The sequence below is a fragment of the Maniola hyperantus genome, chromosome 2, assembly GCF_902806685.2.
Source record: "Maniola hyperantus chromosome 2, iAphHyp1.2, whole genome shotgun sequence".
Taxonomy (NCBI): Eukaryota; Metazoa; Arthropoda; class Insecta; order Lepidoptera; family Nymphalidae; genus Maniola; species Maniola hyperantus.
Genome location: NC_048537.1, coordinates 15831263 through 15903351, shown reverse-complemented (window position 1 = coordinate 15903351; position 72089 = coordinate 15831263). Strand labels below are relative to the sequence as shown.

At 38.2% G+C, this 72089-nt stretch overlaps 4 protein-coding genes, 1 long non-coding RNA gene and 1 other non-coding gene across 7 annotated transcripts in view; 3 read left to right on the top strand and 3 right to left on the bottom strand.

Moving 5' to 3' along the window:
* Positions 1-7900, bottom strand: part of LOC138404293 (uncharacterized) — a 137048-nt gene extending 129148 nt beyond the window's left edge. Inside the window, exon 1 of the long non-coding RNA XR_011238300.1 lies at positions 7674-7900. This is a non-coding gene — a long non-coding RNA (uncharacterized lncRNA). The remainder of the gene's footprint in view (positions 1-7673) is intronic.
* Positions 7901-8263: 363 nt separating this feature from the next.
* Positions 8264-14872, bottom strand: LOC117990974 (epidermal retinol dehydrogenase 2-like). The gene is made up of 6 exons (XM_034978484.2): positions 14682-14872; positions 14380-14436; positions 13408-13608; positions 11460-11789; positions 10216-10460; positions 8264-9173 (listed from the first exon to the last, which is right to left on the bottom strand). Exons 2-6 carry the CDS (start codon positions 14380-14382, stop codon positions 8981-8983), a joined length of 972 nt encoding a protein of 323 aa, XP_034834375.1. The 5' UTR covers positions 14383-14436; positions 14682-14872; the 3' UTR covers positions 8264-8980.
* Positions 14873-22041: 7169 nt separating this feature from the next.
* LOC117990991 (BLOC-1-related complex subunit 8 homolog) lies at positions 22042-25578 on the top strand. Of its 2 annotated transcripts, XM_069507820.1 has the most exons (4): positions 22042-22323; positions 22824-23001; positions 23282-23569; positions 23851-25575. In XM_069507820.1, exons 1-3 carry the CDS (start codon positions 22272-22274, stop codon positions 23565-23567), a joined length of 516 nt encoding a protein of 171 aa, XP_069363921.1. In that variant the 5' UTR covers positions 22042-22271; the 3' UTR covers positions 23568-23569; positions 23851-25575. The 2 variants fall into 2 exon arrangements, with proteins under 2 accessions (XP_069363921.1, XP_034834395.1); XM_034978504.2 differs by having other exon boundaries at positions 23282-25578.
* Positions 25212-64787, bottom strand: LOC117990430 (ATP-binding cassette sub-family A member 17-like). The gene is made up of 31 exons (XM_069507903.1): positions 64701-64787; positions 63683-63853; positions 61474-61629; positions 60449-60665; positions 59530-59709; positions 58945-59117; positions 58196-58306; positions 57447-57570; positions 52859-53019; positions 52122-52295; positions 51579-51644; positions 51064-51199; positions 50400-50658; positions 49751-49833; positions 48677-48792; positions 47769-47873; positions 47467-47552; positions 46508-46583; positions 46082-46186; positions 45131-45283; positions 44249-44362; positions 33609-33762; positions 33255-33377; positions 31887-32081; positions 30444-30719; positions 29658-29828; positions 28979-29049; positions 28546-28693; positions 28034-28244; positions 26901-27102; positions 25212-25958 (listed from the first exon to the last, which is right to left on the bottom strand). The coding sequence occupies exons 1-31, from the start codon at positions 64767-64769 to the stop codon at positions 25626-25628; spliced, it is 4719 nt and encodes a 1572-aa protein (XP_069364004.1). The 5' UTR covers positions 64770-64787; the 3' UTR covers positions 25212-25625.
* Positions 62903-62975, top strand: TRNAF-GAA (transfer RNA phenylalanine (anticodon GAA)). Its single transcript has one exon. It is a non-coding gene; the product is annotated as a tRNA-Phe (tRNA).
* Positions 64788-67486: 2699 nt separating the features above from the next.
* LOC138404279 (uncharacterized) lies at positions 67487-68965 on the top strand. The gene is made up of 2 exons (XM_069507844.1): positions 67487-67594; positions 68553-68965. The coding sequence occupies exons 1-2, from the start codon at positions 67499-67501 to the stop codon at positions 68877-68879; spliced, it is 423 nt and encodes a 140-aa protein (XP_069363945.1). The 5' UTR covers positions 67487-67498; the 3' UTR covers positions 68880-68965.
* Positions 68966-72089: the final 3124 nt, after the last annotated feature.

Below are 72089 nucleotides of genomic sequence, written 5' to 3'. Positions count from 1 at the left end.
GTGCGAGATCGCCGTTCTAGCACCTTAAGACCCCAACGTCTATCAGGTTTTGGATCTATGTGCCATGCCAATATAGATTACCACTTCAGCTTCGCAGCCCGCTGGGCTATGTCGGTTGCTCTGGTTCTCCTACGGATCTCTTCATTTCTGATTTGATCACGTTGATACCAAGCATAGCTCTCTCCATCGCCCGCTGAGTGACTCTGAGCTTTCTAATTTGTGTTCTTACAAATCCATTAATTGCATCTGCGAGGAAATTCTTTTTGAACTTCGGAACATTCCTGTATCACTGTTTTTCTCGAGGCTTTCGTCTATCAATGGCTCCAATAAAAGTTTCATCAAAACAAAACTCGTCCATGAATAACAGTGATAATAACGCCCCGTGAATTTTAAACATTGTTCCCGGGACAGGAAAGACGACGTCTTAGGGGTGAATCATATTATTCGGTGTAACTTTTACAGCGGGTTTATTTAGACGTTATTTATCGTCCCACTCCGCAGCCACCTGGCACCCATATTTCTTGCCGATTACTTTGAGCCTCATTCGTTCTGCTAAGAAAGCCTACGAATAACGATATAAATTTAAATAATGACCATTATAATACGCTTAAAAGGCTTACCGCAATTACAGTTTAGATCTACGACTACTTTTTGCAGCTATGGCTGCTTTTTTGCAGTTATGGCTGCTTTTTTACGGCTACTTTATGGCTTGTGAAATGCAGCATTTTTTCAAAGGTCTATAAGAATCTTTACAAGACCCTGTAGTGACTTAAATTACGTTCACATGCCATAACCAGGCGCCATATAAAGCCAGAGGTTTCTTAATGCCTTGGGATGAGAATACTGCTCTTTGTCATTTTGGCGCAGTCGGTAGGATAGGTATTTTACAAATCCTCGACACTGTTTTAACTGGAGTTATTAACAATTTGTGACGTTTTAAATGTAAAAAGATGGCTAAAAAGAAACTTAGCTTAATGTTAAGCAAACATAGGCGCAGACACTTCTTGTAACTATATAATTATCTAAATATATATAAATGAAAAAGGTGACTGGCTGATCTATCAGCGCACAGCTCAAACTACTCAACGGATCGGGCTGAAATTAGGCATACAGGTAGCTATTATGACTTAGACATCCGCTAAGCAAGGAATTATGAAAATTCAACGCCTAAGAAGGTAAAATAGGGGTGTGAAATTGTGTAGTCCACGCGGACGAATTCGCGGGCTTAAGCTAATCTAAATAAATAAAAGGAAAAGGTGACTGACTGACTGATCTATCAACGCCCAGCACAAACTAATGGACGGATCGGGCTGAAATTAGGCATGCAGATAGCTATTATGACGTAGACATCCGCTAAGAAAGGATTTTGAAAATTCAACCCCTAAGGGGGTGAAATAGGGGTTTAAAATTTTTGTAGTCCACTCGGACAAAGTTGCGAGCATAAGCTAGTTAATAATAAATTGTGGCAATCGCAACGTAAAAGGAGAACATAGAGGTATGGAACTCCGCTACGTGATGATGAGAACATTTTAGTTAATAATAATTTGTGGCAATCACAACGTAAAAGAGAACATAGAGGTATGTAGCTCCGCTACGTGATGAGAACATTTGATGTGTCGAACAAGTATAGTCTAGCATAAAATCGAAATATAAAGCATCTTCCATTGGGAGAGAGCGTTCTGGGTTGATAATTTATGCGAACAGTTTCGTTTAGCAGCCATTGTCCGGAAAACATAAAAGCTTTTACGCCACCCCAGCGCGCCCTCAACGCAGACGCGCGGCATTTTTCTGTCGCATTTCAAATGCTATTAACCGAATTTTTCGCTCCAGCACTGGCCCATTAAAAAAATATTATTGCAGAGATAAAAAACCGGTCAAAGTGCAAGTCGGACTCGCACACGAAGGGTTCCGAACCGTCGTACAAGATATTTTAACACTAATGTTCAACACTGCAAGTTAATGACGGACAGCGTCATCTATGTGTGATTTAGTAAACTAACTATGTTCGTGGATACATTTTAGTATTGTTTGTTGATGTAACCATAAATTAACGGTTTTCGGTTTTTTCCCTTTAGTTGTGCTATAAAACCTACCTACCTGCCCTTCATGATTCTAGGTCAACGGGAAGTACCCTATAGGTTTTTCTTGACACTACAGACGACTGACAGTCAACGAAGTAATCCTATAAGGGTACCTTTTTTTCTTTTGAAGTACGGAACCCTAAAAAGTGTTTGTAAAGAGGCAATAAACCCTCAATGGAGCTTCCAGACGACCATCCGAATTGTGTACGCCTATTACAAGTTTACACATTTTGAAAACTTTTGTTTGCAAGTTTCGTTATTATAACATCAGAAGTACAAGTGAAAGTTTCATTTTATGTTGTGAAATACCCACGCCTGTCTGAAAACCCCCTCCCTCTGGGAAATATGATCTGAAATCTGAATCTGAGCTGAAAAATTAGGTAATTAAAAAAACTAAAAACCAAACTGCTAATAAATAGTAACTGGTAGCTGAAAGGTAAATATTATAAAATGTATGGCAGGCGGGGGCAAGTCCTAAGTAAGTCCTAAGTAGGTGGTGCACTAAGTAAAGCCCCCACCTACCATATATGACTGACTGATCTATCAACGCATAGCTCAAACTACTGGACGGATTGGGCTGAAATTTGGCATGTAAATAGCGGTTATGACGTAGGCATTCGCTAAGTATTTTTGAAAATTCAACCCCTAAGAGGGTGAAATAGAGGTTTGAAATTTGTGTACTCACGACCATATTTATCCTCATATAAATTTAGTTTTAGTCCTCTCCTATAAAAATTTAGTATTTGGACATGGCTTTCAGTTTTAGTTCGCAAGATCCTTAACATTTAATGTCTTTGGCTTCAGCCACATTCGGGTACAAAAACCACCTTTCCCACCAAAGCTAGTTTTCTAATATATGTGTATGTTTATGGCCTTATCAATTTCTATTTTATAGAATGCAAAGCTTGTTTTTTGCCGTGTCCTACCCACCAGCCCGCTTTAACTCAGTAAATACTGAATGATAGCTACCTCAGAATGGCTCTTCCAACATCAATGATAGCCACCGAGCTCATTTGACATTTATTTTCAATCCATGGATCCAACTTGTATAGGAATAAATAAAAATATACTATACTCCGCGACAGGTCGAGGGAATCGGGGAGGGAACGCCCCGCACACACGCACACCCCCCGCGCTAACCTAGTGCGGGCGAGCGCGGGTGACGTGCGGTTGTGCGGGGCGTCCCCCAGCCTCATACCCCAATTGTCATCTCGACCTGTCGCGGACTGTAGGTTTACCGTTTTTATTGGCACGCGAGGCGGTTTTACTTAGCACGTGTTGAGCCTCGATTAATCTTCCAGATGTTTCACAAAACAATTTGTTACTGACAGAGGAGCTCGCCGCGGCAAAATAAATTGAATGCCGAAGATTAGGGAGTCAACGGACAATACTCTCTCAATGTCGAATAATAAACACGCGAATAGGTATAATAAAATATACTAATTTACTAATATTATAAACGCAAAAGTGTGTCTGTCTGTCTGTCTGCTAGATTTTCACGGCTCAACAGTTAAACCGATCTTGACAGGTACAGAGTTAGCTTACAGTACGCGGCCAAAAGTGATGAACATCGATCTTTAGAAGGAGATTTACACCGACAAAGCGTCATATGGGTATGAGTGACAGAGACAACGCTCTACAAAGATGAAATGTCATTCTAAAGGCCGATGTTCATCACTTTCGGCCGTGTACTGTACATCCCAGGGAAAGACATAGGCTACCTTATATTCCGAAAAATCAAAGAGTTCCCACGGGATTTAAAAAAACCTAAATCCACGCGGAGAAAGTCGCGGGCATCAGCTAGTTTATAATAATTGGTAGCAATACATTTTTGCACAGGAGTTTTAGTTACATTTTTTCAATTGTCCCAAGTTTCATCCAAGAATAAAAGCTGCGGCGCATGTAAATGTAATCGCATGCAGCAGACAGACATAAATAAGTGCAAAATTTACAAGTAAGTCCTTCTCCATTAATTCTTGTTGGATTCTTCGTCGCAAAGCGTACTCGAAAGTTCCTTTTAAATACAAATATCTTACCTCTTCTCTTGAGGTAGTTTAATATGTCATTAGCATCCGTAAGTCCGTAAAAAAAAGCTGTGATAGCCTAGTGGTTAGGACGTCCTCCTTCTAATCACGCACGCATCTCTCTCTCTCTCTTCTCTCTTTTCGGAGCTATGTGCGTTTTAATTAATTAAATATCACTTGCTTTAACGGTGAAGGAAAACATCGTGAGGAAACCTGCATGCCTGAGAGTTCACAATAATGTTCTCAAAGGTGTGTGACCCGCTTATGGCCAGCGTGGTAGACTATGGCCAAAACCCTTCTCACTCTGAGAGGAGACCCGTGCTCTGTAGTGAGCCGGCGATGGGTTTATCATAATGATGATCCGTAAGTAGCTCGATCGCTACCCATCATTTTACGCATCTTTTCGCATATTGAGGCTCTAAACTAATTAAAGACCTAGGCTACATTTTACCCTGGTAATCAAAGAAGCCTCAAGGGATTTTAGAAAACCTAAATTCACGCTACGAAGTTATTCTAAGTATATTCTTGCCAGATACTCTTGGCTTCCACTAGAACCCATCGTGGCACCTGTGGGATAGGTGCCTACAGTCTCCCTAATGTAATCAAAAGAAGCATAAATCTTCGGTCCCCGATTTCTAACGTCACCCGGACGTGGACGCCACGGCCTCAGGGGCGTACGGACTAACCAGTAGTCCAACAACTCCACCTATCCCAACGTCATCTTAAGCCGTGGGCGTGGTCCGAGCCTCACAGGAGGCACCCATAAAGGAGGACGTGCCCCCGACCTCTCAAATTATTTCTTCGAGTCCGAGGGCTCACCCCCCGACGGAGCTTCGCGCTCGCCACCCTCCCCGGTGACGCTGTAGCGCAGTAGGGCCTACGCAGCATAGTCAACCCGAAACAACACAAAAAGCATATCAGTACCCTTATTATAAAATGCGAAAGTGTGTTTGTTTGTTGGTTTATTGGTTTGTCCTTCAATCACGTCGCAACGGAGCAACGGATTGAGGTGATTTTTGCATGGGTATAGTTTGAGACCTGGAGAGTGACATAGGCTACTTTTTATCCCGGAAAATTAAAGAGTTCCCACGGGATTTTTAAAAACCTAATTCCATGCGGACGAAGTCGCGGGCATCACTTAGTCTTTAATTCTTTTGGAAGCAAATTTATTTGAAAACTCAATTAAAAAGACATTAACTCTGATATTTGAATGGTGCTTTTTGGGTCTTTAATCTATTAAATTCATCATGAAAATACAAACGCGATTGTATACAATTTCTTCGATAGAAAAAATCCGAAAACAGTTTCAAATATTCGCAATTCATTTCAGATAATCTGTTTGATTTTATCTTCTAATTCTAAAGATATTGAAATCGAAAAACTCGTAAAACGCTATTAAGAGGGAGATTATAAATACGACGATTATCACGGCCGTCGAACATCTAAATGGAGCGAGACCAATAATTAATCTATGATCTAAATATATATAAAAGGAAAAGTGACTGACTGACATCTATCAACGCACAGCTCAAACTACTGGACGGATCGGGCTGAAAGGCATGCAGATAGCTATTATGACGTAGACATCCGCTAAGAAAGGATTTCTGAAAATTCAACCACTAAGGGGGGTAAAATAGGGGTTTGAAATTTGTGTAGTCCACACGAATTCGCAGGCATAAGCTAGTTTCCTACAAAATTACTTAACAATAAATTATGGAGCCCTAATGCTCTCTGTCATTAGGATGCAATTAATCAACAGGCAAAAAATGAGAGATCAATAAAAACGTTTTCTATAGGCGATTAATACCCATGATTCATGTCTATTCAATATACCTACTTGCATAGATTAATTATATTTTACAAGCTTGTGCCCGCGACTTCGTCAGCGTGGACAACACCAATTTCAAACCTCTTTTTTAACCCCTTAGAGGTTGAATTTTCAAAAATCCTTTCTTAGCGGATGTCTACGCCATAAAAGCTATATATACAGTCGTATTTTTTTGACAATTTGCATGATAAATCAAAAACTATTATGCATAAAAATAAATAAAAATCTGTTTTAGAATGTACAAGTAAAGCCCTGTCATATGATACCCCACTTGGTATAGTAATCTTACTTTGAAACTTGAAAATAGCAATATTTGTTTATGAACACATTTTAATTTTTTTTCTTGTGATGTAACCACAAATTCACGATTTTTAGATTTTTCCCCTTATGTCTGCTATAAGACCCACCTACCTGCCAAATTTCATGATTCTAGGTCAATGGGAACTGGGAAGGACCCTATAGGTTTTTGACAAACAGACAGACTGACAGACACACAGACAGACACACAAAGTGATCCTACAAGGGTTCCGTTTTTCCTTTTGAGGTACCCCGGAACCCTAAAAATAGGAATATTAGGGTGTGTTTCCAGTGAAGCATAGTAAAGTAAAGCAGAGAGCAGAGATTTGCGTTTTCAACCAATCGGGGCAGAGATATGATAATAAAATGAGATAAAATCATCTAAGAATGATCTGATTAGTCAATTGCACAGGTCTTCACTCAGCTCTGTTTCAGTGGAAATGCACCCTTAGAATAGATGAATTCCTTTCCTTTGCTCTCCAGTCCAACATTTAAAAAGTGGTAACCAATAGACAGATTTTACCACTGCTCAATAATGCTGGATAGGCAACATTAGCCTAGGTTGGGAACTGAACGGGTCGCTCAGCCTGCAAGGCTTACTCCGCATGCAAGTTATACTTTAGCCATAGAAAAAATACAGCGTAAATTTGCTCACAATTTATACAAAAAATTAACGGATATTACATACCTGTATCCGTCCTTATTTGTATCGGGTATGGTAGGGTTACAAACTTTACAGGAGAACCAAAGCTATTCTGGTACACTAAGGCTTCTGGAGTTAGATATGGGCTGACTGTAGGACTTCAGCTAGGAGAAGAATTTTTTATACACTTCTCTCATCAAGTGTGGAAACCAGCTGTCGTAGAAAATTATAAGTAGCTCAGACAAAAGTAGGCTAACTTAAGAAAAATATCTCCTATTCCTCGCTGTTACAGTTATTTTTTTAAGTTAAGTAAGTTAAAAGCTTATGTAGCTTTTAGACATATTTAAACGTTGGTAATATCAGAATATTTCTGGCGATCGATGTTTTGCAAGGCTTTTTACCTAGATACGATTTTTTTTTGATTCATTGGACTTTCTGAAATAAACCGCAGTAACTTTTTGTAATTTATTAAAAACACTAACACAACTAAGCCCAAACGATATCAATCATCAGAAATAAGCGAGAAATTATTATTTTTGCTACAAACGAGTACCTATTAGAAAACTTACAAGACGACTAAAAACATATTTTTTCTTATTTTATTTTTTTATAAAACGCTGACCTATTTCTGAGTTTTTCAAGAGTCATTACTGTTTGAAAGAATTCTTTATGTAAGTAAATACGACTCTCCGTGCAAAGGTAAATCCATAAAATGAATAATTTAAGTAATTAAATAGTTATTTTGTAATATCGATCGACTTTTGTGTCAGTCTGCGCTAGGATATATAACTAGAACTCACTTTGGAAACCGCCGCTGGTGTAGTTTCTTCTGTAAACGTTTATGCACTTAATTTAATGAATTCTCAATAATATAATAAAGCACTTGCACTTTAGTATGTTCTAAATTTAAAAGTTCTTGTTTTCGTCGAACACAAAATAGAAATATTCGCGAACAAAAAAACAGCTACAATCGCGCCACCAGTTGTTAAAATATGGAAATAAGTTTGACATTTAACCGTTTTTTATTAATCGCTTCCCTGTTCTGGATTCTAGTGTTTTTGTATCTTTTGCACTAAATCAAATTAACAATTAGTTTATACTCTATGGTTCTTTGACACACCAAAGTTGCCATAATTAGCCACTTTACCCTAAAAAGGGCTACTTTTCACTTCTAATAATAAAAGATGACTAACGTAACTTTGTCGCGGAGTTAGATGGCACAGAGAGAAACTATCCATCAGATGCCTACTATTGGTTCATGATCATCCCATCGCCGCCGCGCCGGCTCACTAGAGTACGGACCTCATCCAGATTGAAAAGTGAGAAGGGTTGCAACTGAACTATCAGTTTGTTCGTCAACTGTAGTACATCGTCAAAATAAAAAACCACAGAAAATATTATATTTCTTTATTTTAAATATATTATAAAAAATTAAACTCTTTCTTTGGCACTTCTTAACCTACCAAATCCGTGGACAGTAAAATACTATTGACTAAACATCTGTAAACTAATTTCAGTTAGGTCTAAAATCTAAATGTATTATAGTCCCTTTCATAATACTTCCTGCAGGAAAGGGAAGCACAAGATTTAAATCTGATAATTTAGTTTAGAGATTGTGTTTATCAGATTTAGCCACTATGTTCACTTTGCTTTAGTGATTACTGAATACATAGATTAATTACTACTATGATAAATCTATGACCGAATATGCTCTACATGCGTATTGCGTATGTTATATTATTTTGTATTTTGTGTGTTTAGGCATCTTTCTTAAATATCTAACAGCACTTACCTATAAAATATACTTACTTATAACTTATATTTATCTAAATGAGCAGCAAAAGTTGATTTGTACTTATAACCTTACTACGTATTTAAATTATAGTACCTACCTATGTTTGTACTTCGAAGACATAGTACGAAGTATATCTAATACTTTAATAGTTTTCGAGAACCCTTGAGGTGTACCCCAATTCGTTTTCCACGTCCAGCTCTCTCTATATTGTTCTCAACCTGATTTTTTGATTTTTATGCACATGGAAAGTTAGGCGAAAAAATCTTAATAATATACAAAATTTCGTGGACTGTGATAAACCTTGATTAAAGTTCAAGCGAAATCTACGCCCGTGTCTAATAAGTCCCGCACTAACACTGTGGCTTTCCTTGGCAAAATCCGCAACAGGTGTCCGAGGAATAGTAAATGTTTGGGAACTGATGCCTCTGGGTAGTTGCGGAGGACACTTTCTAGGATGGAGTTTGCGGCTTTCGCTGGTGTTATTGTTCCGAAGTAGCTTGGTATTCTGAAAAAAAAGTTATTAACCATTGAGTCATCGTCATGATCAACCCATCGCCAGCTCACTACTGAGCACGGGTCTCCTCTCAGAGAGAAGGGTTTTGGCCATAGTTTAGCACGCTGGCCATGTGCGGATGGGTAGACTTCACATACCTTTGAGAACATTATGGAGAACTCTCAGGCATGCAGGTTTCCTCACGATGTTTTCCTTATATTTTAATGATTATAATATTATCTAATCTTTTGCAGTCCTTGATAATAAATAGAGGTCAGATTGCAAATAACGCTTATCCATACTAATATTATAAATGCGAAAGTGTGTGTCTGTCTGTCTGCTAGCTTTTCACGGCTCAACAGTTTAACTGATTTCGATTTAATTTGATACTGAATTAGGTTACATCCTGGGGACGGTCATAGGCTAATTTTTAGCCCTGTAGATGTAGATTGTCCTTGTAGATTTAGGTATTTGAAAATTCTGTGGGAACTCTGATTTTCCATGGTAAAAAGTGACCTATGTCGCTCTCCAGGTGCAAAAAATCACATTGACCTGTTGCGTCCTGATTGAAGGACAAACCAACAAACTAACACCCTTTGATATTTTATTGGGTAGTGATAAAGTATACCTACTTACTTCATCCTCAGATCCGAACTGTCTTCAATGATGAACGGATAGATATGAGTCAACGTGACATGAACCCCATTAATCTTGTTGATCCTCAGATCTTCCATCAGTGACTCGGCCAGGCCTTGCACGGCGAACTGGGCCACACTCAGAGCCGCACAAACCAACAAACTAACACCCTTTGATATTTTATTGATTAGTGATAAAAGTATACTTACTTCATCCTCAGATCCGAACTGTCTTCAACTATGAATGGATAGATATGAGTCAACGTGACATGAACCCCATTAATCTTGTTGATCCTCAGATCTTCCATCAGTGACTCGGCCAGGCCTTGCACAGCGAACTGAGCCACACTCAGAGCCGCACAAACCAACAAACTAACACCCTTTGATATTTTATTGATTAGTGATAAAAGTATACTTACTTCATCCTCAGATCCGAACTGTCTTCAACTATGAATGGATAGATATGAGTCAACGTGACATGAACCCCATTAATCTTGTTGATCCTCAGATCTTCCATCAGTGACTCGGCCAGGCCTTGCACGGCGAACTGGGCCACACTCAGAGGCATCTGGTGCTTGATGTGACTGAGACCAGCTACTGAGGTCAGAGCTACTATGTGCCCGTGATTCCTTGCTTTCATTTCTGGCATGAAGTTATCTATTATCTGTAACACAATATTACCTCATTTAGGTTTTTAACCTCAGAACAAGGACTATTAGAAGTAGCCCTATTGTGACACTTACTGTTAGAGCGAGATAGCTAAATGCAGTTAAGCTCTTATTAGAACGTGACAAAATGATTATGTTTTGTCCTTATCACCGTGGCCACTTTTTTTGTTTGCCAAAATGTATTTGTACGTGAGATTTTGGCAAACAACGTGAAATGAGGTTATGTTGACTCAAGTATTGTAAATAAATAATTGATTCGTTTTGTTGTTTTTTGTTTTTGAAGTTATTGTGCAATAGTGGGTTGCAGTATACTAGGCTACAATTAGCCGAAGCGAACGTAAAATAGACGGAATAACATTTCACAAGTAAGTACCTCTGCTTGAGCGAAAGGGACTGAGGGGGCCACGCTAGTTGCATATCTGGAAATATCTGTTTTTAACAATTCCGTGGGAACTGTTTGATTTTCTGAAAATTCATCTATGTCATTCTCTAGGTTTATTGTAACCATGCAAAAAACTGGCCAAGTGCGAGTCAGGCTCGCGTACCGAGGGTTCCGAACTACGGTCGTATTTTTTCGACATTTTGCACGATAATTCAAAAACTATGATGCATAAAAATAAATAAAAAACTGTTCTGTAAAGCCCTTTCATATGATACCCTACTTGATATAGTTATCTTACTTCTTAGTTCATGACCACAATTTAATTTTTTTTGTGTGATGAAACCCTAATTTGACGGTTTCCGGTGACGGTTTAGATTTTTCCCCTTACTTCATGATTCTAAGTCAACAGGAATAATAGAATAGAATAAAATATATTTATATTCAAGTAAACTTTTACAAGTGCTTTTGAATTGTCAGATGTCGTCACTGGTTCGGAAAGCCGTTCCTACCGACTAGGTTGTAAGTACCTTGTAGGTTTCTTAACAGACCAACAGTCAGACGGACAGATGGACAGACAGCCAGACTTTTTACTCAAATTTACAGATTTACTCACCCAAAAGTAAGAAGTCAAAGTTAGATCCAAAGTATCATGAATATCTTGAGGTGGCTGAGTTATCAAAGACCTTGGGCTTGGAATACCGCAGCAATAGAAAACCATACTGACGAATCCGACTTCATTCCTTATCTGTTCTGCTAAGTTAACGACATTTTCCTTCTTCGTGATGTCACAGGTATAGCTTAGGGCAGTGCCGCCTTTCCGTTTAATGTAAGAGACTGTTTTGTTGTTATTGCACTCGTTGTGATCTACACAGACTACTCGGGCACCGAGGTATGCCAATTGGATTGCTATTTCACGACCGACGCCTCTGCCTGACCCTACAATCTGAAACATTAAAATTTTTACTAAGAAAAATATTCTATGGCTTTAACTGCATGATCTGCATTTGAACTAAGCACTAACGTAACTCAATAATCATCATCATCATCATCATTATCAACTGCCCACTACTGAGCCTCAATAGCTCAACGGTTAAGGAGCGGACTGAATTCCGAAAGGTCGCCGGTTCAAACGCCACCCGTTGCACAATTGTCGTACCCCTCTTAGCACAAGCTTTTCGCTTAATTGGAGGGGAAAGGGGAATATGAGTCATAATTAACCAGGCTAATATTCTTTTAAAAAAAACCACAGAACTGTCAGACATGCAGATTTAATAATGTTTTAAGACTCTCTTTCCATTTAAGCAAGCGATATTTAATTTAACTATGTACCTATTATTATAATATTAAGACTTTGGACTTCCTATGAACAACAAAACAAGAAATAATCTTTTTAACTTTGTTTAAAGCCAAAGGTCATTTAACTATTTTAGAACGGACATACCTACTGATAAACATTGATAATAATAGTTAAAACCAACTGTAAAGTATTGTACTATGTTGCGCTGGCCCATAGAGCAGAAACAAAGAGGAGTTGGCCTAAGCAACTGTGCACTGTGATTTTCAACTAGGTCCTGACGTCATCACTGTGGGCGGGGCCTTAGTTAGTATGCTGTCTGCGTTCGTCAGGTTCACATATATTGAGACTCGTATTATCGGTGTGTTTTCGCGTTTTTAAGAACAAAAGGATGAAGTGTTGTGTTTTATCGTGTCAAAGTTATTCAGACAGACGTTCTGATGCTATGAATGGTATCACATTTCATTTGTAAGTAATTTTATACGTAATTATTAAAATAGTTCTAGATTATTGACATCTAGTGTGAGATAGCTGAACTATGTAGTGACATCAATATATCGATGTTAGGTCGCTAAGCGAGTAGTTTTGCTACTAACCCGCAGATGGAAAATTGAGAAGTGGGCGGCGTTCCACAACCCCTCACCCCGCAAAATGTCACTCGATATTTCATAGGGAAATCTTAATACAACATCTCCTCTTTGTTTCTGCTCTATGCGCTGGCCTAAATGAAGCTTTACTGAATATCTGTGTTATAGTGAAACCTTACATGCTGTATGTTCATAATTATATCAGCTGATGCCCGCAACTTCGTCCGCATGGAATTAGGTTTTTAAAAATCCAGTGGGAACTCTGTTATTCCGGGACAAAAAGTAGCCTATGTCACTCTCCCAGGTCTTTATCTATACCCATGCAAAAAATCACGTCAATCAATTCAATTGAAGGACAAACCAACAAACAAACACATTTTCGCATTTATAATACGGGTACTGATTCAGTTAACCATTAATTTGCATAGATAACTAGATGATGCCCGCGACTTAGGTTTTTAAAAATCTCATGGGAACTCTTTGATTTTCCGGGATAAAAAGTAGCGTATGTCCTTCCTCGGGATTGAAACAAAGATAGATAGCTTCTTTGTTCGAAATTTCATCAAAATCGGTTGAACAGATGGGCCTTGAAGGGCTAGCAGACAGACAGATAGACAGACAGACGACAGACACACTTTCGCAATTATAATATTAGTATAGATTAATTAATAAACACTTACCAGGGCTGTCTCGTTCTCTACAGATTTAAATGGTGGCGGTCTGAATACTTCATAAACTGCTTGTATTACTGCATAAATGGCATTAAGGACAACCCATATTAAATCCACCATCAAAACACATAGTGAATAACTTCTTAAGAGCATTTTGAATGGAAAGATAGGGTTTAACACATTGCTCAGTATACTGCTTATGTAGGAGGCCTGAAAAAATACAAAATTATCGTTTAGAAACTTGTTATAGGTAATACATGAAATAAATCCTCCTCAACACAACCTTTAACCTGACAATCCTTAATCTGAGTATTGTTTAGCGTTGAGTTTAAGTAAGTATTTTAGTTAGAATATAAGTTTATGTTAGAATATCATTTAATATGTAGATACTAATTATTTTTAAGGAGCGCCAGCTCGCCAACAAACTGGCCCACCAGTTTGGGGAGAGAAAAACAATGCATTAATTGGTGTACGCTTGTTAAAAATAAATAAATAAAAAAAAGTAAAAGGTGACGTTCATAAACTTTTTGAGACTATATTTTATATGCTCCTGAAAAAGTATAATTATACAATCGAAGATTATGTAAATGATAAAAGAGTGTAAATTTGACCTACAGCTCGCTGCAGCAATGTGTGGGACTGCAATTATTTTTATACATGGCATAATATTATTATATCAAATCTTTGAAAAGAGCAACCGCCAAGTTTCTTGCTGGTTCTTCTCAGTAGGAAAGGTATTCCTATTTAAAGGAAATACAAACAGCAATCCAACCCAAAGTGATAGGGTTGGGTAGGGATAGGTACTGCTAACAGCACCACACTTCCTATTCAATTAGCAAAAGCAGTGAGATCTGATTACTTTATTTATTAAAAAAATTAAAGTAATAAGTATATGTATCAAATCCTGGATGGATCCATGCATCACAAAATATTCAGGTAGCGAAATCCTTACACAGGTAGGTAGGTATTTAAAAAACTTACCATAGCAAAATCACCATGAAAAATGCACAATTGGAACTTGTGTTAATCTTAATTGATCTAAAAATAAAATAATTACTTAACTAAATCAAAGAAATAAATAATACTTTTATGATCTCCAAGTTTCAAATTTAATCTGGTAAGTAAACTAAATAAAAAAGCGCAATGGCGCAAATAGAGGTTAAACGCAAGCGGATATGAATTTAAATTCAAGTGCATTATGATAAGCTGATAATAACTAAATATGTAATATCAATTTTAATCAGGCTAGTAAGATAAATTAAATCAAAGTCAAATAATATTACCTCGTGTCTGCCTGTGTGTGACCTGTTTATAAGATAGATATTATTATATAGTCAGGACTGAGGACTGCCAGGTCCAGCCAGGAGCAGTTTTAATAATTTTGCGATTTTTTAAATAAATTATTTTAAATAAAAAATTAGATGTTTACACTACACAAACAGAAAAACTTTTGGAAGCACAGAATACATTTATTTGGAAGTATCTCTAGTATATAGAAGATAATCTATGGAAGTATCCACACAGTACTTTTTTTTTTTAATTTATTTTACGGCCCTGGATCCACACATTACATTATGAAGTATCCAAAGAGTACGTAACCACAGAAAGAACGTACATAGCAGAAGTTATAGAGTTCTGTGGTACGTAGTGATTACATAGTCTTTGAGGCCTTAAAAGACTGACATCCAGGGCAGTAAAATAAATTAATAAATATGTACTGTACTCTTTGCACGAGTATTTGTGTGTCGGAGCTGTATACTATCTCTATGGAGCTAAATAATTGTCAAAAAAAATCAATTTGCAATTCAAAAACAATTCCTATTTCTTAAGGTTCGTACGCACCTGAGCGGCGCGGCGCGGCGCTTCAGTCCGACTGCAGAACGCTTCACCTCAGGCCGCTCGACGGTGCCTACCGCACTACAACTTCAGTACGCGGCAGCTCGCGTCACTTGCGCGTCACTTTTACACCCGTTCGCGTACGAGCAACAACGTCGCAAGATGAGCGACAGTGAAGAGGATTTGATTATTATTTCTTTGTTGTGCAGAAGAAGAACGAATTATCGAAGAGAAAAAACCGGCCAAGTGCGAGTCAGGCTCGCGCAATGAGGGTTCCGTACTACAGTCGTATGATTTCGATAATTCAAAAACTATGATGCATAAAAATAAATAAAAATCTGTTTTAGAATGTACAGGTGAAGACCTTTCATATGATACCCCACTTGGTATAGTCACTCACTTCGAAAGTTGAAATACTAATTATTAGTTCATGACCACAATTTAATTTTTTTTGTGTGATCTAACCCTAAATTCACGGTTTTCAGATTTTTCCCCAAATGTCAGCTATAAGATCTACCTACCTGCCAAATTTCATGATTCTAGGTCAACGGGAAGTACCCTGTAGGTTTCTTGACAGACAGACGGACAGACAGACAGACAGACAGACAGACAGACAGACAGACAGACAGACAGACAGACAGACAGACAGACAGACAGACAGACAGACAGACAGACAGACAGACAGACAGACAGACAGACAGACAGACAGACAGACAGACAGACAGACAGACAGACAGACAGACAGACAGACAGACAGACAGACAGACAGACAGACAGACAGACAGACAGACAGACAGACACAGACAGACAGACAGACAGACAGACAGACAGACAGACAGACAGACAGACAGACAGACAGACAGACAGACAGACAGACAGACAGACAGACAGACAGACAGACAGACAGACAGACAGACAGACAGACAGACAGACAGACAGACAGACAGACAGACAGACAGACAGACAGACAGACAGACAGACAGACAGACAGACAGACAGACAGACAGACAGACAGACAGACAGACAGACAGACAGACAGACAGACAGACAGACAGACAGACAGACAGACAGACAGACAGACAGACAGACAGACAGACAGACAGACAGACAGACAGACAGACAGACAGACAGACAGACAGACAGACAGACAGACAGACAGACAGACAGACAGACAGACAGACAGACAGACAGACAGACAGACAGACAGACAGACAGACAGACAGACAGACAGACAGACAGACAGACAGACAGACAGACAGACAGACAGACAGACAGACAGACAGACAGACAGACAGACAGACAACAAAGTGATCCTATAAGAGTTCCGTTTTTCCTTTTGAGGTACGGAACCCTAAAAAAGAAGAAGAAATGGATTGCTGACATACCAAAGTCACGCTATCAAGAAGGATATCACATTTCACATTTACTTCAGAATGTCGAAGACAAAATTCTTTATGCTATTGCCTAATAGTTTTTGTGGAAATTACATTAGAAACAATAGGTATACCACACAGGTCGGTAATATAATCCTACAAGAAACCTATGTCCAGCAGTGGACATATCTATCGGTTGATGATGATGATGATGATGATAGTTTTTATGGAAATTATAAAAAAATATTTATGCATATCCATACTTATATTATTATCAACGCAAAAGTGTATTTGTCTGTCTATCTACTAGCTTTTGACGGCTCAACAGCTTAACCGAATTTGATGAAATTTGGTACAAAGTTGAATTACATCCCGGGGAAGGACAGGCTACTTTTTATCCTGGAAATGAAATGAAATGAAATGAAATGAAATGAAATGAAATGAAATGAAATGAAATGAAATGAAATGAAATGAAATCATTTAATTTTGCTAAATGTGAGTAGTAAATGATCGTACATATATAGATGGTCCTTTCACATTTTGCCATTTATGTATGGCGTGCAAAATATGTGGTACTTACAATAAATATAGATTTAAGAAAATAACAAATAGAAATGACCACGACAGTAAAATTTTAAAAACTTATAGTTACATTATCAAAACGTCATAATTCAAAGTAATAGTAATTTATGTCAAATCCCACAGTTATCCAAAAAATCCTTAACACTATAGAAACATTGGTTAATTAAATAGTCAAACAATTTTTTCTTAAATTTAGATATTGGTAGACTTTTAATGTTGTCAGATAGTTTATTATACAAAGTGACAGCCATACAATAAGAATTGCGGGAACATATCTCTAGTCTTCGCCATGGTATTTTTAATTTAAGTTTATGTCGGCGGCGTCCGTTATCAGGCTTCATATCAAATAAATGCACATGTTTCTTTACAAATAGACATGTTTCAAATATATATAAACATGGCAAGGGTAATATCTTTTTTTTTTTAAACAAAGGCTGACACGGAGCTATTATATCCGCGCCACACAATGATCTGATGCATTTTTTTTGTACTCTGAAAGCATTTACGATATCGACAGAGTTACCCCATAGTATTAGTCCATATCGCAGTATAGAAGCAACATAACCATGATAAGCAGTTGTAGCTGCTTCTTCAGAGACTGTATTTCGGAGTCGATATAATGCATATACAAACCTATTAAGTTTTTTACAAATTATTTGTATTTGTTCCTTCCAATTACAATATTTATCAATTGTAACCCCCAAAAAAGTTGCCGACGGCACCACTTTTATTTTTTCATTATTATAATTAATGTTAAGGTTAAGGGATGAGCAGTTATAGGTCTGAAATTCAATTATTTTGGTTTTTTTTAAGTTAACGCAAAGGTTATTTAGATCGAGCCAATGAATAATCTTATTTAGTGCAACATTGATGTCTTGTTCAAGTTCATCTTTTAACTTACTTTCAATTATTAATGTAATGTCATCAGCAAAGAGAATTGTGTCATTTTCAACCGTGTCTGGCAAGTCATTTATATAGAGCAAAAACAGCAGAGGCCCCTGGAGGGAAAATGAAAGAATTTCCACAGGATTGTTAAAGGCCCATTTATATGAAGTTTGGACCAGAGGTAGCTTGCATTCCGGGAATTGACAGAGGTAGGCAACTTTTTATCCCGGAAAATCAAAGAGTTCACACGGGATTAAAAATCTAAAAAAAAATGCAACTAGATGATGCCTGCGACTTCGTCCGCGTGGATTTAGATTTTTCTATAGGTGAGCACATTTCCGGGAATCACCTACTAGTACCTATATACCTGAGATAGATTATACCCTGTAGGATAAAAGTAGCCTATGTGTACCTACACATAGGCTAGTTTTATCCCGAAAATCAAAAAGTTTCCACGGGATTTTTAAAAAACCTACATCTACGCGAACGAAGTTGCGGGCATCAGCTAGTCCCTTAGGTTCTGTGGAAATTACATTAGAAAAAGCATTTTCGCAAAATGTCTTTGTTTTATGTGCAATAGAATATATAAAATAGGCAGGTAAACACAGGTACATATTATATCTAAATACCTATATAAAAGAAAAAGGTGACTGACTGACTGATCTATCAACGCACAGCTCAAACTACTTGACGGATCGGGCTGAAATTTGGCATGCTGGCTAGCTAACTAGCTAATATGACGTAGACATCCGCTAAAAAGGGATTTATGAAAATTCAACCCCTAAGGGGGTAAAATAGGGGTTCGAGATTTGTGTAGTCCACGCGGACGACGTCGCGGGCATAAGCTAGTATAATATAAACACAAGTACAACAATAGGTAGGCATATTTCCGAAACTATTAATTCTACCTAGATGAAGTAGGTAGGTATAATATTATGTACATAATATATTATAGTTATTTAATCAGGATTATTTTTACCATTGATGTTTTCTCATAACGCTCGGAGAGACATTTATACATTTAGACACTGGGAAGGGGGGAAGCCGACATCCTAGGGGTTGGGACCTTTGAGGATATACTTCTAAGAGCATGAGGAACACGTCATGTGTCAAAAATTAAACCTACGTTATTTATTTTGAGGTCTATCTTGCCGATTCTTGCCTGTACTTTAAATACCTAACAAGATGCGCGTGTATCTTATTCGAGCGACGTACGCATACTGAAGCGCCGCGCCGCGCCGCTGGGTATGTCGCACTAGCGTCACTGCACTGCGCGTCGCTTCGGTGCGCTTCAAAATATTCTCTCCAGCCGTGCCGCGCGGCAACGCGCGGTGAAGCGCCGCGCCGCGCCGCTCTAGTGCGATATGCGCCATACAAAATGATAGAAATGATATTTTGAAGCTCTGTGCCGCGACGTGAAGCTCACTGAAGCGCCGCGCCGCGCCGCTCAGGTGCGTACGAACCTTTAAGGTTCGTACGCACCTGAGCGGCGCGGCGCGGCGCTTCAGTGAGCTTCACGTCGCGGCACAGAGCTTCAAAATATCATTTCTATCATTTTGTATGGCGCATATCGCACTAGAGCGGCGCGGCGCGGCGCTTCACCGCGCGTTGCCGCGCGGCACGGCTGGAGAGAATATTTTGAAGCGCACCGAAGCGACGCGCAGTGCAGTGACGCTAGTGCGACATACCCAGCGGCGCGGCGCGGCGCTTCAGTATGCGTACGTCGCTCGAATAAGATACACGCGCATCTTGTTAGGTATTTAAAGTACAGGCAAGAATCGGCAAGATAGACCTCAAAATAAATAACGTAGGTTTAATTTTTGACACATGACGTGTTCCTCATGCTCTTAGAAGTATATCCTCAAAGGTCCCAACCCCTAGGATGTCGGCTTCCCCCCTTCCCAGTGTCTAAATGTATAAATGTCTCTCCGAGCGTTATGAGAAAACATCAATGGTAAAAATAATCCTGATTAAATAACTATAATATATTATGTACATATTATACCTACCTACTTCATCTAGGTAGAATTAATAGTTTCGGAAATATGCCTACCTATTGTTGTACTTGTATTTATATTATACTAGCTTATGCCCGCGACGTCGTCCGCGTGGACTACACAAATCTCGAACCCCTATTTTACCCCCTTAGGGGTTGAATTTTCATAAATCCCTTTTTAGCGGATGTCTACGTCATATTAGCTAGTTAGCTAGCCAGCATGCCAAATTTCAGCCCGATCCGTCAAGTAGTTTGAGCTGTGCGTTGATAGATCAGTCAGTCAGTCACCTTTTTCTTTTATATAGGTATTTAGATATAATATGTACCTGTGTTTACCTGCCTATTTTATATATTCTATTGCACATAAACAAAGACATTTTGCGAAAATGCTTTTTCTAATGTAATTTCCACAGAACCTAAGGGACTAGCTGATGCCCGCAACTTCGTTCGCGTAGATGTAGGTTTTTTAAAAATCCCGTGGAAACTTTTTGATTTTCGGGATAAAACTAGCCTATGTGTAGGTACACATAGGCTACTTTTATCCTACAGGGTATAATCTATCTCAGGTATATAGGTACTAGTAGGTAATTCCCGGAAATGTGCTCACCTATAGAAAAATCTAAATCCACGCGGACGAAGTCGCAGGCATCATCTAGTTGCATTTTTTTTTAGATTTTTAATCCCGTGTGAACTCTTTGATTTTCCGGGATAAAAGTTGCCTACCTCTGTCAATTCCCGGAATGCAAGCTACCTCTGGTCCAAACTTCATATAAATGGGCCTTTAACAATCCTGTGGAAATTCTTTCATTTTCCAGGATAAAAAGTAGCCTGTCCTTCCCCGGGATGTAATTCAACTTTGTACCAAATTTCATCAAATTCGGTTAAGCTGTTGAGCCGTGAAAAGCTAGTAGATAGACAGACAAATACACTTTTGCGTTGATAATAATATAAGTATGGATATGCATAAATATTTTTTTATAATTTCCATAAAAACTATCATCATCTTCATCATCATCAACCGATAGATATGTCCACTGCTGGACATAGGTTTCTTGTAGGATTATATTACCGACCTGTGTGGTATACCTATTGTTTCTAATGTAATTTCCACAAAAACTATTAGGCAATAGCATATAGAATTTTGTCTTCGACATTCTGAAGTAAATGTGAAATGGTACAGAGTCATTAAGAAGGCGAGGAAACAAAATGTGATATCCTTCTTGATAGCGTGACTTTGGTATGTCAGCAATCCATTTCTTCTTCTTTTTTAGGGTTCCGTACCTCAAAAGGAAAAACGGAACTCTTATAGGATCACTTTGTTGTCTGTCTGTCTGTCTGTCTGTCTGTCTGTCTGTCTGTCTGTCTGTCTGTCCGTCTGTCTGTCAAGAAACCTACAGGGTACTTCCCGTTGACCTAGAATCATGAAATTTGGCAGGTAGGTAGATCTTATAGCTGACATTTGGGGAAAAATCTGAAAACCGTGAATTTAGGGTTAGATCACACAAAAAAAATTAAATTGTGGTCATGAACTAATAATTAGTATTTTCAACTTTCGAAGTGAGTGACTATACCAAGTGGGGTATCATATGAAAGGTCTTCACCTGTACATTCTAAAACAGATTTTTATTTATTTTTATGCATCATAGTTTTTGAATTATCGAAATCATACGACTGTAGTACGGAACCCTCATTGCGCGAGCCTGACTCGCACTTGGCCGGTTTTTTCTCTTCGATAATTCGTTCTTCTTCTGCACAACAAAGAAATAATAATCAAATCCTCTTCACTGTCGCTCATCTTGCGACGTTGTTGCTCGTACGCGAACGGGTGTAAAAGTGACGCGCAAGTGACGCGAGGTGCCGCGTACTGAAGTTGTAGTGCGGTAGGCACCGTCGAGCGGCCTGAGGTGAAGCGTTCTGCAGTCGGACTGAAGCGCCGCGCCGCGCCGCTCAGGTGCGTACGAACCTTTAGGCTATTTTTTAGTAGTACCTACTTCCAACTTCTTTGATTTTTCCTCAGATTTATCGGGTGCCAACATTTATCTAACTATTATGGCAAAGAATCTCATTTTATTCTTAGAATGAGGATTCGTGAATCATAATATTATATTGTGAAAAAAATCATTGTACCTTTGTACCTTTTGGTCTTATTAAGTTATTACCTTAGAAAATAAATCTGATGCTGGTCAAATCAAAACGAAACAATGGCATTTGTATACCAAAGTGATGCAGACTTGGAAACTAAAGCTAAAAAAGGTATGAATGCTTTACGATAGTAAAAACCCCTACTTCCATGAACCCCCACAAAGTTAACTTGAGATTCAAACAGCATGCACCCTCCCTAATTTGCTTTTTAAAATGAAAAATAAAACAACATATTCTTATGGTAGTTCTTTATCTAAAATAGGTACATTTTTAGGATACCTGAAAGGTGAAAAAAGTCTATTACTAAACTTCCACTGCCTATCTATCTGTCAAATCAAATTTATTTTGCAAAATTGTGGGTAAAATAGCAGATATAGTAATAGTTAGACCCATACGCAGACAGTGCTAAAATATAATGCAAACTAAATGTAATGTATAAATCACACATGTGCGCAATCACAATAGATTGGCAACAGTCAACGTGATACAAGGTCTAGATAGCCCTGCACAGCTGCCAAATACCAGAAGAAGAAGAAGAATTGTAATGTAATGTCAGCAGGTTGAATCTCTCATAAGTACATCTATTCAAAAAGTCTATCATATCATTTCAGCTGCAGAACGGATATCAGAAAACATGCATATAGTGGCAAATGAACCATCATTGGCTCTGTACCGACTACAGGAGCATGTCAGAAAGGCTCTACCCCCCATGGTGGAGAGGAGAGTTGAGGTCACAAAGCTGCAGCATGAGCTGCAGGGCAGGTGTTATGATGTGGAGTATGCTCTCAGGTAATTTTGGGTATATTTTGTAACAAATTTCAAACCCCTATTTTAACCCTTTAGGGGTTAAATTTTCAAAATTCCTTTCTTAGCAAATGTCTATGTCATAATAATCCGCCTAATCCGTCTAGCAGTGGCTCCCTGTGACTCGTCTGATGTTGTCTGTCCACCTAGTCGGGGGTCTTCCCAGTCCAACACTGCGTCTTCCGGTTCAAAGATAGTCAGACTTAAACCCAGAGTTTGAACCATTTAGAAGTTTCATTCATGATTGTTTTTCTTCAATTTTCAGTGCAGTGAAATCAATGGACGGTGCGGCGACCAGCTTCAACCACATCCAGGAAATGTTAAAGCAATCAATATTCTTAAAGCAACAGCTAAAATACGAGGAAGCGCGGCGAAATAAAAAAGATACCAACTCTGTGTACAAACGTCTCTCTGCTCACATTGTGCTAGACCTCCCAGACTTGTCCGACTTCTCCATGATTAGAGAGACTACCAACAGGCTGGAGAATATGATGACACATGCTAGAGGCTCCAGTGCTGAGCTGCATAGATCCCATACTACTTTACATTAAACCTGTGATTATTTACTAGCCTGGTGAGACAATGCGCGACATTGTACTCACCCTCCCAGATTTGTGATACTCTATCCGCGGAGTATAGGGCTCTCTCTCTCTCTCTCTCTGTTACATACAAATACAAATGACAGAGACACAAATCTCAGTGGGCGTTAACCATTTTGAGTCACCAACTCCGAATGATTTTTGAATTAAATTTTGAATGTTTTTTGAAAACTTGTTTGTGATTGGTTGGTGTCTCAAAATGGTTAACGCCCACTGAGATTTTCGTCTGTGAAACTTATGATTATTTGCTAGCCTGGTGAGACAATGAGCCTCATTGTACCTACCTGTCATCTCAGATTTGTTAAGATTTCTCCATTATTAGAGAAACAGTGGCACCAATTCTGTTGTCTTTCTCTAAACTAAATTTAGAGATCTGCATCCTTTTCTTTTTAACAATGCTAAAAAGGGACAGAACATGAACTTTACATTTAAATACTCTAAATTTTAGTGCACGCTACAAATTTAAACAGTAGGCTCGCGACTGTGCGCTAAAATTACGGGTTTTATCATCTAAAAGTTAAATTTAAAACTGTCAAACTGCGTCTGTCCTTTTCATATTACATTAGTAAGAAGAGGATGTGAATACTCTAAAATTAAGTTGTGCTCAGAATCAGTACCATTAGCAGTACAAATGCAGTTAAACATCAGTACAAAATTGGTCATAACACTGTATTGTACCTAAACTGTACAGTAGATGGAGTAGGAGGTGGCTTTCAACTTGTGGGACGCACTGTATCAGCTTTGGTGTTGCTTCTTATTTTGTTAATGTTCCTCTATAAAACTGCAGTACTATGAAGACAGTGGCGGATTTGTAGTCTTGGCCGCCCTAGGCCCCAGGCCATGTAATACTTAAGTAGGTACCAGCCGCCCCTTTCTCAGCACTCATAATAATTTATGTTATAGACTAGATAACTTTATTGCTAACTTTAATCATAACATCAGTGAATTTTTATCCACGATTGGCTGCCCCTAATATCTGGCCACCCTAGGCCCGTGCCTACTGGACCTTAGGGCAAGTCCGCCACTTTAGGCACCTGGCAGGAAATATTGCACGTCGAACTTTAGAGACTTCGGCTTTGAGCTTCGTCTCTGGCGCCATCTCCACGGGCGAGGGAATCACAACAAATCTGACTTATCGTCGGCGATAGTATAGTCCGTAAAAAATGACTTCTCACGCGCCATTTTAACTCCATGGGTCAACTGTCAAGTCAAAAATACGGTTCAATTTTAAAATAAGGACTGAAATCGAACTGACATGAAATTTGATACAAAAAGTAAAAATGGCGCGTGAAAAGTTAAATTTTACGCGTTATATTGCTCTGTGGAGGTTGGTCTATAAATGTTGTATCGAATTTAGTGGCACGGTGAGATTGCCGCCGCGATTCTCTCGTCCGTGAGACAACGCTCTACGAAACTGTTTTCTCTTTCTGAAGATCGATGTGTAATATTTCCTGCTGGGTGCGTGGGTAGGTATATTATATTGCTTCATATTTGTGTGAGTTGTTATAAATCAAAACTGATCATGTTACATTTCCTTCAATCGTAAACATATATTTTATTTGTATTTTTTATAAGACTTGTGTGATTTTGATTTAATACAACTGGTATCACAGCTATTATTAGTTACAAAACACTTAGTATAAGGGCAAAATCTTTATTTCTATAATAATAGGTATATTATAATTTATAACACCATGCTTATTACTAACAAAAATAAACTTAATTCTTTCGCAATAACATAATAACATGCTTTTCTTTATATGCCTCACTACTTTGCTCTATAACTCAAAAGCTTTGCTTGATAAAATTATAAATACAGTACGCGGCAGAAAGTAACGTACATCGGCCTTTAGAATGACATTTCGGCTTTGAAGAGCGTTGTCTCTGTCACTCATACCTATATGACGTATTGTCGGTCTCAACGATAGAGACAATGCTCTACAAATCCGCTATCTCCTAAAGAATTTGACTTATGTAGAGATATAAATCTGTCTCGTTTTAACTGTTGGTTTATCTGTTAAAAATAACAGACCACGGTAACTCAGTCAGTTTGGTGATATGAAACCTTTGTTGAAAAGGGATGAGATTGTCCATGACATCTCTATTAGGCACCGCTTTAGGCTTCTGTGGGAAGAGGAATTTGTAACAGCAAGATTTTTGGTCTTCAACTAAATTTTTCCGTCCAAATTCGTAGTTTATAATAGAGTTGTACACGTAATCTATTGGTGTTGACGTGATTATGTATGAATAGACTTTACTGTTCTCGGCTTGTAGCTCCTCCATCTTCGCGAATATTGTAGCCCATGTCAGGTTCGGGTCTAACACTTGTATGTTTACTAGGACCTGTAAAAGATTTTATTAATTGTACAAAGAAATGTCGTATACCAGCTGATGTCCGCGAAATTTCATGATGCACAAATTATGGTTTTTTTAAAATCCTGATTGACGAGGTAACTCTTTGGTTTTCCGAGATAAAAAGTCATGTCTAAAATTTCGTCAAGATCGGCGCTTGACCCATAAAAGAGTGTTTCAAAGGCATCAAGCTGAAAGGTCGGATCCATAAAAAATGCAATTTTACAGGAGGTCAGGGTTAAAGATTTAAAATGTTTCATCAATGATATATTTTCGTATTTAGGTCTACCGTTTAAACACTAATATTCTGTACCCCTTTCAGGTATCTTGTACCTATGTGACTTGTACAGCTAAAAAATCGACCAAGTGCGAGTCAGGCTCGCGCACCGAGAGTTCCGTTCCACAATCGTATTGTTTCGACATTTTGCACGATAAATCCAAAACTATTGTGCATAAAAATAAATAAAAAATCTGTTTTAGAATGTAGGTACAGGTAAAGCCCTTTTATTATGATACCCCACTTGTTATAGCTGTACTTTTGAAAATTGAAAATACTAATTATTTGCTCGTTTTAATTTTTTTTGTGGTGTAACCATAAATTCACGGTTTTCGGATTTGTTCCTTTACTTGTGGCATAAGACCTACCTACCTACCAAATTTCATGATTCTAGGTCAACGGGAAGCACCCTATAGGTTTTCTTATTTAGGATCACTTTGTTGACAGACAGACAACAACGTGATCCTATAAGGGTTCATTTTTTCCTTTTGAGGTACGGAACCCTAAAAACATACGCATTATGTAGCAACAAGACTAAACTTTTGTCAGCTTCGCTGACCTATTTCCTTTACTGAAGCTGTATTAATTCTTGTAACTGAAATGTTTAGAAAAAAAAATAAGATGTATGCCTAAATATCTTTGATAAGATTTCGTACCTCAGTCATATCATTGATAACATAGGTCTTGAAGTGCTTGGAGAACATCGCTTCCACGTTAACTTCGTCCTTCAGGTGCAGTACGACGGTGTAGCCCTTTGCGCTGTAGCGAGTGACCAGGTGGTCCACTTGGTCTATGTCGTAGATGTGCCCTTCCACTAAGATTGCCAGTCGGTTTGTCACCGGCAAATGGCTTTCGACACTGGTAATGATCAAAAAAATATTTTTTTCATTAAAGGAAAGAAAGAAAGTAACACGATAGGAAGAAGGAAGATCCTTCCACCCAGTTCCAGCTTTGTTTTTCCCTGACTGCGGCGAAGTCCAATGGAGGGTTATGTGTTTGACCTGTAGGATGTATGTTCGTTCCTATGTCCACCTGTAACTACTGAACGGCTCAACCGATTTTGGTAAATGATACGTCATTAGATTCATCTAGATGGCACGAGTGTCACAACGAAGCTAAAATTCTTAAAAATCAAAATGGCGGATTTTGGCGCATACCGCACCGGGTTAGCTCGAGGGCTGTGCGGGTATGCGGGGCGTCCCCACGCCGATTGCAATCTCCACCTGTCGCGTGCTTACTATAGGTATGCTACTGTATGAAAGTACATAATTTTTATTACTTGTAAAGCTATTAGTGGGCCAATTACATTGTCCAAACTTCACAATCACATATAACCACATTAATTAATGCCTGTCACGTCCTAACACCTGCTTCTGAATACCCATAATATGTTTACTAAACTACCAAACAAAGTCGTATTTTCTATTAGCCTAGCCAGAAAACTTAACGAGTCCAACGTGTCCAAGAAGTAGGACTTATATTGGAATATGAGAAAGTTATTTGATAAAAGTAGACAGATCTTCACTTGAATTGGGTAATAGGTAGGTAGGTGATAGGTTGATACCTATTTTACCTGACCCTAAAGAAATTAATTTTATCACACTAGCTTGAATTTACTGTAGGTTGTACCCCCACTGAAGAGGTGAATATAACCGCTTGACTGAGACGGTTCGTTTTATGTCGTTCGTCATTCGTCATTCTCCCGCAATCCGCGCTTTACCTCATCAACCGTTTCAGCGAAACGGTACCTGTAGCTATAATATGTGTGTTTGCTAATGATATATTGTACCTGGTCGAACTAATAATGATGCCATGCCCACGTTTCCTCAATTTATACAGTATGTAGTACATAGCGCGTTGAACTGAGTACTTCTGGTACGCCGTGTATTCGTCCAAGATGATAATAGCTGGAGCTCCAACGGTGGCTGCGGCGAAACGCAGTCGAGGTAGGTCGTTGGGATTTAAGTATTGTATGACTGTGTCCGCTTGCTGGTGAAATCCTGTTCAAGATATGTCAGAAATTTAATCGAAGATAGGTAAGCGCGCTTGGCTGTAATCCAAAATGAAGGTAATGATGATTCAGTCTACATAAACACTATAACCCGTAAGAGTTCTGCACTGTATCCCCTTCTCCTAATCTATTTCTACAGCAACGTATTTCCGACACGCTAACTCGGTTGTTGAGAGCTACAGGTCTGCTGGAAGGATGGTAATTCGCAGCAGTCGAAAAAGTATAACAAGAAAATATCTTTTTTCTTGCAACCTCACATTCTGCGTGTACTACCCTCATATTATACTTACCTAGAGCATCAATATAATTCATGGCCTCCTGTCGGGCGTGTTTCCTGGGCACTCCGCGCAGTATCGCCAGCATTTCTAGACCGTTGTAAACTGTCATCCATTGCGGCAGAGGACACTGGTTGCCACTCAGCGTCACATTCTGGGCGTACTACCCTCATATGAACACAAAGTGGTTAATGTTTAAAAAGGATCATATATCTACGTACCTACGTATTGCACGTACAATATATAAAAAATTAGAAACTGACTGACCGACGTGACATGTCGCCTGGAAACTTGATATTTTGCATGCAAGTTTTCTCTATAACGTAGGAACTTATAGAGAAGGAATTTTCAGAAATTCCCTTCGAAGCCTTGGCGGGTCAGCTAGTTGTAGTCGTGATTTTGACGTTGCACCTTGTTTTTTGTTTTATTCTTAAGTTTACATAGTTACCTGATGAGGATCTATGTGTAATCTCCATTTCGATAAACACCATAAATTGCCTTCTGTTGACATTTGATATCCTGTTCATAACAATAAATATAGTTCATAATAATATGTAGATAGATATAGTTTCTTCTGTTCTGTAGCTTATATTGTTTCTTTGTATATACCTACCTATTTGTCTGTGCAATAAAGTATTCTAAATAAAATAAAAATAGATTTAACTAGGTATCTAGGTATACTTTAGGTACAAAGTGTTGTCAGGTATTCTTAAAACTCCGTAGGTTAAAGTTGCAAGATGTACCTATAGGCACAGCTAGGTACCTACCTATAGATCCCTCCTAAAGTTCAGATTTTCTTTTTCTATTCAGTAGGTACCTACATATGTTTGACTAAGCATCTCTTTATTATTATAGAAACCGATAAAGAATAATTAATTATACTGTGTTTGCTGCCATGACGTGTGCCTTGGGTACCTTCACAGAGTAAATTGAATATACGGGTAGGTACCTTCAAGACAAAAATGAATAGGCGCCTTCTAGTAGGTACCATGCGCATTCGAACATAATAATATGGCTCCAACCTAGACTTCACCATTTCTTTGCCTAGCTCTATATAGTATAATAATACTTATATTATCGCAATTACAAAATTTGACTCAATATGTAGTATGTGAGTAGGTACGTACCAGCTAATATTTCGCACAACCTCAGTCTACCGTGAGCTGACAGGCCCGAAATGGCCAAAGCTTCTCCTTTCCCTAAGCCAAGGTAAACGTTTCGTATTTTGGACTTCCCAAATCTCCTCTGAGAGACGTTACACGCCAGAAGATATTCACCGAACGTGTCCACTCTGTCACCTACAAAAATCCACACTGATATTGTGGTATCTGTCTTTTATTACGCGTACAATCTGAGAAAGGACTCGCCACATTTCCTCTGTCTCAACTACGTAAAAAATTTAAAAATACGGTTTAAGTTTAAAGTACCGCCGTAAGCAATTTCACCCTCACCACCTGAGCGTCTGGTGCACTTCGACAGTCCGAGTGGCAGATCTTTCTTTCCACGCACACGCAAACTGTGGAATCAACCCCTATAGGCGGTGTTCCCACTAGATTACAACATAGTTATTCAAGGGGCAGACCAACGAATTCCTAAAAAGCCGGCAACGCATCGACATTTCCTCTGGTGCTGCAATTGTAAATGGCCTGCTCGTTTGCTCGCTATTTGTATTTTTTTAAAGTCCGGCCATGACAGTTGACACAGAGGGAATATGGAGAGTCTTTTCTCAGATTGTACACGTAATACCTTCTCTTACAGCTAGACCGTTGACAAAATTAAGCACAAAGAGAACTTGAAATGACATGAACTGATAATAAAGATCGGGTACTTATTTTTAGCTTTGCTTGCTTGTGTTATTCATATTCAAGCATGTTTTTAGTTAAATAATATCATTTATTCAAAACTCTGCTAACGTCTTTTCTGCAACAGTTCCGCGTGCTTTAACAACACATCGGATTTCTCCTGCTTTGCCTCCTGCGTCTCCGTGTCGTACTGCTGTTTGCTTGGATACACCACCCTGTAGAGTACGAGCGACCAAACCCGCTGGATATACTTGTACTCCCATAGCAATAATAGCGCCATGAAAACAATGCTGGTGGTGAAGATAGCGATCATGTCCATGAGAACTCCATAGTCCATGTCTAAATAAAATTGTCGCGAGAAACATCCTTGTAGGACTCCACATTTTGCTGAAAGGAGATGGACAAAAATTGTATGGACGCGTGCCCCAGAATGTACAGAGATCTTCTATTTCAAGAAGAAAAAAAGTCGCATTGTTGTTTTGCAGTTGTGGCATTAAGTTTGTGATAGGCTTAAGGACTTAAATATCCAGGACCGTAAAGTAAAAAAGGGGAAATCTTGGACAAAATCGATTTAAATTCTTATTTTTTTCAATTTTTTTCAACGATTGCTTTTAAGAAGTAAATAACTAGTAGAATTCAAAATTCATTGTATATAGGTATTTTACCTGAATTTATTATAATACCTTTATATTTGTTCAGCTTGGGGCAAATTTTGTCAATCTCGTTTTGTGAAATAAAATTAGCTGATGACCATTCTGGCACACTTTAAGCAAAACTGCAGGCCTTATAAGTTAGAGATCCGGGCTCGATCCTCTATTGATGGACGACGGTCCTTTATTTAATTTCGATTCTTGCTTGATAGCTTTATTAATAAAATCAATGAGATGAATGATTGGGATGTTAGTCAGTTCTCATTTACAAGAAAAAGTCCGGTTGCAATGGCATTATTTTTGGGACACTGATGTATTTCCCAGAGCCAGGAAAACAACGAACAGTTGCCAGTGATGTTATATGGGATGTTATATATCCGAGACATGGTCGCTAACTATGGGCCTCCTAAGAAAGCTCAAACTCACTCAGCGGGTGATGGAGAGAGCTATGCTTGGAGTTTCTCTACGTAATCAAATGAAATGACGAGATCCGTAGGAGAACTAGAGTAACCAACATAGCTCAACGGGTTGCGAAGCTGAAGTGGCAATGGGCAGGGCACATAGTTCGTAAAAGCGGTAGACATTGGGGTCTCAAGGTGCTGGAATGGCGACGTCGCAACAGAAGACGCAGCGTTGGAAGACCCCCCACTATATTTTATGGACGGACGACATCAGACGAGTCGCAGGGAGGCGCTGGATTCAGGCAGCGCAAGATCGTGGCGTGTGGAAGTATCTACAAGAAACCTATGTCCAGCAGTGGATGTCTATCGGTTGTCTATGATGATGATGATGATGTATTTTCCATTAATGTATTTCCATACTTACCTGGTGTATCTGGACAAAGCGCAACTCACAGCTTCTTAACCGGCAAAAAGATTGAATCGATAATATTACGGGTACTCACGACAACATTTGTGAAACATTTTAGACGAACAGAGATTCTTCCTCTCAAACACAATACATTCGCTGTTGTAGAGAAATATCTTCTTGATCTTAACGAAAGCGTACGCCATGTTGAATTGAGGTGAAAGAGTCATAAAGTTGGCCACGTAGTCGAGAGCGTTGCCGTATAGGAGTTTGGCCATGACAGTGGTCTCCCCTGTTTGTAAATAATTCCTATTAAGTACCTACCTAATTTTCAAAATTTAAAAAAAAAACCGGCCAAGTGCGAGTCAGGCTCGCGCAATGAGGGTTCCGTATTACAGTCGTATTTTTTCGAAATTTTGAACGATAATTCAAAAACTATGATACATTTAAAAATAAATAAAAATCTGTTTTAGAATGCACAAGTGAAGCCCTTTCACATGATACCCCCACTTGATAGTATAGTTATCTTACTTCGAAAGTTGAAAATACCAATATTTGTTCATGACCACAATTTAATTTTTTTTTGTGTGATGTAACCACAAATTCAGGGTTTTCAGATTTTTCCCCGAATGTCTGCTATAAGACCTACCTATCTGCCAAATTAAATGATTCTAGGGCAACGGGAAGTACCCTGTAGGTTTCTTGACAGACCGACAGAGAGACAGACAGACAACAAAGTGATCCTATAAGGGTTCCGTTTTTCTTTTGAAGTACGGAACCCTAAAAATTTGCAAATCAGTCCAGAAACCTCGAAAAAATCGATGTAGGTACATACATACGGGCCGAATTGAGAACCACCTCCTTCTTGGAAGTCGGTTAAAAAATAATTAAAGGTATTCATAGATGCCATAGAATTTCGGAAACTATCGTCTATAATTTTGTCCCGGGAATCGCAATCAATTTTATGGAGATTGGTAAGCTAATTAGTGAAGTGGTTCTAATAAGTACCTAACGCACCTACATCTGCCAGCGTTTGGGTCTACAAGTCGATACTATCCTGATGATGATACTCCCGTTTTTAATGAACAAACGCATCATCACCACTCAAACGTTAAAGCATTTTCTAGTGGTGACTCCATAGCGCGCGAAAAATCTGTCTCATCCCTAAGAGGTTTCGTCGTTATTACAATCGAAATTGTTGTGATTGGCTGAATTTGTGCTATTCTTGTTGCAACAATGCATTGCAGCCAATAGTTAGCTAACGTCAATTAATCAGAGGTGATTGCGATCGTGACATTCTACCGCAATCGAGCAACGGATTGATTTCTGAAGACCCTGCATTTTTGGTATTCGTGTTAGGTACTCTCTCCAAAAGCACTATACAAGATGGACGGAAACGAAACATGATTAGGTAAACGATGAACATGAACTTATCGATAGAGGACGCAGATGAGGATGCTCTTACCAAACACTACGTTAAGTATAACATAAGCCATAGTGTTGAGGGATGCTCGTGGACCCAGGCTGAATAAATACGCTTGCGGGATACAGCCTATTCCATACACCGTAAGCATCAACGGAACTACCACTGAAAAAAACCATCCCTAATAACTCTGAAGATAAATACAAACACCTAATAAAATCTAAGTACCTATACTTTCTATAATATTAAAAGTGTGCTTCCTTCACTCTCTAACTAAGCAACCAATCGACTTGATTTTTTATCCCGGAAAATCCAAGAGTTTCCATGGGGTTTTTAAAACTTAAATCCACGCGGACGAAGTCACGGGCATCAGCTAGTAATATTATAAAAGCTTACCAAGGTCACTATAATAGAAAGTCCTAGGTGCCACGAGAACCATGATAGCGATCATGGTAGATGTCATCAAGATCACAAGAAAGAAGTAGAGGATAAAGTCGTAGATGAACAGGCTGATCCAGTAACGCGCTGGAGAGAAGTTCAACGCGTGGCACTGTTGGGCATTCGAGTTGGGTTAGTAAGGACTGATGTAATAAGAAACTTAATGTACGACTTGATTGTTAATGCTCGTTGTGCGAGACCTATAATAACACTCAAAAACATTTTACGTAATTTTAAGTGTGTAATTATGTGGGCGGTTCTTTGACAAGTAAAATAAAAATAAAGAAAGATGCAACGAAAGCTGACGAAAACGAAGACAGGTGATAGTACTGATGATTATTGATATGATGCCACAAAAAAACGCGTAAAAAATATATAAAAATCCTATAATTTTGTAAAAGTTTACGATATATTGCAAATAAAATATCTGACTGACGATAGAGGTCAACGAACGTTGCGTAAGTAGGCCACTCGGAGTCAATGCCGCGTCGTAGGCGGAGCATTGACCCAAGTTTTGCACGCTAAATATTGCGGGTTTAAAAAATACTAAATTACTAAAACTACAAAATGAGGCAAATGATTTATTGGTATTGGATTGTGTTTAGGTAGTATAACAATAACGCTAAGTTTTTGCTGGCGTTCTGGTTACCCTGTACAGGGGTACACCCTGTATAGATGCGACAGAAGGTGCAAAATTTACCTATGGCTCCAATAGAGTCATACATTTTACAATAAATGTTTAGCTTGTGAAATTAGGACTATGCACTTTGCTTCGCCGGTCGCCCCCGCACTTCCCCTAGGATAACTTAAAACTGACTTTCGCGCAATGTTTCTAAAGTTAGTTATGTACCTACAATCTACATAGGTAGGTACAAAACAATATACACACACTACGATTGCTAGTAAACTAGCTATCAATCATCAATAGGTATAGTACGTGGCAGAAAATATTGTACATCTACCTTTAGAAAGAGATGTGACGCTCTGTCGTTGAGGCCGACAGAGCGTCACATGTACAAGTGATAGAGACAACGCAAATTCTTTTCAAAGGTCGATGTACAATATTTCTCGCCGGCTACTGTACTGTTCAGTTCAACTGTACCTACCTCTTGTAAGGGTGGTAAACTGGGCGGAATAGAAATATACCCGGATACGGAATAATCTACCACCTTACAAAGATTAGAGGAAAAAAAAATAATTTTAATTTACTTTACTTGATCTATCTACCTAGTAAAGAATAGAAGCTAGCCGTCGACTCCCTTGTAATGCATATGAGGTGTTATAAATGAAATTGGCTAGATGTTAGGCAAATTGTTTTTAATGTAACTTTTACCGGGGTCGCTTAATACAGAATGATGGCTAATAATGCTTAGTTATTCTAGCTTAATGCCAAGACTTAATTTAGATACATTAGAATGACTTAGGTAGATAGTACATAAGATCTATGTTTTAAATTTAAGATGCCATTGGCATGGAATAGACAATGACACAGTAAAATTCATAAAATTGTTTCAAAATAAAAACTCAGTAGTAAAGACAGGGTTCTTACTGTACACATACACTAAGAAGGTTCACTAAACTGTTGCAGGATACAAACATTTGCTTACTTGTAGGTGCGAAGACTGCAAGGTAGCTGGACGGCATCGGCCAAGATCCAAAACTCAATTTATTTGATTCTTCACAACCGAAATGTTTCATTACAAAGATTTTTACCAAGTCTTATCCATAGCAATTAAGTTGTCAACGTGAATGTGCAAAAGAAATAAATACGAAAACCGAAAACTAAAACGGAAAACTGAAGCTAAACGTAAAACGTAAACGTAAACGTAAAATTAAAAACGTAATCCCTGTAACAAAGAAAAACAAGATTATAATTTGTGCTGTGTGAAAATTTCGACACGTGGAATTTTCCCGATCAAACACAACTCACCTATTGAACTCCTGGCCACCAATGGTTTTCAGAAGTCCACCCACAACCCATTATCCTCATTTATTTGGGGAAGATAAAATAACTGGAACTGGAATGAAATCATAAAATTAGGATTTTCTCTAACCAAACCGCCATTTTGTCGAATCCACATTACTTGATTTTTCACTCACCATAATTGATGAAACATTGAAATACGTTAGGATGACCAAAACCTATAACTATTGTATTTTCCCAGGCGAAGCCATGGGCGAAAAGGAGTGAGATTTTCCTGGAACGAAAAAAATTCGTCTTCACATGTTGACTCCAGGAAAATTCTAAATCTCACCTATCGGTGTTGCCAGACGCAACCCGAGTGTCGCCGCTCTCAGTTAGTTTGATCATGAAGCCAATTCATTTTTGAATATTTGCGGAACCTAAGGATATATTATAAGAACCGTTTTGTTAATGACTTAACAATAAACAAATGATATTATGGTTTTATTTAATTATTTTGTTTTATTTTTACGACAATTGACAACGAAGCAAACGCCATCTATTGTGGCTCGAATGAACTCTGAACAATCGACCCACGCGTAGTTCTGCACCTTGATGCTAGGTGGCACCAACATACTTTGAACAAAATTGATTTTTATTAAAAGCGAAACGCTAGTTAGTAGTTCAAAATTTACAACGTCACAATACTTCCCCTCCTACGAAAAGGTTCAACAGGTTGAACCACGCTGCCCTCAGCGTCATCCAACAACTACTAACAATTTGCCTGAAACAAACAAAAAAAACACAGAAGTTACGCGTGAACGCACATCTACTACTAACAAGGAAAATTGTCTAACAAAATAAATATACTGAAAACAGTGTAAGGTTTTATACATTATACTTAACTACACAACCCTAACTTCTAAAAAGAATATATACAAAAAAACTTCATGGTGTCTAAGACACTTGAGTGGAAACATCTTGGCATCATTCTTCAGCTGGCTGATAGAATGCGTCTAGGCCTACGGTGGTTCACTCTTTTAAACTACCATCTTAATATTTGTTACTCAACAAATACGGAAAAACTGGTTGTGAACGGGTCCATCTGATATGGCAACCGTTCTCTATCCCATTCGGAAAAATAAAACCGAATCAAAATCGGAATATGAGAAAAAAAAAACGAAATAACTCTCCTAGAAAATAGATCTCGGAACAGAATCGGAAAAATAACAGAAATGATCCATTATCTAGAAGGAAAACGAAAACAAAACACAAAACCCCCCCTTTTCGTTATCCCCAAAGTACGATATTTGCATTTTTACTTTCTCTACCGGTTGGTCTACCACAAGCATTCCAATCATCACATATTCATCCCTACATACATCCACTACATTCATCCTCAACTGAACCATGGTAATGTAACTGTTAATTCAGAACATCACTACACTCATACAAATTCCTAATTGAATATTGATAACTTAAATATTCAAACAGTTTAGACCAAACTAAGTAACGGCAAATATCTACTTCTTAATATCCTTAATATGCCAAGTGCCTATTGGGTGGTTGTCAGCTACTCTAACTAGTTCATAAACCAAAGGTGACAAAACCTTGACAACCCTGCACTTTTCATACTTAGGTGCCAGCTTAGCTGCGAAAAAATTTGTAGCGTCGCTTTGTGGATAGGTCTTTTTCCACACTATGTCCCCAACAGAATAGCTTGCAGACCTACGCCTTAAGTTGTAATGCGTTGCATACTCTGCATGAGCCTGAAACAAATTTCTCCTAACCTGGCCAAATATGTCCTCCAAAGATCCAAACTTTCCTGCGTATTCCTCCCTTGGAATTCCGGCCTCGTACTCCTTATCCGTGTCCTTATAGAAGGAACCATTTAAGACCGGTTCTCTAGCGTGGACAAGGAAGAACGGGGAGAATCCAGTGGATTCATTAACCGCACTGTTTATGGCGAACTGGACCTTGTACAGGTTTTCGTCCCAGGACCTGTGGTTATCTTTCACAAAAGCGGCTACAGCAGTCATAACAACCTTATTGTACCTCTCAACAAGGTTAACTTGCGGAGTGTACAGTGGTGTGTAGTGTAATTTCGGAATATTATAACGCTTAATGAGATTACGGAATTCAGATCCTGTAAATTGGGACCCATTGTCCACAATCACAGTCTCTGGAACACTATGGTTCAAAAATACAAAATTCTCTAGCGCTTTAACAACAGCGGCACCTGTGGCACGCCGTAACGGAAACAACATTGTATATTTCGAAAAACAACACGTCACCACAAAAAGAAATGTAAATCCTGATTTAGACCTAGGCAAAGGTCCGACTAAATCAGCCGAAATGACCTGAAAAGGTCTCTCGCAGACTTTAGGCTTCCCTAGCAGACCTGGAGTGGCTGATGTCGTGTGTTTATACGCAGAGCAAGTATCACAATTCTTAACGTACTCAACCACGTCCTTATACATACCACGCCAAAAATATCTGAGGGATAATCTGCGATGAGTTTTGAACACACCAAAATGACCTGCAGTTGCATCTGCATGGTTTTGTTGCATAATTCTAATGATGTCGTTCTTGTGGACTACCTCTTTCCAGTCGAACTCACTGAGAAGCTGGTATTTACATTTACTGTAACGATATAGTTTATCGTTCAAAATACTAAAATTCGGAAAATTTGCTGGATTGATTTTACAGCCATTAAATGTTTTGTCATACCAGTCATCTACCAAAACTTGTTGACTAGAGTTATCATTACGATCACCAACTACATCTACGTGTATGAGTCTCGACAAGGTATCCGGAACTACATTATCACAACCCTTCCTATGTTCGATAACAAAATTATACTGTGATAATCTACAACCCCATCTGGCGAGACGTCCTGAGGGATTTTCTAAATTTAAGAACCACTTTAGGGATGCATGGTCTGTGATAATTGTGACTGGCTTGGAACCAAAATAAGCCTGAAATTTCTCCACTGCAAAAATCACAGCTAGAGCCTCGCGTTCCGTCGCGCTGTAATTCCTTTCGTTTTTATTTAGGCTCCTACTGACATACGCAATGGGATGATCGCAACCATCGGTTTCTTGCGTTAGCATACCGCCAACACCATATGCAGAAGCATCACAATGTATTTTGAATGGTTTTTCAAAATTCGGTACCGCAAGAACAGGTGCGGTTACCAACGCATTCTTCAATGTATTAAATGCTACCTCTGCCTGTTCGCTCCACTCAAATTTAGGTGCGTTCTTTCCTTTACTCGTTAGTCTATTGAGTGGTGCAGCGATGGTTGAAAAATTCCTAATAAAGCGCCTGTACCAAGAACAAGTGCCTAGGAAAATCTTTACCTCCTGTGCAGTTTTTGGGGTCGGAAAGTTCAAAACTGCGGCAACTTTTCCAGGATCTGTGCGTAAACCAAATTCATCCACTATATACCCTAAATATTTCAAAGAGTTTCTAAAAAAATTACATTTATCAAAATTTATGGATAGTTGAGCCATTTTTAGTTTATCCAGAACTCTGTTTAATAAAATTAAATGGGTTTCAAAATCAGCAGAACAAATAACAATATCATCTATATAACAAAATACTATTCCATTTTCAATATCACTACAAAAATTTTGATTAAATAACTGGTCCATTAACCTCTGCTGTCGTGCTGGTGCACCGCATAGGCCAAACGGCATGACTTTAAATTTGAATAACCCTCTACCAGGAACTGTAAAACTGGTTTTTTCCTGAGAGTCGTTAGCTAACGGAATTTGCCAGAAACTTGAACTTAAATCAATTGATGATAAAAACCTTGCCTCTTTCAAGCTATCTAGAATTTGTGGAATGTACGGTATTGAGTATGAATCCCCCTTTGTCACTGAATTTAATTTCCTGCAATCTAGGCAAAATCTCCAGTCTCCATTTGCCTTTTTCACTAAAATTGCTGGGTTATTCCAAGGGCTTTCACTCGGAGTAACTACGTCCATTTCCAGCATCCTATCTAACTCTTTACTTAAAGCTTCCTTCTTTTCGGGAGAAAGTGGATATTGTTTTATTTTTATTGGCAAGGCATCACCGGTGTCAATAACATGTTCAATTAATTTTGTTCTACCCAATCCAATTTTCTCTGAAGAAATATCTAAAAATTTATTTACTACAGACTGGGCTAATTCTTTCTGTTGAGATGATAAGTTTTCAAAAGAAGTGATGGTATGAATTTGTTTATTATCAATCGCACAAATATTGTAAAATTGAGAAGGTGCCTTAATTAATTCTAAATTATCAAAAATGCCAGGGGCTAACTGAAATGTTTTCCAAAAGTCACAGCCAAAAATAACATCCGCTATTATAGAGGGTACTACAAAAAATTTTATTATGTGAGTTACGGAATTATAAGTAATCGGAATAAACATATAACCCATGCAATCAAGTTTGTCTCCATTTGCCACTGAAAATGTGGTATCAATACTGCTATGCAGTTTATAACCGAATCTCAAAAAAACCTTGTGCGCCTGGTTACCCAAAATTGACGCGCAAGCACCGGAATCTAGTAAACCTGTAATCTCAAACCCGTCAACAAAAACCTTTAAATGTGGCCTAAAGTCTCGTTTATCCACTGAATACAGAACTGTGTCAGGTAAAAGGGATGTTTTGTTGTTAATGACCAAGTTCTTTACTTGTGTCTCTGCACAGTTCTTACTAATTAGTTTTTTGAATTTTTGTCCGGAGCGGGTTTACTAGTCGCCTTTTTACTACAACTTGGACATGTCTTTACTGTAAAGTTCTGACGTCCACACGAAAAACATCTAATATATTTCGGAACTGTCCTGCAAAATTTAAAGGAATGGTTACCCTTGCCGCACTTGTAACATAGTTGTTTATTTGTTTTCGTAAAATTAGTGCCTTTACTTGTATCAACCTTAGGTGCAGGTGTGACTGAAAGTGTGTTTATCTGTTTTGTCACTTGTTTGTAAGCAAACTCTGAACTTAAAGTTGCCTTACTGTTAGTAGGCTCAGAAAATAAGGCGGAACGCTGCCTCGCAGCCTCTAGTTTGCGACACTTTTCCTTCAACATTGCGACAGACTTAATGTCAACAAGAGCTAATTGTTCTGAGTAAAAAGGGCGAATATTATGTAATAAAATTTGTAACTTTTGTTCTTCGGAAAGTGGTGTTGACAACCTTGAAAACATGCAAAACATTACAGCGAAATAGATAGACACAGGTTCTTCAGAGCCTTGTGTTCTTGCTCGAATTTCACCTAGCAACCTGTAGTCATAATCTACTGCATCAAATTCCTCTAAAAATAAAGTTTTCAATTCTGACCAAGACGAAACTTGACATTTGTTGCCTCTGTACCATAACAATGCTCGGCCTGTAAAAAGATGAAATGCAGAAACAAATAATTTTCCATCTGAAACGCCATAAGATCTTTTATATTCCTCAACGCGTTCGATGAAACTGCGCGGATCACCCTGTCCGTTGAAATTTAACTTCCACTTGGCCACATTTTTATCACCAGTGCAGTCAACGGCGGTACTCTCGGAATCCAGTGATTCGTCGTGAGACGACTCATTGTCAGCATCTAATCTGGAAATCAAACTCTGCAACTTTGTATGTAATTCACTCTTCCTACTTATTAAGCTGAGTTCGGAACACTGTATTCTCAAAATTCTAAAGTACAAATGTGAAGCTAAAGCTTTAGACCTACAGAGGGCATGTCTATCTTTAGTGTCAGAACACTTTTTTAATAAATCTTCTAAGTCTTGAAGTTTTTTAGTAATAACCCCTAACTCACTTTCAGAAGTGAAATCCGTCTCTAAAATTGATTCAGAAGGAATTTCCTGAATTAATTGTTTTAACTGTTTCTTTAAACCTAGCACTGTAGGTGCTGGAGTTTCGGAACGAATGGATACCTCATAACACAATTCGTCCTTCAAAAGTGAATGAAACTGGGCAAAAGTCTGTTCCATTGTGTTAAGTCAAAACACATTTAACAAAATATCGAGCTTGTGTAACTGTCTATGTTTAGCCTTATACAAATTGGTTAAACACAAACACAAAAGAAGTTATTTAAACTATTAAATATACACAAGCAAAATACACAACAAAAACAATATTCTTAAGTCTATCCTAACCTATTTTATCAATTATGTTCCTATTCCAAAATATTGTTAATAATACAAGCACATATTATTACTATAGTAAACAAAATATAACAAAATAAAACTTCCCAAAATTGAATAAATGATTGTAAGGTGCAGTATCACCTTTATGAGTACACAGTGTGTTACAACCTTTACAATTACAAAAGTAAACAGGCAGCAAAGTTGCAATGAACTCTGACTAGCATATTATCTTTCAAAAAAAAAACAAAGAGATTGTGCAATGGTTTGATGACTGTTACTTTACACTTTTAACACATAACCTAAAATACAACAAAATCTGTTTCTAAATGTCACTTTAAACTACCAGCATTCAATTAAACTTAACATGTTTTGTGTGTGAAGTAGCTTTTATCATAACCTTAACACAGCTCTAAACAAAATTTCAACAAAATAATGAAGTATCAAGTCACTGAAAAAAAATTGTTCATAACTTCATACTTGAACTTAATGTAATCTCTGAATATAGTTTATATATTTAGTTTCACAAGTTGTAACTCTTAGTATTTATAAATGTATGTGTGTAACTAGTTAACGGCACATAGCGTTTCAAAACTTTAATTATACTAAGTTACCGGAAATTTCAAACATAAGATGTACTTACTATTGAAAGCAATACCCAACAACAACTCAGTTAAGCAATGTTTATTACTAAACTGAAGGCAAACATTCACTTATACACCTCCAAGGTAAGTCAAATAACATAATTGAACGGCATAAGCACCATTTATAATGTGTTAATTAAATAAGAAAAAACCACTGTTGGACTATACTCAGAAAATTACTTAACCTATCAGACAAAATTTCTAACTATTAGTTATTATTTAGTTAGTTAACCATAAAAAAAAACAGCTTAGAGCTCTTTGCAATGTGTCACCACTTAGAAAATTGTACAATCAGCGGAGTACATTTCATAAAATTCACAAAATTTCTCAAAATATACTGAAATAACTATATAAAAAAACGTTCGGGCGCCATTTGTAAGGGTGGTAAACTGGGCGGAATAGAAATATACCCGGATACGGAATAATCTACCACCTTACAAAGATTAGAGGAAAAAAAAATAATTTTAATTTACTTTACTTGATCTATCTACCTAGTAAAGAATAGAAGCTAGCCGTCGACTCCCTTGTAATGCATATGAGGTGTTATAAATGAAATTGGCTAGATGTTAGGCAAATTGTTTTTAATGTAACTTTTACCGGGGTCGCTTAATACAGAATGATGGCTAATAATGCTTAGTTATTCTAGCTTAATGCCAAGACTTAATTTAGATACATTAGAATGACTTAGGTAGATAGTACATAAGATCTATGTTTTAAATTTAAGATGCCATTGGCATGGAATAGACAATGACACAGTAAAATTCATAAAATTGTTTCAAAATAAAAACTCAGTAGTAAAGACAGGGTTCTTACTGTACACATACACTAAGAAGGTTCACTAAACTGTTGCAGGATACAAACATTTGCTTACTTGTAGGTGCGAAGACTGCAAGGTAGCTGGACGGCATCGGCCAAGATCCAAAACTCAATTTATTTGATTCTTCACAACCGAAATGTTTCATTACAAAGATTTTTACCAAGTCTTATCCATAGCAATTAAGTTGTCAACGTGAATGTGCAAAAGAAATAAATACGAAAACCGAAAACTAAAACGGAAAACTGAAGCTAAACGTAAAACGTAAACGTAAACGTAAAATTAAAAACGTAATCCCTGTAACAAAGAAAAACAAGATTATAATTTGTGCTGTGTGAAAATTTCGACACGTGGAATTTTCCCGATCAAACACAACTCACCTATTGAACTCCTGGCCACCAATGGTTTTCAGAAGTCCACCCACAACCCATTATCCTCATTTATTTGGGGAAGATAAAATAACTGGAACTGGAATGAAATCATAAAATTAGGATTTTCTCTAACCAAACCGCCATTTTGTCGAATCCACATTACTTGATTTTTCACTCACCATAATTGATGAAACATTGAAATACGTTAGGATGACCAAAACCTATAACTATTGTATTTTCCCAGGCGAAGCCATGGGCGAAAAGGAGTGAGATTTTCCTGGAACGAAAAAAATTCGTCTTCACATGTTGACTCCAGGAAAATTCTAAATCTCACCTATCGGTGTTGCCAGACGCAACCCGAGTGTCGCCGCTCTCAGTTAGTTTGATCATGAAGCCAATTCATTTTTGAATATTTGCGGAACCTAAGGATATATTATAAGAACCGTTTTGTTAATGACTTAACAATAAACAAATGATATTATGGTTTTATTTAATTATTTTGTTTTATTTTTACGACAATTGACAACGAAGCAAACGCCATCTATTGTGGCTCGAATGAACTCTGAACAATCGACCCACGCGTAGTTCTGCACCTTGATGCTAGGTGGCACCAACATACTTTGAACAAAATTGATTTTTATTAAAAGCGAAACGCTAGTTAGTAGTTCAAAATTTACAACGTCACACTCTGTCCTACAAGAAAATATGGTTAGATTATAGGTAGGTATGTCTTTACCTGCATATGCCTTACAAATCCGCTTTCCTTTGAGGGTATGAGAGTAATATGTGATATGGTCAAAATGAGCAGAAATTGGATCAATATTGGCGGAGCGGATGCAGTCTTCAGCCACTGTAATGATATTAGTAGGTATAGTCTAGATGCTGTAATCAAACATGCAGACACTCAAAAAATATGTAGCTAGTTCCCAACAGCGATAATAGATGGCACCACTAGACGACTGTGTCGCACAAACGTTCATCGCGTATATATCTCAAAGCTGAACAATGTTTTGTATCCTCCTCGGAAGGGTCATAAGTATCCAAGTTGCACCCGTCGAGTCGGCACTGTTGGGATTATGAATTCATCCTACGTCCACAAGTAACAAGTAGCAGTCGTCGAGTCGGCACTCTTGGGACTTGCCTAGTATACCGATATTACGGTTGACTGCCCTCGGCGCCCTAGTACTAGTCTATAGTGATTATTGAGTATACGCTATCGCAGCGTTTCTTTGGCCGCAGTCCCCTTCATAACAAGCGTTTACAAATTGTAAAATTAAAATTACCCCTGAAATCGGTCTCATTCCAGCACAATCATTTAAATACTCTTTCACTATTTATTGAAATACGCAATCAGATATTGACAAGTTCGGTGCTAGAGGGGGACACTTGTGCTATATTATTATTATTATTTTATTTATTTTATATCTAATTAGAACGGCAGTGCCACTTACACTAACTAGATGATTAATAATAAATTTAAATACAAATAAAGGTACAAGAAAAAAGACATAAAATACAAAACGATAAAAGATCAAAGAATTTTGAATATGTACGCTGAGAACATTGAATGACATATTCAATGATGATGATGATAGGAAGTATAGTAGGAAGGCCTTACAGTGGTGAGATCCAACGCCATCGGGTCGTCCGTAACTTGTATGGTGGCGTCGAAAGCGTTCGTGTAGTGACGTATCAGCGCCATGTGCGCGCGAGCTAATGCTCTCGCAGCCGCGCTGTGGTCGTGGTGCAGTGGACTGTATAACACTTTCACCTTTGAAGAAAAGATTCATTGGTGACAAAGCACTGGCCAATTGGGTAGGTATTTGACTGCATCAAAAACAAATTATTTCTCAGTGTTTATCAAATAGAGGGTCTTCCAAAATACGTGAAATCCGTCCTTTGTTCGTTTTAAGTGTAATAACCATTTTAAATTATCGATTAAACTAAACAAAATACGTCATTATGATGTGACGTCACATTCCAGTATTTCATAGAATATCGCACACGCGCGTTTTGACGTTTGATAAAAAGTTACTGATTTGACTAGGTAGTTGTCAAATACCGTATTCTTAGCTTCAACTTAGAACATCGGCACAAAGCTTATTAGAATGTCATTGGCACAAAGGTGCCTGTCTATCGAAATTCTACAGTATAGGTATATAATATGTTAGCTGGTTAAGCTGGTTTCTCCTACATCTTTCTAGAATCTAGTATCGTACCGCAAGATAGCGTCAAGGTCTGCTGCACCCTACGTAGTCCCAATTCCACAAACAGCTACGGAGCGTTTGCTTCCTAGTTTCTAATTCGAGCTGTTAGGATATGGAATGCCCTTCCAGCTTCAGATTTCGCATTCACTTTTAATATAAGTAGGTAAGTACTTGGGTAGCTTCAAGTCAAGAGTGAAGAGGCATCTTCTAGGCTAGCGCACTCCACCTGAGTTTAGCTCGTTATTATAATCATCGCTCACGAATATGTGCAAATAAGAAAGATATTATTATTATTCCTTAGCATCAGAAATAAAAGTAGAGACCCATTTAAAAGCACGATAAGAAAATAAATGAATATTTACTTGAAGAGACTCGTTTATAGAAGCGACTTTTAGACCATAGGCGTACAAATAGACGTACTGTTGTGGTGAATCTATCGCGCGAGTCACGAGGTATTCTGTCAGACTCTGTAAAAGAATAAAATAAAATGAAATATGTAATTATTAGCTAGTTAGTTACAACATACAACATGCGTTGGGTGGCTTTAGCTAGGACACTTCGAACCAGATCAAGGACTTGTAATAAAACGTATTTATTACAAACTCTTTGACTTCTGTTCAGTGCTTAGTCATTCCAAGATTTGTCTTCGCGTCAGGCTCAGTACAATAATTCTTATTTGTTCCAATTACAATTTACAATACACACTACACACTTTTTATGTATACTGCCTTCTCTACATATATTTTGTGTTAGGCTTTGCCTTTATTTTGAAAACAGATTATCATTACCTCTGGATATAAAAGTGCCGTGTAACTCATATGTTTTACTTCTTTCTTCGTCGCATTAGTTTCTGACATGACGTACCTGGATGAAACAGAAAGATCAACATAACGTGTATAGGTATACGTAATGAGGAGGTAGTTCTTCTGTATATCGCAATGTCTGTTCCATTTCTTGTGCATGCAGATGCACATTGTAAAACGTTTAGGTATCTAGGCTCCCAAGATATCAATACCAGCACCACCTAGGTTTATCCAAAAAATACGCCTATTCACAGTTTATACGCTACAGCTAGATACACCACAACCTCAACGAATTCAGTCAGATATAACACCGAGAGAGAGAGTGTGCTCAGGAACGTTTCGATCTTGTCCCCCCTTTATCAGTTTACCACCGAACCGCAAGACGTCGGGCGAGGTTCTATCCTTGTGTCGTCGATATTCCATCTTCACGCCCGAAACGTTATGCATCATAGTTCGCATACGCATGTAAGGTTTGGGACACTCTTCCGCGATCTGTGATTCTTACCAATTATAATCCGGGTATCTTTAAAACAAGAGGCATCTTCTAGTTAAACGCGTTTCATCTTAGGCCACATCAACACTTTCTATCAGGTGTGATTATGATCAAGCGTGTGCCTATAATGAATTTTTTTTAAAAAGCGTGAGAATTAAAAAACACCCTATCTGACACCCACTGAGAGATCATCTCTCTGAGATATCAACCTACAGGACTCGAATGCCCCAAGACCGCTACCGAACAGGCACAATTTCAGAGTCAATTAGACCCATGAAATAAAATAACCCGGGTAACGAAAGCTGGGAATCTGTGTGTAAGGAGTAGGTAAGCCTCGAGATCCGTATTCTAATAGACTTCGGCTAAGCTACAGGAATCTACAACAAACTACAGTCATAAAGTAGCCTACGTACGTCTTAACGTGCTGTCAATTAAAAAATTGTACACTAACGCAGTTGCCACGGATAATGCATCAGTGGAGTTGTCACATTTCAGTACCAAATTGGTTTTCTGCTCCAACGCCTCAACGGTTAATATCTGATTCAGAAAAATAAAGAAATACTACATAATATAGGGATGAAAGCCTTTATGTAGGTAATTTCTTGTTAACTATGGTTAGTGTGTTAGAGTTAGATATGGTTTTACAGTGGGTAGATATTGAAAAGGAAAACAAAAGATACCAAAGATCAAATGAGAAGACCAAGAGAGAAAAGAAGAGAAGATAGAAAGAAAAGACAGAAGCCATAAAAATACCTCTCCATGTATGATTGTCTTAGTGGCTTTGTTTTGTTCAATCTCGCCGAGGACCGATGCCAGAGATATGCCAATAAAAACACCAGTTACCAGAGCTGACAGGACCTATTAACAAAATTATACATAGGTAAGTAAGTACATTCGTACAGAAACTACAAGAAAATGTTCTATAGGGACCATCCCTAAGCTTTTGAGTTTACTTTTGCGCTTACACATTTTCATAAAATGACCACTCAAAAAAATAAGTACCTAGGTATCTATAAATAAATTCTGTTTCCCGTTATTTTTTAATAATTGATATTCCTATGGAAATAACTGATTTAAACAAGAGATATTGAATAATCGACAAAAACGTCCATACATTTATTTGAAACTGGTTTTTGAACAACTGAAATAATAACTTTTTTGCACAAGACAGGCTTCCGGTTGACGATAATCGTGCATTATAAAAAGCAACGGATTTGGAAGTTGGAACGCGCTTTCCGCGGATAATGCCTATGGGTGACACACTTCGATGCGACGTCGGGTCGTAAAAATCTACGACGTCGTACAATGCACTGTGCATATTTCCGATGCGGTGCCGCGCCGTACAAATTTGCGATGCGACGACGTATTCCCGTTCAGTCGGTGTCCACAACTCTCTGTGCTGTGTGTGTTTTCTTGATGCGTCTTAACGCAAGTAGAAGTAGGATACGTGTAGTCCATGACTCACTAGAAATTGTTGGTCAGAGCTTTCTCGTACGATGTCGTAAGCGATGAAATGTTTGCTTTGCGTCAACGCATCGCATTGCGATGCGGCATCGTTTTTGCGATGCGATGTCGCACCTTAGTGTTGTGGCCTCCCTAATTCACACGTAAGTATGCCAACGCGCACTGAAACCGAAATACTTGAGCAATTTATTACTCACCGTAATAATAAAATAAATTCTGTAGTGATAATAAAATGTGAAGAACTTCCATCCTGTGTACACCAAGTGATCCAAATTTCCAAAATAGCCCTTCCGTCTCTGCCACGGGACGGGTTCTGTAAATAAGTATAATTTAAATCTTTTGAAGAATAATTTATTCTTTCACTCGCGAATCACGGCGCGAAAGCCTGTAAAGTCGCGCGTTTGGGTTTGTTTTACTATCTGGATCTACTATTTTTGTCTCAGCGAGAGCAGAGACATTGTTGGCCTCGCATCTTCTCGCTACATCCGCTACCCGATTCAAAGCGAACGCGGTTGCAAAGTTCAATAGGTATCGACCGAGCTTTGAGGGTCAATTGCGGTAAAATAACAGCTGATTGGCGGACACTCACTTACTGACTGAAATGCATTGTTGCAACAAGATTACCATAAATGCAGCCAATCATACCAATTGATATTGTAGCAATGATTGATGCAGCTTTTCCTAAATCATGATCATGCGCACGGCATGGGGTACGAACACGAATTGAGGCGCGACGACGGGACGGTCTATATGCTGAAGTCTGAATGGTTTTTAACAACATTTCCTATATATGCTTATTTTTCTTATACACAGGGTGTAACCAGAACGCTGGCAAAAACGAAGACAGGTGATAGTACCTAATGATGATTACTGATATGATAACACAAAAAAAAACGCGAAAGAAAATATAAAAAAATCCTATAATTTTGTAAAAGTTTACGATGTATTAAAAATAAAACATCTGACTGACGCTAGAAGTCAACGAACTTTGCAAAAATAGGTCACTCGGAGTCAATGCTGCGTCGTAGGCGGGGCATGACCCGAGTTTTGCACGCTATACATTGCGGGTTTGAAAAATTCTAAATCACTAAAAGTACAAAACGAAGTTAATGGTTATTAACAATAACTCTAAGTTTTTGCTAGCGTTCTGGTTATACTCTGTATAGAACCTATATGCAGACACATCCCCTTCACCTATCCTCCAGAGTTTACTTGACCACCACCCAAACCAAACGTAATTTATGACTATCAAGTTCCTGCGAGTGACTAACCAGCAATATTGTTCAATGCGTTCTTCGTCAACTCATGGTCTTCAACGGTTCCATGTATTGACGCTCTCGACTCGTATATGGCTCTACGTACAAAAATGTATTGTTCAAATGAATTAATGGCATTCATAAATAAAAGGTCAATATTAATTAATTACTGTTTCCCATACAAGGTTCTGCCCGAAATGACCGCGCAGGGCAGGCGTGTTGGTCATCGCACATCGGACGACATCAGACGAGTCGCAGGGAGCCGCTGGATCCAGGCGGCGCAAGACCGTGGCATGTGGAAGTCTCTATAAGAGACCTATGTCCAGCAGTGGACGTCTATTGGTTGATGATGATGATGATGACTTCCGACATGCACGCACTTTTACGCAATGACATTGTAAACGACGTTACCACAAGTCAAGTTCACTAGCCTTCGTGAATTGAGGGCTAGTGAACTTGACTGAATAAATTAACTGCAAGGCAAGAACTGTATAAATTAACGCTCTCTAACATCATTTTATGATACCTAGGTATCAAAATTTCAGGGCTAATTACATGTACCTACCTATCTAAACATCGGTTCTTTCGTACGTACGTATGTCTTGCAAGGATCTCCTTGGACACAATCTTGTTGTGTCGCACACAAATTATATCATTAGCCTACCTATTACAAACTTCCTCAGAATCCGGTACGCTAATATTCATAGAAATGATTCCATATTTGCTCGCATTTTCCGTAAGGTCCTTGACCAGACTTGCGACATTGGCCGTCGGACTCGCGGGCAGACGCAGAATGAGTAAGGAGCCTAAATGCGCTCTAATAGTGGCACCGGCTTCAGATGTTCTACTGAGCAGTTCTGATACATTCTGTTCAGTATCTCGACCCCCGCTACGAAATGATAAACGGATACGGTATTCACGACCTGAAAAAATGGGAATTGTCTAAATAACCTATGAATTATATGCATTGAAATAGTGAAAAATATCGAGATTGATTAATTAGATTTCTAGATCTGCTTTGGTTAGGCCTCAAATTTTTGCTATGCAACTTCCAAAGGCTTTGCAACTTTTGGAAGCTCATAATTTGAAAACTATAAAAACTTGGAAACTATAACTTTGGTATTTGAATAGGTAAGTGCTTTTTGGGCCAATAAGCAATTTCAAAAATTGCTTCCAATACTTATCAGATTTATTCATTTAAATCGTAAACATAAAATGATTTTTTCATATTTTTTAAATTATGTCGATGCTTACAATTTGCAAAAATGTCATGAAATTGTCCTTCATGTATAGTTTTTTTAATAATTTGGATTATATTAAATAGGTACCGTAATTGAAGAACATATAAGCCGGAGTACCACCGAAGACCAAAACCTTGTTGTCGAATATAAAAACACGATCAGCGAACTCAAGTGAAATGCTCGTGAAACTAAACTTGACGATGGTTACATGGCCCTTGTATTGCTGAAAATTAAAATTTCATCATTCATTTTTACACCAGAATTACATCACATTAAAAAATACTTTATACTGGTATTAATGAAATAGTATTTACTATTTAGTGTAGTGATAGCACCACGACAAAAAAAGCTAAAAGAAACCCCGAAAAGTAGATGAACGGATTGCAGTAGAAAATCTACGGAAAATTGGGAAGTTGTGCATAGATGAAGAACTTAAAGGATTATTAATAAGAAAGAAGGAACAGTGGATAGTGGTTTCCACGCTAGGATTTCATAGTTCGTAGAAATAACTTACTTTCTTCCAAGCTTGTGCCTGTTAAACCAAATATTTACCAATAAATAATGTATGTGGTCAAGTTATAAAATTAATACATATATCTTACCATAATTTTGTCTTTGATGACTACGTTATAAATAGCATTAGAAGTGAATGTGGGAACTATTACAACCTGAAACGAATTACATTGATTATTACCTACTTAGATTATATTCTTCCCTCAAATCACACAATTTCTATTTGGAAAAGATAAATTCTCAAGAAGAGAAATGAGCTGCTGCAGGAATTTTTATTATGGAAATAGATTTGCTGTCATTACAAGTTACAACTAACTATACTTTTCTTAAATTGCTAAGACGTAAGAGTGTAAGAAAATAATCGTTTATGATACGATTACCTCAATAAAGGTAAAAAAATCTGTTGTCGAATGAGCACTTTTTTGGGATCTGGAATTTTGCTTTGCTTTCCCTCGATGAAAGTAATACATAATATTTAAAAACGACATACACTCAAATAATATTAAACATAAATTATTAATATGTGAAAAAGTTAGCTATTAATAATAGGAAAAAAAGAAAAAGCTAACATAATATTAATATAAATAATAATCGATGTGTCTATTTCGATGTGACGACTTATACAAACTTACCCTAGGCTCCAACAGAAGGGCAACCGCCCAGCACAACTGTGCTCGGTAATAAGAACCTAGGTTCCGCACATACTCATGTCGTCGACTTTCGAGATCGCACTCGGATAGAAGACGTTTTGAGCGGATCTCTACATACTCTTCAATGGTCTCGGTAGATTCATTCCATAGACAAAGCTGTAAGCAAAACCAGTAGTGAAGTTGCCTTGAAAATTAAAAAGTTCGACGTGCATTTTGAAGGAATCCTTAGAATAGGTAGATAATGTTTTCTTTTACCTATAATAAAAAGCTATTGAACCGTGAAAACTATGTCTTGTGTTTGACTTTTCTTTGGCTAGTTTTTATCTACTCTAGGCTTTGTCATTTCATTGGCTTTTTTTAGTATTGTCTTGGTTGTGTTAGTATTGTCTTGTCTTGCTCTTGTCTTGACAGTATCTTGGTCATGTCGTGGTCTTATCTTGGACGTGTCTTGGCGTTTTCTTGATTTGTCTTAGTCGTGTCTTGGTCTTGTCTTGACAGTATCTTGGTCATGTCGTGGTCTATCTTGGATGTGTCTTGATCTTGTCTTATTAGTGGCTTTGCCTTGTCTTGTCGTGCGTTGGTCGTGTTTTGGTCATGCCTTAGTGTTGTTGTATTTTTTATCTTGGCTTAGTCTTGTCTAGATCGTTATGTGTTTCAAATGAAAAAAAATATGATCGAAGATTGATACAATTAAACAAATGTGCAAAATTAAGACTAACACCACAATATAAAGTGAAGTGTTCTTGCACAGTGAGATCCTCGATAAGACATCCATTCCTGTGACAATACCCCATCATACTGCACATCGACATAGGGCTCACACCAGGCCTCAACTCTTCGCCAAGTACGCTTATTGTTCCTTTATCTGGATACGTCAGTCCTAGGAAATTTTTAGTGTAAAGCTTAACAACATTACCTACTGTTTACAATGAATACAAGAAATTATACAGACACCCGGTTTCTCTCTAGCGCTTCCCCCAAATTCTTCTTTTTCACGAGAGAAAAACAGAAACTAAAATATGATGCTATACGATTCTAGCCAGCTTCCAGCTTATAACTAAAAAAATGGAGCAGCAAATTTTGGAGCTCCAAAAACAAATTAAGCTCCTTTCTAATAAGGATAACAACCCAATGGATACGTCCGGATACAAAGAAAGTTCGGGTCCATCTGCTGAATATCATACGGACGAAGAGGAACTTGCGCAAGAAACAGAATGGATAAGAGTGAAGAGTAGGAAAAAAAGGAAACTAAGCACGTCACCCATTCTGTCACAGAGTAGAGAATTCGAAACGTCAAACACAGAAACGCGTAAAAATGAAAAAAAGAAAACTAAGAAAGTACCACTACCCCCGCCTATAATGGTGTCCGGTGTGGAAAACTATCAAACATTTTTTGACTTACTGTCAGGAAATCTTCCCGAAGCCTCATCAGATTTTACATTAAAAATGATGAACGCAAAGAATGTCAAAATAAACGTTACCAATGAGGACACCTACCGATCCTTGACGAAAATCTTAACTCAAAATCAATTTCTGTGGCATTCCTATGAGAATAAACAAGAAAGACCTATTCGTGTTATGGCTAAAAAATTGCCTGCCTCATGCCAGCCCAAAAGAATAATTGAAGACCTTCAAAGCAAGGGTTATAAAATAGAAAATGCAGTGAACAAACTAAGATGGCAGAATAAAGAGCCGCTTAATATGTTTACTCTAACATTTAATAATGTAGAAGATATAAATAAAATTTATGACATTAAACACATTCTAGGGTGTAAAGTTGAAATTCACCCTATCAAAACATCAAAACTGGTACCTCAGTGTAAAAAATGCCAAGCATATGGTCACACGCAGAAATACTGTGCCAGAGAGGCCAGGTGTGTAAAATGTACAGGAAAACATCTGACTCGAGACTGCACTAAGCCAGCAGAAGAAAAACCCAAATGCTTACACTGCGGTGAAGCGCACCCTGCTAACTATCGGGGTTGCATGGTTGCCAAAGAAATGCAGATCCTAAAAAATAAGAATCTTAAAAAATCATCAAAATCATCCTCATCTTATCCTCAGCGTTCATCGAAACCTGAGAAATCTACTAATTCCCATATAAATAAAACTAATGAAGACACGAACAAAAGTGAACATCAAACTTATGCTCAAAAAGTCTCTAGAAATTTGCCAAGCACAAAACTGCCCCAGGGAAATATGGAGAGCAAACTAGATGAAATTCTCAAATACATGTCCTCGTTTGACGAAAGATTGCAAAAACTTGAAAGTGGCGCTAATAAGGCTACCAATAAGCCGAAAAAATGAATAATAAGCTTAAAATATTTGCATGGAACTCAAACGGACTACTACAACATCAACAAGAGCTACAAGTAGTCCTTGATACACTAAAGATTGATATTTGTCTAATATCTGAGACACATTTTACTAAGCAATCGTTTATTAAATTTAACAGTTATAAAGTGTACCATGCCATACACCCAAATAATACAGCGAGAGGCGGCAGTGCCATCTTAATTAAAGAAAATTTGTACCATTATCAAGAATTCCAATATGAGGAACAGGAGATTCAGGCAGTAGCTGTGAAGGTCAAAACTACAAAATACGAATTTTCGGTAGTAGCTATATATAGTCCCCCAAGGCATTCAATTTCAAAAGAATATTATGTGAACTTCCTCGAGAAAATTGGACATAGATTTATTATTGGAGGTGACTTTAACGCGAAAAATACCTTTTGGGGCTCCAGATTGACTACTACAAAAGGTAGAGAACTCTTAAGTGCCATTAAAGATTTAAAATGCGATGTAATAAGTACAGGTAAGCCTACCTACTGGCCTACAGATACGATGAAAATACCAGACCTAATTGACTTTTTTATTTATAAAAACATATCAACAAAATATCTAGACATTGATGAAATGTTCGACATGAATTCAGATCATTCTCCTATTCTCTTAACGCTAAGTGACACAATCATATATAAAGAAACCTATCCTGGTCTTGTAAACAAAAATACAGACTGGGACAGCTTCAAAATGGATTTGACTAACAATATTAACTTAAATGTGCCGCTTAAAAACTCGGAACAACTGAACGAAGAAGTAAGAAAATTTGTATTAGATATTCAGCTGGCTGCTTGGAATAATACACCAAAGCTTAGGAAAAAGCCCCAAGGAGTGGTTGCTTATCCCAAAAATATCCTTGAACTCATCATTGAAAAGAGAAGGCAAAGAAAAAAGTGGCATCATTCGAGATCTCCACTTGATAAAAGGTTGCTGAATTACTTGACCAGGGCACTAAAGAAACAAATCAAAAACTTTAATGATTCGTCAACCTACAGTTATCTCCAAAGCCTCACGAGTGAAAGGAGTACCGACTATTCACTTTGGAAAGCAACTAGGAATTTAAAAAGACCATGTATGCATATTCCTCCAATTAAAGAAGAACATGGAATGTGGGCAAGAAATAGTGAGCAAAAAGCTAAAAGATTTGCAGAACATCTCGAAAAAATATTTCAACCAAACGAAGGAGAGCACATTGATTTTTCTACGATGGAAACAAATCAAGAAAACTCTCCCATTAAACTAGTAACGCCTAAGGAAATACTCAGTATGATTAATAAACTGAACTTAAAAAAACTCCAGGATATGATCTTATTACTACAGAAATCCTGCGAAACCTTCCAAAAAAAGGAATCGTAAAATTAACGACGCTGATTAATGCAGCATTTAGAATTAAGCACGTCCCTGATTTGTGGAAAGTTGCAGAAGTAATTATGATCGCCAAACCAGGCAAACCACCAAATGAGGTCACATCATACAGACCAATTTCTCTGCTACCAATTATCTCAAAACTTTTTGAGAAGCTACTGCTCAGCAGATTGAAACCTATATTAGATGAGAAAAATCTGATTCCTGACCATCAGTTTGGATTCAGGGAAAAGCACTCGACAATCGATCAAGTACACAGAATAACAAATATAATTGAAAGAACACTAGAAGAAAAGAAAGTCTGTTCAACCGTATTTCTTGATGTAGCACAAGCCTTTGATAAAGTCTGGCATGAAGGTCTTGTTCAGAAACTTAAAGTATTACTTCCTCAACCATTTGCAAACATATTAGAATCATATATATCTGATAGAGTATTTCGAGTGAGGCAAGAGGAAGCTTACTCCAAACTCAAGGTGATCAAAGCTGGAGTACCTCAAGGAAGCGTTCTGGGTCCTGTCCTTTATCTCCTGTACACGTGTGATCTTCCACAACCCGATCACAATACCATCGCTACTTTTGCCGATGATACTGCTATCATAGCTGTGGGTAATACTCACCAGGAGGCATCGGGCAAAGTTCAAATAGCTCTAAATGAACTACACAAATGGACGAAAAAATGGAGAATAAGACTTAACGATTCCAAGTCTGCCCATATTGATTTTACTAATAAAATACCAAAATATTATCCCATTTATATTGACCAACAAAAGATACCCTATGCTAACACGGCAAAATATCTTGGAATGACTCTTGACAGTAAGCTACGCTGGAAAGCACATGTCAAGAAGAAAAAAGAAGAGCTAGAGTTACGGTACAAAAAATTGTACTGGCTCATAGGCAGAAACTCATCACTGTCAACTAAAAATAAGATACTATTATACAAACAAGTCCTAATGCCAGTGTGGACTTATGGTATCCAGTTGTGGGGCTGTACCAGAAAGACCAATTTACTAATAATTCAGCGATTCCAAAATAAAGTGCTTAGGGGTATCGTCAATGCACCCTGGTACGTCAGGAATGTAGACATTCATCGCGATCTCCAAATGGGCTTCGTGGACACAGCTATTAGCAAACACGCTAAATCCCACGAACGCAGGCTCCATGAACATGTTAACGTCGAGGCTATCCAGCTCCTCGACAACACAGACCTAATACGTAGACTTAAGAGGACTAAGCCTTTTGAGCTAGTGTAGTTATAGTGAAAGTGTAGTGCTAGTGCAAATCAAAGATCACACGAACAAAGTGAAAGCATAGTGCTAGTGCAATTTAAAGAACACAAGAACAAAGTGTCTTCCAATAAGGTATCTTAACTATAAACTAAGCTAAGTCAATGGACAGATTCTTAGGTATAAGTACGTTTATAAGTTTAGGTTAATATAATATTGCTTATTAGCCTCTTTCATAGGCTAGATTGTAATGGTAGTAAAGTACTGGTGACAGTGCTTTACGACAAAAAAAAAAAAAAAAAAAAATACGATTCTAGAATACTTAATATCATCTGTAAAGAAGTTAAACGATTGAAAACATAAGATTGTGCCTGTGAGTAAATCTTCAATAGTAAGAATGGTGTTTTCTTGAACTGGTTCAGAGTAAAGCGTCGTGAATTCGCCGCGGTAGATGTCCAGGGTGACGTTGCTTAGAACTGGACCGTCCATGATACTCTGTAAATAGAGGTTAGAAAATTAAGTATGAGTAATTTAATTTTGTTGGTCGATGGTTTTTCTTAGCGACTGTTAGTATTTTAGGGGATTGTGCCGGTAGTAAATACGCTGTTCCAAATTTTATTTTAAATTCATTATAGGCACACGCTTGATCACAATCACCTGGCTGTGGTTACCACCAACCACACAAGTGGTTATGTGGCCTAAGATGAAACGCGTTTACATAGAAGATGCCTATTCACTCTTGTTTTAAAGATACCATGATAATAATTGGTAGGAAATACAGATCGTGGAAGAGTATTCCAATTTCCTCGAAACCTTAGCCATGCGTTTGAGTTGATGATGATGCGTATGAAATGAGTATATGAGTTGGTAACTCGCAGAATAACTAAAACATGCAACCAGATTTTAGTCAAAATAATTGGGACAAAAAAGAATGGGACACGATGAATGACATGTGACATGGGGAAATATAAATTAAAACTAATGAAATGTATAGGCAAAGTTGCTCTGATTAACCGATTTCCAAAAAGGAGGATGTTTTTCGGCTTCGGTGCGTTTTTTTAGCTATCTAATTTGCGACTTTATCACTGCAGAATGATATGTTTTGGTTAGACGAATCTACCTTAGAAACATTTCTAAAGCTAATAGCTTTGGCTACAAGCTCATCGACTTCTTGTAACTTGTCGCGCTCTTTCCCTGAGGGTATTTCTATTTGATGTAGTTTGTTGACATCCTAAAATAAATAATTTGTTCATTAGTATTTACATTTTTTTCATGCCATAATTATTATATTAGTATTTGTAGAAGTAGAGAGCATGGTTGATATAATATCGAATTTAGCAAAAGTGATTAGGTAGATAATTTTTTTTTTAAATTTCGTTTAAAGAATTGAATGTTGACAAAACTGTTAAACTATCAATAATGTGATGGGCAGGACACAAGAACCAGAAAATGTTACTGGACAATATACCTGAGGGCCGCATAGAATGAGGAAGACCTAGAAGTAGGTGGATTGACGGAGTGGAGAAAGACAGAGGGAGAAGACAGAAATAGAAGAAGGGTTTTTGGAATTTCTGAGCTGGAAGGAAGCTGCTTCCTATCGCCTCCGATGGAAAAGTTTGCTTGACCAAGCCAAGGCCCACCCAGGGAAGTTGAATGTACAGTTTTCATGATGGTGCTTGATTTGTGCTGTTTTCCGTGGAGACCCTGGGCCATGGAGTCTTAATGCAAAAAAATTACGAGACATTTCACCGCGATTAATGGAAGGGCTGGCTCATTATTTGCGTAACGGATCGCCTGGCTGTCTTGGCACTATTCCACGCGGGCATGATTTGTATAGTATAATTAGATAAATGTTGTTGTTTTACTAACCACAGCTTTCTTGAATATGATAGATTTCCAGGACACCTCACCTCCGATGCCTTTCTGTTTGACAGTTCGTTGCAAAATCATCAGTACACCGAAGTAAATTACAATCATGACCAACCATGACAGTATTGTATAATCTGTATACAACACTGCATTTGATTCCCAATGGCCTTCCTCTGAAATATTATTTTACATACAATTATATACATGGGTAACCTTACTGAAATTGCAGATCTAGTATATTAATTATTATAAATGCGAAACTATTTTTTCACAATTACCCCGATCTTGACGTACGCAAAGATTTTTTGTTTTTTTGAAATTCAAATATTTTGAGAATATCATAATCAACATGATCAATCCTCTGCCAGGCTGGCCAAGTGCGAATTGGCAGACTTTGCACACCTTTGAGAACATTATGGAAAACTCTCAGGCATGCAGGTTTCCTCAGGTGTGTGTTCAGGATCGAATCTCTGATCTCCCAAATAGGAGACGGATGTTTGAACCACTAGATCACCGCTTTGAAAATATACTTAAATCTAAGTTTATTTTATTAGGAGATAAACAATTTGAATTTGATTTACTTACGGCCGGTTTGTAGCAAAGCGAATTCATTCAGTCCATGCATAAGACCTAGAGGAGGAATGATGAGGTGTAAGCAGAATGTGAACACTTCATGTTTGAGATCGATGCCGTGGTGGACGATCAGCTCTGATAGGAACGTCTGAAGTAGCGTGATCAACGCTGTCCAAACACAAGCTATCCAAGCTGAAAAGGGAATAACAAATTGTGATGAATTTGAGTATGCTAACATAGGGGCTTCTCTAATAATTTTAATGATACCTGACAAAAAGCCAATTGAAGTATCTAATTGTTACAATAAATCCTTTCAATGCTGGAGATGACATTTGTTTGTTAGCTTTGAAAATCATAATCATAATCATAATTTATTACAGTACGGTCCCCCGGTAATCTGACAAACAGTTTGCAGGGCAGTGTCGGACTATCGAATGTGTCAGATTATAGAGTAGGCACTGCCTAAGACCCCCTATTAAGTCCGGAATTTTCTACAAATACACGTTTTATAGATGGGACAGCAGTCAGGTTCACAGTTTATTTACCATTATAATGGTGTGCAATAGTTACCTAGCATTAACAATAATCATGTTAATTCAAAGAAATTTTAAGCAGGTACTAATTCTTAGGATGTAATAAGAATAATTACTTTCTATATCGATGTGTTAATTACATGAATGACAATGACAATCAAGATAGACGGAAATTGAAAATGCTAAACTGATCGTGATGATGAACACCAAATTTAATTTTTTTCGTGGGAATTTATTTAAGTTCCACGTGAAAACAGACAATGTTACCTACTAGTTCAGTTAATTGTAAGTAAAAGATTTTTTATGAAGGTATGATAAATTAGGCGTCGGTTATGTAGTTACGCTTTTGGAAATAAATTTAATAATATGGAGAGAGCTTACTTTAAAGACACACTTACTTTCACTATGGTACATTGCCATAATCATAGCGATCATGATCATGACGGAGACGTAGGCGACGATCAGAATGAGTGTGAAGAGAAGATGGATCCAGCGGAAGATTAGTGTGAGGGTCATGCTGCCAAGTATGCAGATCGGAGCCGCGGTCAGGTAGGCGTACACCAGCCAGCTCGTGTACATCGAGGAGAAGTCAACGTCACGGATACGGAGAGCACGCTAAAGAATTTAGTAATAATGTTTGTAACTAGATGGCGCTGTACGATATTGTCTCGTGCTATCAACTTGGGAACCTATTGAGAACGTAGTATTTTGTCCGTTAAAAGATTCGGATAAGTCGAAAACACAGCTAATCTCAACGAATGATAGCGTGACGCAGGAGAGCAGAAAGATCATAACGGAGAACTAGTCACCTACCTACTTACTTACCTACTGTATTTACAGGACTGCCCAAAAAAGGTTTTCAGGGTCCATGTCTGTGAGTTTCTTTGTTCCACTATAACTTTTAAATGTCTGAACAGATTTGGGTGTATGAGGTATCATTAGAATCCTTACATCATCCCATGACACTGTCTATAATTTTTTGGAAAAAAAAACAATACGGCGGCTATATGGTGCCATTTTCAAATGTACTTTTTTACGTTGGCAAGGGCAGTCGTGTTTTATTTTATTTTAATTACGACTTGTATAATAGAGTACCTACTAATCTGATTCGAGGATCCAAGTTTTTAATTACAGTTACAACCTTACATTTAAGATTTTGTTTTTGAACATATTATTATATTTAAAAAAGCTATAGAGAGCCTAGTGGTCAGGACGTCCGCCTTTTAATCGGAGGTCAGGGGTTGGACCCGGGTACGCACCTCTAACTTTTAGGAGTTATGTGCGTTTTAAGTAGGTAAATAAATGTCACTTGCTGTAACGGTGGCCAGCGTGTTGGACTTTAGCCAAACCCTTTCTCACTCTGAGATGAGACCCGTTCTCTGTAGTGAGCCGGCAATATATTGAGATGATGATGATGAATTACCTTGAATCTACTGATGGTTTCAGACACAACCAGCGCTTGGGTTTCCAACACGGGTGGTAGGAGGGCGATCGTGAAACACGTCAGGATGTTGGATGTGGCTCTACGCACACGGTGCTGCTGCATCAGAGGCGACACCGGCATCGACGCCAGTTGTAGCTGGGAACAATTAGTATTTTCAACTTTCGAAGTAGGATAACTATGTCAAGTGGGGTATCATTTATGAAAGGTCTTTATCTGTGCATTCTAAAACAGATTTTTATTTATATTTATGCATCATAGTTTTTGAATTATAGTGCAAAATTTCGAAAAAATACGACTGTAGTACGGAACCCTTGATGGCCGGTTTTTTTTTGATTGAGATTTTTGAGACAATTTATTAGAACGTGATATGAACTCGTATGTAAACTCATTACATCTAAAGTGAAGAAAGAATAAAATAGCGTTCTATATTTGTAAGTCGGTCACTTGTGGGTTGTCGTTATCGTTGGAAAAAGTAATGTCTTTCTGTTAATATAATAAATTATATTTATGTATTTACGAAGATTGAGTTTCTTGGGCGATCCACCTCCTGATCATAATACAATTTAGAAATCACTACTTCCCAAATCGCTTCAGCTGGAAATCGAATACGAGGACCACCCATTTATAAGACCACTACGCCGTGGCCTTACCAGTTTTTTATTAATACCGATACAAGTTAGCCCTTTGATTGCAATCTCACCTGGGGGTAAGTGATGACTGATGATGCAGTCTAAGACGGAAGCGGGCTAACCTGGAAGGAGTATGGCAGTTTTCATTAAACCCATACACCTTTGGTTTCTACACGGCATCGTACCGGAACGCTTAATCGCTTGGCGGCACGGCCTTTCCGGTAGAGTGGTAGCTAGCCACGGCCGAAGCCTCCCACCAGACCAGACCAGAAAGAAATTATAAAATTCCAAACCCCTGCCGAGACTCGAGCCCGGGACCTCCCACTAATAAGACCACAGTGCTTACCACTGCGCCAGGGAGGTCGTCAAATCGTACTCAATGCAATCATTAAATTTTATTATTAGTTTTATTGTTACTACCATCGAAAAACCTTGACAGTTAAAACGATAGGTCATTATTATAATAAAAGAGTTCAATAACCTTTGACCGTATTTCTGTTTTCTTATGACACACATTCTGTTAATAAATTACCTTATATGGCATACTAGGTAATTGAATGTTTAAAAACAACTTATCTAAAAGCACTTATTAATCAATTCTGAGGTGTATAATTTGTCACAAGTCATATCTCATTTGTTACTGATTGTTGTTTTAACGAAATTAACATTAATTTTAATTTAGCGATAAAAATATTCTTTATCGCTTATTTCATCAGTAGGTCAACAATGATCCGTCAGCATCAATTGATATGATTTATAATTTTGCGACATAATTCACAGCCGAAATAGCTCAGTTGGGAGAGCGTTAGACTGAAGATCTAAAGGTCCCCGGTTCAATCCCGGGTTTCGGCAGAAAAATTCTTTTTAATTTTAATGAAAATATAGTTGGTAGGTAATTAACTAATTTCATTACTTACTTAAAACGTACGTATAGGTACTTAATTGAAAATTTGTTACGCTTTTTTTCAAACTTTGTCTTAAGTTCATAATGAACATCCATCATTATTGTAAAGCTATTTGCTATTGCGCCCGCGCAGTACGGTTTTTAACCCGAGAAAGCGAATTTTCATGTCAGTAACAGGCGCTCTAAATAAATTTCGATGCTCATCAATTCGCATAATCAAGAGCATTGTCTGTATTTTATTAACCGGGTAACTGACATCAGCCAAAATATTCTACTGACCAGCTGCCAGCCTATTTCGTCTAAGTACATGGCTACAAACATTTAGATGCAAAAATTGGTGAACTATGCGACACTCAATCGTAGTTAGGAGGTGTACAGCTATATTCTAATTCTGTGGTACAGCTAACACGACGCTGCCCAGGTGCGGGTTGTGGGAACTGACTGAAGGCTTCGTGACGTACTTGGCACGCTCTGTACTGCGGATACTGAACTCACAGCGTAATTAGGAGCGGTGCTCGTAACATGGGTCAGTATAGCCTGGCTGATGGCTAGCTGTACAGCTAACACGCCGCTTCTCAGGTGCGGGTAATGGGAACTGACTGAAAGCACTCGTCAAGTACTTGGCACGCTTCTGTACTGCGGATACTGAACTTACTTCGTAGTTAGGAGCGGTGCTGCTAACATAGGTCAATATAGCCTGGCTGATGGCTAGCTGTACAGCTAACACGCCGCTGCTCAGGTGCGGGTTATGTGAACTGACTGAAGGCTTCGTGACGTACTTGGCACGCTCTGTACTGCGTATGCTGAACTTCCACATGTTGTTATCCTACAAGCGTATAATTATCAATCCGTGACTATGGCAATCCTCGCCTGAAGTAAGGTTCAGTAGGTTAAAATGGCACTTGTTGAAAATTTAAGCTACCCTGATCGGTTTTTCATGCTATCTTTCGTAAAGGAATGCAAGTAACTTTTATTGGCATGAAAAAGTAGTGCCAGCTTTAACGGTGGAGGAAAAGCATCTTGAGGAAACCTGCATGCCTGAGAGTTCTCCATAATACTCTCAAGGTGTGTGAAGTCTGCCAACTGCACTTGGCAAGCGTGGCGGGCTATGGCCCTGAATCATTCTCATTCTGATAGGAGACCCGTTCTCAGTAGTAGGCCGACGATGGGTTGATCATAATATTTATATACTTAGTACCAAAAATTAACAAAACAAATATGATTAGAACTAATCCTACCCCATTGAACCTATCCAAAAGAGATTGAGAAAATATTGTTTTTCCCTTCATACAGGGTGTAAACAGAACGCTAGCAAAAACTTAGCGTTATTGTTATACTACCGAAACACAATCCAATAGCAATAACATTTGCCTCATTTTATAGTTTAAGTGATTTAGTATTTTTCAAACCCGCAATGTATAGCGTGCAAAACTCGGGTCATGCCCTATCTACGACGCAGCATTGACTCGGAATGACCTACAACCGGAACGTTCGTTGACCTCTAGCGTCAGTCAGATGTTTTATATTTGCAATATATCCTGAAATTTTACAAAATATAGGGGATTTTTTTTCGCATTTTTTGTGATATCATATCAATGATCTCAGTACTATCACCTGTCTTCGTATTTGCCAGCGTTCTGGTTGCACCCTGTATAAGGGCACAACTAAGTTACCGCAGGTTTCCATATGACCCAAATGACAGGGCTGTCGATGGGCGTCCCTCGAGATCGATTGTACAGCATCCAGTTGAGATCGTCCTCAGTGCTGGCGCTCGGAAATCTGCAACAAATAGTATCTGCCACCTACTGCAAGGCCTGAATGTGCAAATATCAGCTATGCTATGTGAGAAATGTGAGAAATATCAGCTTTTCTACTGGCAGACGTCCAAGGCCCTTATAATATTAATCCAAAAACAAATTCTCTTTCTGAATCCCAAATTTTTCGCAGCAGTTTTCATAATTTGCTCATAAGGCGCGTTGTTTAGCACGTGTCCCAGGATGGAGCGCTTATTCAGCGAGGCAGGATGTCAGTAAACGTAAGCGGTGCCTGACACAAAGCCGCGAAAGAAAAAAGGTGCGAGGAACACAGCCTTTGCTATGAACATGGCTGGGAGAAACAACACTTCCATTACTAGAAGATTCCATAGACGATTAAAATATTAGTCCAAAGACAAATTCTCTTACTAAATCCCAAGTTTTGTGCAGCTATATTCATAATTGCTCGTATGGCGCGCTGTTCGGTGAGTAACCCAAGATACACCGCTTGTTCAGCGAGGCCAGGATATCCGCAGATGTTAGCGGCGCCTGAGGCACTGCCTGCAAGGGCGTGAGGAACACGGGCTTTGCTATGAAAACCGCCAATGAGGAACAGGATGGACGCGAACAGCGTTTCCATTGCTAGAAAACGCCATCTTCGCCTGAAACCAATGAATTACTTAAGTATTAATCACTCTATCTGCGCCATTAATGAGTGTCGTGACCACTTCCATTAATTACATAATGGCTTGTGTTTTCTTGATTATAGTGCGGTGATGATCCTACATGAATATACACTATGACCTCTATTGAGAATAGGTAAAATAAGGCACGGAAGAAAGATAGAGATCATAAAAATTGCAGACCTCATGCAGACCTCTAAAGTTCCGTCCAGCTACCGATTTAGGTACTCGTATATTGATATCTATATTATGTGCAAAAAATACACCTGTCTTTGTAGGTATGATTTTCCAGATGAGTGTATTGACGTGGCGGTAGAATTTACTGCGGACCGGCCTCTTCTCCAATATTGCAGTCATAATACGCAATCTTCATACAAAACTGCTGAGTTTTTTATCACAGCAGGAGAATTACTGGACCTTTACTGGTCATTTCACTAAAGGACAACTGTCAAACAGAAACTCTTCACTTTGACAGTTATAAACTAATCAGTAAAATCTCTTTTCGCAATGGGGAAAGTTCAAAAGTTCACCAAAGTTGTAGAGATCGTCGAACACGAACACTTCACCCAGGTCAAATTGGCATCAAATTAATACAAGCTCTGTAGAATTCACTGTTTCGAGTCTAAATCAAGACGAATCAAGTAAACATACAGCATATGCCCACGTGTGCACATCCCCGCTCGTCACGAGTACCTAGGTATTCCTATTTCCTTGTGGGGACGGGGCTACACGAGTAAAGTACCCCTGAGTCAGGGCAACGGGCTTTTTGTTAATATGTACCTACTACAGGCGCGCGTAAACAGAAGTTTAGTTTAGTTTAGTTTAATATTCTTTATTGTACACCAAAAAGAAAAGACACAAAAAGAACATGTAAAAGAAGAACATACAATCAGCGGCCTTATCGCTGTTGAAGCGATCTCTACCAGGCAACTAGGTTGAAGAGGATTTAAGGGCTAGTGAAAACTGGGTTTAAGGTGTACGTAAGTTGTTAGGGAACATAAAGATAATAATTATAATATAAGTAATATGTCTATTAATAGGCCAGAATGCCGTAATAATAATATATAGATAAAGATATACACAGGTACATATATAATACATAATATATACATATATTCATATATAATATAGTGATAGATGACTAATAATATACAACAATCATATTATGAGTAATATTGATGTTTTAATTGTAGGATATATATTTAATAATGTGTAATTACATAGAAGGGTTCTGACATTTTAGATAGTGTTTATATACACGAGAAACGTCAAGAAGTTTGGCGTCACCTGTACCATGGACGTCGTTCAGATTTGGCCTCAATAATCAGATTCATCAGTTACTGACCTCAGTAATGACTTCACCAAACATTAATCATCAGTTAGCTGTCTAGCTATTTTGGAAAACGCTTATCATTTATACCACAAACAATTCTTAAAATATTTTAACTAGCTTATGCTAGCGACTTCGTTCGCGTGGACTACACAAATTTCAAACCCCTATTTCCCCCCTTAGGGGTTTTAATTTTCACAAACCCCTTTCTTACAGATGCCTGCTTCATAATAGCTATCTGCCATGGTAAATTTCAGTCCGATCCGTCCAGTAGTTTGTTGATCTGTGCGTTGATAGATCCAGTCTGTCCAGGTCAGTCACTTTTTTCTTTTATTAATAACTAGACGATGCCCGCGACTTCGTCCGCGTGGATACCAGTTTTTTAAAATCCCGTGGGAACTTTTTGACCTTTCCGGGATAAAAAGTAGCCTATGTCCTTCCCTGGGATGTAAGCTATCTTGAACGGATGGGCCGTGAAAGGCTAGCAGATAGACAGACAGACAGACAGACAAACACAATTTCGCATTTATAATATAGCATGGCTACAACTCTATATCGCCTTCAAAATATGCAGATTATTATTTTCGTCGTTTAGGTACCTACTGGGAAATACTATGAATGTACAAATAACTATGTTTGTTCTACTAATAATCACTGTGCAGCTAAGTGGTCCAGCTGTGATATAAAATGAAACCATTTAAGTTATGGCTGCAGTGTTCTGTTGTAAATTGGTAGGAAGTAACAATGGCCCGACTACATTTGATTATTGCTTTAGCAGTTTTAGTAGCTGTGTGACGCAGGTTGGTAAATTTTGTAACTTTAAGCAATTTTTTTTAAATGAAAATATTACAATAAATCTTTAAGCTAGCCTTATCTAATTACTATACAAATCATGCCCGCGTGGAATGGTGCCAAGAATACTGGCTGCATTTCCGCGCTGGACAGCCAGGCTGACCCGTTGCGCAAAAAATGAGCCGGCCCTTCTGTCACCAGATGAGGCTATTAATCGCGGTGAAATGTCTCGTAAATTTTTTTTTAGCACTAAGACTCCATGGCGCCAGGGTTTCCACGGCAAACGGAACAAAAATGTAACTCTCGATAAGAGAGGCTTACTTGCGTCGCTTGCCGTTTTCAGCTGTTTCTGCTGCAGCTCCCTTTCTTGATGCTGTCTTCCTGATATGACACGGGGCCAATGTGTCAACGCAAGTTGCGTTACCGCTCATCTCCGTTCCTAGGGAACCAGCGTTAATCCATGCCATCATCCCGACTAATCCCTGCGAGCTCAATGAACACAGGAATATCTATGTGTCTTTTAATCGTATCGTTAAAGCAAAATCTTTTATGGGAATATGGGAAATGATGCACGCGACGTCATCCACGCGGGTTTAGGTTTTCAAAAATCCTGCGAGAACTCTTTGATTCATCGGAATAAAAAATTAGACTGCGTCGTCGGGATGGCAGTTATTTTTCGTTAAAATCGGCTTAGGGGATGGGCCGTGAAACGATATCCTTATTATAAATGTGAAAGTGTCTTTGTTTGTTGGTTAATTGGTTGTTGATTTGTCCTTCAATCATGTCGTAACGGTGCAACGGATTGACGTGATTTTTGCATAGGTATAGATAAAGACCTGGAGAGTGACATAGGCTACATTTTATCCCGGAAAATCAAAGAGTTCCCACGGAAAACCTAATTCCACGCGGATGAAGTTGCGGGTATCAGCTAGTAGTTTATATATAAAACGATCTCCATTTTTTTAGCATTCCGAGTGGAGCGATCACCTCAGTTCGCAGGAGCTTCGGCACGTGCTGGAGCAGGAGGGTTTGGCAGACCAGGATTCGGTGGGCCTGGAGGATTCGGCAGGCCTGGAGGATTCGGCGGACCGGGCTTCCAACAACCTAGAGGATTCGGTCATCAAGGAGGATTCGGCCGTCAAGGAGGGTTCGGTCAGCAAGGAGGCTTCGGAGGTGGTTTCCCGAGACAGGGGGGCTCTATCAACATTGCGAAGAGTGTTAGTATTAGTGCAGGGCGTGGCGGGGGGCGGTGGAAGAGCTAGTGCCAATTCTGGTGCGTTTGGTGGGAAGTAGTGAACAGAAAGTGTGCCGCTTGAAAGACGTTTTTGTGAACTGTTGATTTTGAAAATTAATTCGTATTAAATATTTTTTAAGTATGATTTTGAGTCTTCTTTTCCTTTGTTAATTTTGTACATATTATAATTCTAGTTCATTGGAATACCTTACTCCTATGCCATTGAGATTATTTATTTGTTTGTTAAAATATTTTTATTTATTTATTTTTATTTATTTTATTTATCCAGAGTTATATTACAATATTTATGGTTGAATTTAGTTGCAGCACAATATTATAAGTATGAATGGTGTTAAGATGAATAAATCAGTTCCATTTTTCAATATTTTTCTTCTTATCTTACCCACCTAATAAAAATAAAAATTGTCTCATACACCCAGGTTAGGCCCTGAAAGAGCCTATGGCAAGGGTTAGGATGGTATATAACATGTAATAGAAATAAAAATGAAAAAGTTTCAAAAAGTATTTGCTATAGTTCCGTGCCGTCACCCGGTTCAGGGTCCCGGCTGAAAATTAGCGCTGTATGCTCGTGAAGCTAGCTTTGCGATCTTGCGCTTGGTACACTTGAGAAAATCACTTAACGGGCGGCGGTAGGTTCCAACTGTACAAAAACAAGACACGTATAGCAAGAGAGAGACGCATCAAGGAACTGGCGGGAATGTAGGAGCGAGACGTGCGCTGTTACCCTCCCCGCTACCTCCCCGACCTCTGACACCCTAAATGTGAGTTCTGCGCAACGTCGTGCGCAAACTTAAGGGCGCATTTACGTTCGAATCGTACTATATTGTGTATAAGCATTATGCTGAACTGCAACCTGTTTTTGCCTTGTGCCAGTTTATTCCAGCTTAATGCTCAAGTGGAGGAAGCACCGGGATAACCAACTCTTAGTTACCTATAACATGTAATGTGTGGCACAATTTAAGAAATTAACGTTTTTTTTCTTTTTTCTTTCTCTCTTTCTTTCAAGTATACGTACCTACTTTTGAATCGTCAAGTGAATCTACCACTGGTTTGGAATACCAAGAAAAACAAGCAAGAAACTCGGCGATTGCGCTTTTTTTTTAAATACTGTAAATAATATACCTAGGTACTTAAAAATATGGTTTGTCTTACATGTCTACCAAAATATATTTTTAATGATGATCTTAGAGACACTTGGTTGAAAGTTAAATCCAAGGCATTATTAATTTTTAAGAGATTTTTTTTGGGAATAAGTAATTGGAACTACATAGGTACAGGTATGTAGTTCCAATTACTTAACTTTGTAACCAGAACGCTAGCAAAAACTTAGCGTTATTGTTATATTACCGAAACACAACCCAATACCAATAACCATTTGCCCCATTTTGTAGTTTTAGTGATTTAGTATTTTTGAAACCCGTAATGTATAGCGTACAAAACTCGGGTCAATGCCCCGCCTACGACGCGGTATTGACTCCGAGTGGCTTACTTACGCTCGTTCCTTACGTTCGTTTACCTCTAGCGCCAGTTAGATGTTTTTTTTGTAATATTATTGTAAACTTTTCCAAAATTATAGGGTGTTTTAATAAGTATATAAGTATTTTTGCGTTATTTTTGTGGTATCATCAGTAATAACCCAGTCAAAACCGCGGCGCGTGCGCGAACGGACTCCCTTGAAAAAGGACCCCGTATGGGTTCGAAACTAGTCGGGCTAACGTCGACTACACACGTGAGTACAGCCGGGACAGATATTATTTAGAATGGAAATCACTCACGGTAGTTTAAATGCTAAAATCATCAGTAATCATGAGTACTATCACCTGTCTTCGTTTTTGCCAGCGTTCTGGTTACACCCTGTATGTATGGCTATAAAGCATTGGGTAAACACATGTGATGTCTGCCAAAGAAAAAACTGAGATGTTGTTTATACTAAGAAAAGTTTCAAGAAACAGACGTGTCGTGGACACATGATAGGTAAATCCTCCATAGAATTTCGACGAGGCAAAACCCGTGCATAGCACCTACCAAGTACGGTAGCCGACAAGAAATATTGCACATCGACCTTTAGAATGAGATTTCGGCTTTGTAGAGCGTTGTCTCTGTCACTCATACCTATGAGCTGTTTTGCCGGTCTCAATGACAGAGACAACGCTCTAGGATATCGCTATCTCTTTCTAAAGGTCAATGTACAATATTTTCTGCCACTTACTGTAACACGAAGCAATGTTATGGAGAAGATGTTCTGTCCGCACCACCTCATTGTCACTTGTCAGTTTGACTTCTATATGCTTGTAGAACTTGATGACTTTCAAAATCTAATATTAGATAGTCTTCTAATATTATAATAGCAATTTTTTGAAACTAAGTAGCGAGCTTACGTCGACTAAACACGTGAGTAAAGCCCGGCGTGAGATATTATATATAATGGAAATCACTCATTGATAATTGCTTAAAACGCACATGACTTCAAAAGTTAGAGACGCAGGATCGAACCCCGACCTCAGAATAGGCAGACGTCGTAACTTGCCATCGAATTAAAAAAATCTAGCCTGGCACAGGCCAAATTCCGCGAGTAGACGGTGTTATGGAAGCAAAGCAAAATATTTGATCAGTTTCATGTTAAATTAAATTAGCACATATGTACTTACTTAAGTAATGACGAATTACGTAACCGGTGCGAGTTTATATCATTTCTCTAGTCTTTATAGATCTGGAGACTTTTTTAACCACAACTAAAAGCAAATAAGTATATATTATATGTATTTATATTTTTCATATTATGTATATAATTATTTATGATAAGTATTATTATTGTATATAAGTTGATTTGGGTATTTATTATAAGATATTTATGTAGTTATTAGATTCTAGTACCGTAGCCCTATTCCACGTCTTGATACGCCTTACTCACAACCTTGAATGGGAAGCTGGAAGAAATCTCTGTTTAGAGATAAGCATTTCCGATGTAACTTAATTTATTTTTACTTTGTAACTACAATTTTTGGTACATGAATAATAAAAATAAATAAATAAATAAATTTTCGCGCGAATATACCACGTTCATTATTTTGTTATTTGTATTATGAATTTGTTGACGACGCGACGACTCGCACTTGGTTACAGTTCTAAGAATATAGATTTATCACATTCAAATATGACTGGGTATAAAACGACAAGATTTAGTGGAATAGTTTCAGAATATAGTAACGACATGAACCGGTCTATAGCTTTAGTTTTAGGAATTTGTG

What these genes read in the sequence shown, in the direction of transcription:
- LOC117990974 (XM_034978484.2), bottom strand. An exon ending in TAGAGAACGAGACAGCCCTG is followed by an intron (nt 11,790 to 13,407) that starts GTAAGTGTTTAT and finishes TTAATGTTTCAG; the next exon opens with ATTGTAGGGTCAGGCAGAGG. An exon ending in CTTTGACTTCTTACTTTTGG is followed by an intron (nt 10,461 to 11,459) that starts GTGAGTAAATCT and finishes ATTGTGTTACAG; the next exon opens with ATAATAGATAACTTCATGCC.
- LOC117990991 (XM_034978504.2), top strand. Translation starts at nt 22,272, where the DNA reads ATGGCATTTGTATACCAAAGTGATGCAGACTTGGAAACTAAAGCTAAA. An exon ending in GGAAACTAAAGCTAAAAAAG is followed by an intron (nt 22,324 to 22,823) that starts GTATGAATGCTT and finishes ATATCATTTCAG; the next exon opens with CTGCAGAACGGATATCAGAA. An exon ending in GATGTGGAGTATGCTCTCAG is followed by an intron (nt 23,002 to 23,281) that starts GTAATTTTGGGT and finishes TTCAATTTTCAG; the next exon opens with TGCAGTGAAATCAATGGACG.
- LOC117990430 (XM_069507903.1), bottom strand. Translation starts at nt 64,769, where the DNA reads ATGCTGTACAATCGATCTCGAGGGACGCCCATCGACAGCCCTGTCATT. An exon ending in CGCATTGAACAATATTGCTG is followed by an intron (nt 48,793 to 49,750) that starts GTTAGTCACTCG and finishes ACTTATTTACAG; the next exon opens with AACCCGTCCCGTGGCAGAGA. An exon ending in CGGCACTTTTATATCCAGAG is followed by an intron (nt 46,187 to 46,507) that starts GTAATGATAATC and finishes ATTCTTTTACAG; the next exon opens with AGTCTGACAGAATACCTCGT.
- LOC138404279 (XM_069507844.1), top strand. Translation starts at nt 67,499, where the DNA reads ATGGCTGCAGTGTTCTGTTGTAAATTGGTAGGAAGTAACAATGGCCCG. An exon ending in TTAGTAGCTGTGTGACGCAG is followed by an intron (nt 67,595 to 68,552) that starts GTTGGTAAATTT and finishes CCATTTTTTTAG; the next exon opens with CATTCCGAGTGGAGCGATCA.